Source organism: Pagrus pagrus (assembly GCF_965226575.1).
Source record: "Pagrus pagrus genome assembly, chromosome: 22".
NCBI classification, from domain to species: Eukaryota; Metazoa; Chordata; class Actinopteri; order Spariformes; family Sparidae; genus Pagrus; species Pagrus pagrus.
In genome coordinates, this window is record NC_140204.1 from 4,935,025 (window position 1) to 5,006,213 (window position 71,189).

A 71,189-nucleotide genomic window follows, 5' to 3' on the forward strand; every position below is an offset into this window, starting at 1 on the left:
CACAAGGATGTGTCACACCAGCAAGAAGTGAGCTGTGACTAATCACGTTGGACTGAAGCCAAACGGAGGGCCATAAAGGTCAGCCGTTACAGAAAAAACTCATGTTCTATTACTGGATCTGGTGTGGAGAAAGAAAGTGTATGTCCTTGTGCGTTACGAAATGAGTCAGCCAGACAGTTACTCAAACATAACTGTTTGCATTTCTTGTATGCTGTGTTTTTATTCTGTACACTATACCTGGAATTAGTAAAGCTGTCTGGCCCCTATGGCGAGGAACCTGCAGTATCTAGCTGAGTACTTGATTACATATATTAAATATAAAATGGAGCCCGTCATGGTCAAAATGTCATGCAAAATGCAAAGATTGTGGTATGTCATATTTAGCATGTTAGCCTCTTAGAATGCTAACATGCAAAAAATCATGTCAACATGCTAACATGCCTGTAGTGGCTCCAAAGTGTATCCAAAAGATGACCTCATTCAAAGGTTGCGATAATCTTGGGCGTGAGGACCAACACCCAGCAGTAAAAGCTGCTTTCTTAAGTGGTGACCATGGTTGATACAAACAAAGGAAGCAAGCGCTGTTAATTAGCTGTGTTGCACCATCCATGTTAATTAAACTCTGCTCAGCCAGAGCCAGCACCACAATAAATAAATACATAATACATATTATTGTACCGCTAAGACTTCTGTGACAGGAGTCGGCGGTACGAATGCATCTCTTGCTTAATTGTTCCGTTAGCAGCCGAGCTACAGTAGCTAGATCGTTCACTGACCGTTACTGACTAGCACTAGCATCAGGCTCGCCATGTCATTAGCTCTCCAGCTGCAGAAGATTACAAACCAGCCAGTAGATGATTCGCACAAAGTCACTCATCTACAGGTGGTGCTAACGTGCCATTAATATGCTGCAAGCGGTTCAACAATGATGGATCAAAAATACTTTAAAAATCGGTGTTCAAATATTTCATGAGGAAGGGAATGTACTCAACATGTTTGTTAGAACTCACATGAAAAGTGTTTGGTTAACAACACTGCTTGCAGGAGAGTACATTTTGATCCTACACAACTATATGCTTTATTTCCTGATAATAACTGTCAAACTGTACGTGCCTGCTAAATTCTAATGACTTCAGATGACTGTTTAAGCGAGAGATAAGAGATAAGCGCTGCCAGAGATGAACTATCACCACATTCACTATCAGAGAGTTATTGGCTTTGATTCAAGGCCTGTACACATTTATAGGGCCTTCTGGGTAACCCATTTCTGTTTAATCGACCCCGCTGAGTCCACATGAGGGACTGACGAACTGTTCAGATGAGGTCATGTCTGCAACCTTTCTTCGATCCGTTTGTCCAAGGGAATTATTCCCTCTTACTTCAGTACAATCAAAGTTTAAAGTACACTGGGTGGTCAGACAGCTGACTGTGGCACCGTCAGTCCACAAAGGCAGCTTTAACTCTGAAGAGTCCACTCAGTAAAGACCTTTAGAGCCTGTAGCAACCATGTTCGTAGATCGTTCATACAAAAAAAATCACAAAAGGGGTTTACAACATGAATTATGAGACAATTAAATAAAGAGTTTATACATTAAAATTATTTTATTATCTTTTCTCTCTCAGGATTAAAGTTGAAATAAGAAACTTTCCTGCATCTTGTCACGTTTTCAGGAGCAACAGCTTAACAATTTAGAGCTAATTTAAAAACGTGTCGAAACTAGGGCTGCAACTTCTGATTAATTCAACACATTCTCATACATAAACTACTGAAAAGGTCTTGCAAGTTACTCCCAAAACGACGTATACCACTGTTCCAAAAACAACGTGACCAGTTGAAATCTGGTTTTACACAAGAAAACTACTTGATTAGGTTGACTTCTGTTACGTTACATACATAACGTAACTAAACTATATTAGTTAGTGAAAATAACTCATGGTTGACTTTTTCTTTCACACTGGACATGAACAACGGTCTCCTGGGTGAAAGTCCTGAAAGTCAAAGCAAACGCACATATTTCTTGTCCGTTTGTTGGTTTATTGGCAGGATTATACAAAAAATACTGAACAGATTTCCACGAAACTTGGATGGAGGATGCGTCTCGGCCCAGAATAGACCCTGTTAAGTTTTTGTGTGTATGCAAATAAATTCAGGATTTTTTTTTTCATTGAAAAAAGTGAGTTTTTCCACATTCAAGTTAATTTCCCAAAGAACGGCTTTCACTCTTTAGAGCCCGCATAGTAAAGACCTTTAGAGCCTGTGTCAGCCATGTTAGCTACTAACTGCTTTGTAGATGATACACAAAAGTGGTTTACAGAATGAATTATGAGACGATTAAATAAGCAACACAAATTCTTATCTTTTTGCTCTCAGGATAAAAGCTGAAATGACATACAGCATCGTTCCACAAACACCATGACTGTTGCAGCGTACCAGCGACAGGCGTACCGGACCCTTTGGTTAGCATACGTGACGCAACTTAACCACGTTAGCAAGTTAAAAATCTCCCGAGTGAAATTCCAGGATTCTAATCTGAAGCTATTATTTGTATTTCCCAAATAATTTCTTCCGTGTCCGTTTGCTGGTTGGTTTGTTGGTTTGTCGCCAGGATTACATAAAAGCTACTGAACAGATTTGCACGAAACTTGTATGGAGGATGGATCTCGGTCCAGAATAGACCCCAGTAAGATTTGATCATCAAACTTACAGTTTTGTCTGTAAATAATGAGACATGTGCTCTTTAAACTGTCACTTTTTATTATCATTAATGTGTGTACTTTTGCAGTTTCCAGGCTTGGGATGACTGATGTGGATTCAGCTATCATTTGTCCCTTTAAATATTTCAACCAGTTGCAGAAATCCAACACTTTGCATCTGTCCTGCATTAGTAAATGACACAAAAAGCATGGGAAAGTTCATTTAATTAATTTCTCGTCTTAGCTTTTCTTTCTCCGAGGCCTTCACAAGCTCGCTTGGTCTCAGCTGGTCAGACACAATCGGATGAGTCATGCTCGGTGAAGATATATGAGACAGATGTTCTGAGTTTATGTAATGCAGGGGTTCCTGTCAGCCTCGTGTTCCTCTGGAGGCCTTTCACTGATGAACAGTCTTACAGGAATCAGAACATGAACTTTCCATTACATCCATCTGTGATCCGCTGGGCTGCTCACTTTCATCATGTCCAGCCACTCTTGTCTTGGCCAGGACTCCCCATTGGATTCAAACATTCCCGTCTCTTCCAGACCTGAATTGCCCTCGAAAACATGAACGCAGTAATCTGTTTGTTGTGGTGAATCATAGCATAGGAAAGATCTTAAAGGATAATTGAAATGCCTTTCAAGATAACACCACTGTGCAGCTGGAAAATGTTCTGTTTGTGAATTTTTGCACACACATGTCCTGTAGAAATATTGACGCTCTCACCTTTGTCTTACTAACCCAGTTAATGAGCTCCAGCCATCTGCACGCAGGCTCCCGTGTTTATTACCCACTCCAGGTTCACTCAACACAATAAACCTGACATCACATGAAACTTAAATACGTACATCTGGAGCTTTAAAATGACTTTTCTTTGTGGACTATAAACTATTTCAACATACAGATAATCCAAGATTATGCCAGCTATGAAAATCCAAACTTTGCAAACACGAGTGCAGCTTGGTAGATCACATATATAATCATAATGAGCCACAGCCTACATTTTTTGATAAGGGACGCTCCTGCCTCTGACCAAAACCGAGGCCTGGCCTCAGGACTGGACTTGGTCCCCACGTACTGCTCTTTGAAATAACTAGACTAGACCAGAGCAGTTGAGTTATCCGTCTCCATGTGAGCTAATAAACGCAACAAGTGCAACTCTGCGCGTGATTAAAAAAACTGTGCAATTACATCGTCACGTGATGCAAAAAAGACTTTTTCCAATAAGCTAACAATGTGAAAGAAGCATCTGTAAAATGGTAGATACACTTTTTGGAGTGAAATGATTCATTGCACTGTCATAATTTGAGCCATTCAGTCCAATAAAAGTCTAGAAGAGCAGCACGATTAAATTACTTGATCCTCATTCAAGGCTCGGTCGGCGGGAGTGTCTAGTGTGCACGATCTATGGGCCGTCCTTGCTTGCAACCTGGAAACCAGCGGTACAATATTTCATCTTCCCACCCTGGGTGTGATGTGAATATGGTCTGTAAAAAGACCAGAACCAGCACAGAGAACAATATCAAGGACAGAAAACAAATGAATAAAACTTAAATGACTATTATAACCACACAGTTTAAAACCGAAGTCACGTGCCGGGGTCATGTGTACATTACATCTGCTTACATAAACCACTTACAGCCTTCCTTTGGTCCGTCTACGTTGTATAAGTGGGACTGTAAGATTGCGTCAGGTCAGGGTCAACGGTAGACGAAGACATATCACATACCGCAGACTCTGCAGATTGATAAAGCCTTATCTCACGGCCGAGTTCATTCACACACACCGTGGCATTGACACACACACACACAAACACAACCAGTGACCTCTTCACCTCTTTAAAGTCAGCTGTCTCTCTTTGTTGCAATGTCCCCAATCACGTGTGCCTCTTCTGGTCCTCCCGCGCTCACGTTATCTGCACATATTTATGGAAAAGAAGAAGAGAAAGAGAAAGTGTTCGAGAGATAAAAGACTAAAATAAGACTGGAGCTGGATGGCCTCGATTTAGGGAATGACTAACACATAATGTCACATTTGGGCCAGAAGGGGAGATAAAGAAAGGGCTGGACGACACAGCGTGGACTGTGACTCTCCCTCCCTCCTGCCTCCTCTCTCCTGGGATCATGGCCCGTCTATATAAAGGAGAGCCGGTGCCACAACTGAGTTCGCTGAGTCAGACTGACTTGAAGAGACTTCCAGCAACCCCGGCGACTAATTACATCCTGCCTGAACCTGACTCGCTGAAAGCTGACTGGTTGAGTCCTCCAGAAAGTGTCAAGTGATCAGGGGACCTCGCCGGTGTGGACATTTACTCAAACTCTCACAGGTCACAAAGAAAAAACAACACTTGTAAAGATGCAGGAGAAAGTCTTCTTCACCCAAAGGAAAGCAGCAGCAGCTTTGTGCATTGTGCTGCTAGTGCTGGCTCAGCAGGTGAGTGGATTGACTTATGGTAGTTACTAATGAGTGTGCCTAGTGTGCAAGTGTGTGCTTTTTTTAAGTGTTTGAAATATTAAAAACATGAGCTTTACACTGTGAAAATATTGCTTAATCAATCAAATTGGGGAAGTACATTCACAGAAAAGATTTTCTAGTGTAAAACTTTTAGAAATCTTTAGTTCAAGGTCAAGGAAAAAGCTAATACGTGCATGTTTTGTTTTGCTTTTCTGCATATTTGCTTTAAAATTTTGCCATAACTTTTTCAAATGTGCTTTAAAATCATCTGTAACTTGAGTTGGACTACTAGAGCTGACTGAGAATAACCGTAATGAATCGTTTTCTTATTTGGTTCCTTACGAATAACAATGCTGTACCATTCTGTGTTCTGTCTATACCAGGTGTGCGCTGGTCCGTTGGTCCGGTCGAGCCCTGACCAGAGTCCAGATTCGAGCAGGGTTCACACACCGAGGAGGATAGCTCGGATGACCCCGCTGTGGAGGATCATGAACAGTAAACCATTTGGAGCCTACTGCCAGAACAACTATGAATGCTCCACGGGACTGTGCAGGTAACTGGACAGGAAAAAAGCCCACTCAATTAGCATAAGCTAGAAGTATAGGTAAAGTCAGTTGTGCAAGAAGCTAACGCATGTGTAAAATAATAAAATTGTGTTGGGTTTTTCTTGTATAATGAATTCTGACTGGCCAGGGATTGCTTTCCGAGGCTAGGTTGGTCAACTTAAGGCTACGTAACGTTAGCTACACATCGTAACGATTATGTATGTTAAACACTAAAAAGTTATGTCCTCTTTCAGTTTTTGGTTAAAAATTGAAATAACCTGCTGTTAAATGAATGTACTGTACCAATGAACCAGTCGAACACATACGACATTACGGACTCGTACAGATCAACTATAGCCATCTGATCCTTTACCGTGGCGTTAGATCAGCCTCAGTTATGAACTTGTGAGCACACCTGAACCTTGTCTCATCGATTTTTCTTGGTCTTTCTTCTTCTCTCGTTGTGTCTTCAGGGCGGGATACTGCTCCACCAGCCACCGTGCCCCCTCAGAGACCGTCAACTACTAGACGTCAACCAGCGTGTTTACATGAGAGTGAAGCCATAATCCCTCTGAGGGGTTCTCATACCTGGAGATACGCACTTATCCAGGCTTTTTTTTTTTGTTTGTTTTTTTTAGAAAATTGGTTTTATATTTATACGTGCCAATATGTTTCTGATGATATCTAAATGTTTATATGGATTACACAGCAGGAAGTTAAATCCAACATGAGGCATGTAACGTGGGTGAATCAGATGGTAGGAGGTTGAAGTAAGAGGGGAGTCATTTAACATTTCTTGGTCTTCAACGTGGCCAAAACAAAACTTAAAATACTTGTTTTTTACTGCCCAGATCTCATAGCAGAGACTTTGTGATTCATGATGACGACAAAAGGAACTTTGCCCGGCCAGTTACTGTGAACTTAACACCGCAAATGATATAAGTCTGATAACAACATTGGTATCAGCCCTTCGTTACACTGATATAACACATTTTTAAAATACAGCTGTGCAACTTTGGATCCCAGACCCGTCTCCAGATAATGCTGGACAGAGCATGGAGCAGTGTGAACCTTTTTCAAAAAGCTCCTGACGTTTAAATCTTCCCAGATTTCGTCATCGTTGTCTCGTGTTTGATAAGTTATCACCTGAATGTGTCCTTCCATTCATTCCACTGATACTGCGCCATGTGGAAACACATAAGCGAGGAATCATTTGGTTCAGTTTGCATATTTGTTTTTAAGTGTGGCATTCATCAAAGTGACTGAATTTGTTGTTTTAAACCCAAGAATTAGAAGAAAATGAGGGAAATGACCTTTGAACACCACTTGCAGTTTGGGAATTTGACTTTATTTTGATATTGTGGAATCATTAACAACAAAAACATGAATTACACTGTAAGATCAGGGAACCCGACTCGCCAGGATCACAGTCGACTATTAGCGGAAAAGGAAAGCAAAGTAGGAAAAAGGGCAAAAAGGAAGATAAGACAAAGCAAAGAAACGGAGCAGAGGTTACAAAGTATTGATGCAATGCTCGAGGACGCTCAACCTTTCAACGGGCAGAGCTCCTTGTCAAAACTTCCAGTTAGTTATGGTGCAAACCTCTCTGCCGAGTTCAGAATCATTCAACTGTATTATTCATAATATACGTAATGCATGCATATGGATTTGGTGTGATGTGGTGATTCTCTGATATTTATTTTATCCATTGTCAAAAATGTACCCATCCCCGAATCATTATATTATGTTTTGTTAAATATATTTGTTCATGATATTTTAACGGTTTGTTTTAGAATAATCAACCGCCCTGGCTGGAGCTTTTTTTATTGTCTACCTGCTCAGTCGAACTTAAATCTGTAACCAGTAACATTTTGAGAAATATCTCGGCTCAGAGTACAAATATAAGGAACAGATCGTCTTGTTTCTTTTTTGCACATCCATCTCCTCGAATCGATAAGCGATCAGGGATTCTGCTTGGACTCGCCTTCATAGTTTACTTCACGCACTGAGCAGGTGGTTGCTGATGTTTCGTACACTCAGCATGTTTGAGAAATGTTTGAGGAGGATTGCACTTTTAAACCCAAATTATCTTTGTACTGTGTGCTGTCGGCTGTATGTACTGTATTACCTACATGTAGAGGGAAAGAGGAATAAATCCTTGGAAACAATTGAATGCATCTGTGTCTTTTAATTTAGGCGTTAAAATAATGTACATTAAAGCACGTCACTTTCACCTGAGAGAAATAGTTTGGACATTTATGTATGTGACATATTATTTAAAAGAAATACCTGTGTGGCAGCGGGGTATAGCTAAATCCCATGAAAAGACTATAAAACCTTTATACTTTATAATAACTGTCATTAATAAATGGTAAATTCATAGTTAATTAAACTTTAGTTAATGATTATATCAATATTAACAAACAGTGAAATGCATTATAAACCATTTATTAAGCGATTATAAAGGTTCACAAAAAAAATGTGTACGTAATGGTCCACACATGAAGTCATTATTTTGTTATCTCAAGAAAACAACATTTGTTATTCTGTGACATTGACATAAATAACTCCTGGTCTTGAGAACACAAATAAAATTTAAGTCGTTGTCAAGAAAAACAGAGGAAATTATATGATGCATGACTGTTTAGGTCTTACGTAGGCCTGACCCCTAGATTAACCCCTAGATTTGGATCCACTAGACAAAACTAGCTGTATATAAAGATGTAGCTACAACGGTAACTATGATACTTAAAGTGCATGTTGATGCATTAGTAATAATAATATAATAATATTTTATATAATATATAATAACGATTTAAATTCTTCGTCCAGCACTGTTTCACAATCTGAAACCCTGCAACTCATTTAACACATCTGCAGCTCTTACTGCCACGCTCTGACTCATGCACTCTGACTCATCTGAGTTTTTGCATTCGAGACCGGTCGACTCGAGACCGAAATCTGCCATCAGCGCTCAAAAGTCAAACAGCCTTTCCCAACGACAGAGATGGAGCCAAGAGTGCGAGGGAAACAAACTGAGGGCTGGAAATCTTGTGGATGCAAGAAGAATAATGTCTCCTGAAGGATTTCTCAGCTTCATATAAAAATGTGCAGAGTCAGTGAAGTGTGTGTTTGCATGAGTGTTTCCTGTGTGTGTTCGTGTGTATACATGTGGCCTTAGTTAAACACGTTACGTCCGTTAACTCAAAGACATACGTTAAAACAAGTTTCTTTTTTAATAAAATGGTCGCAGTTTGATTAGGTTTAGGCAACAAAACTACCTGGTTAGGTTAGGGAAAAGATTTTGATTTGGGTCAAAATAAGTACGTTACGTATGTGAAATGAGTTAAATACGTACGTCTGTTAACTCACAGATGTACATTAAAACAAATGACTTTTTAGAGCGTGAAATTGTGACAGTTTGGTCAGATTTAGATAACAAAACTACTTGGTAGGTTTAGGAAAAGAAAATGGTTTGGGTAAAACAAACAATGTTATTTTAATTACTTAAACACGTTACGTCTGTATGTTAAAATATATAAGTTAAAACAAGTTGCCCTTTTTATTACAGTACGTGAAATGATTGCAGTTTGGTTAGGTTCAGGCAACAGAACCTATGGGTTAGGTTAAGGAAAAGATCATTATTTAGGTCAAAATAAATATTTTATTTTACGTTACGTGTGAGACATGAATTAACTAACAGGTGTAAGTTAAAACAATTGTGTGAACCTAGTGAAATAGTCGCAGTTAAGTTTGCTTTAGGCAAAAAAAAAAAGGTTTAGATGGTAAAAAGTCAAAACAAGTGACTTTTGATGTGTAATATTTAGATGCACGTGTTTTCTACACTTTGGCGTATGTATTACACACATTTTGAAAGTTCAAAGTCATGTTAAGCCTTTAATCAGAGAGGCGAACATTAAAATCAGGCAACACGATGGTGTCAACTCAGTTTTGTTTTTAAAAAATGTGTTTACTGTTCCTTCATGTGAAAAGTTTGTGCTCCTGTGGCCTGATGTCGATCTTGGCCACATCCATCCATCCCATCACCATCAATCAAAGTTATCTGGGCAAGAGTCATCTGGTCAACTTTTGACTCGCACACAGTGTTCTTCATACGAGCTGTGAGCCAACTCAGACAGAAACAGGCTCGCTTGGAATTTTTCTACTGTTTACATCAGCTAAACACCATTATAAAAATAATTCAACCTTTCCTCTGCTTTCACATCTGTTTTGCAAACCGTGCTTTTAGTTTTACTCTGTCGTAGTCTAACCTCAGTTTGGGTTGATAACAGGTCTCTGCTGGAGCTGCGTCTGATTGGACTTTTATTTCAACAATATAGTTACTACAATTTACGTTTATTTACGTGAAATAAACCCTTCACAGCACGCCTTGAAAGACATTACAGCGGACATTTTGGAAAGTCACAGCATGCAGAGTTTCAAGTGCCAAATATGTGTGAGCTAGCATGACTTTTTGTAAATGTCATATAAATAAAGAAACATTAACATTATAATTACCTTTATCTGACTTAAAAATATCATAACTTTAACAGGAAAGTGAAGCCAGCAATGTTACATACCTGTCTGAAACGGGCTTAATGTCAGCAAGCGCTCAGTGTAAGCTAATCAGCTTCTGCATTTTTGCTAGCAGTTAGCAATTAGTTTTCACATGAAGTTATGTTCCAGAGGAAACTTACACACTAAAGGTAACTATCAGAGAAAGAGTAAAAATAGAGGGAAAACAAGCTAGTAAGAAGATTTCAGTGCAGGCTAAAAAGGTCAAAAACCTTGTTTCTGCCAAACATATTGGAAATGTTTGTATAAACGTCTGCACCAAAGTCTTGAGGCTGATTCAAAACAGAAATTACTGGGATAGAAAACAAAATAAGAGAGAAAAGAAGCTGTTTCACACGAATCTTGAGAAATCTTTTGGTAGATTTATGAGACTGCTGACTGATGAAAACTGGGTCATGTGTTTTACATTTGAGTCATTTGATCCAACATCTTAACACTTTTTTAAAAATGTTAGTTAAACTGTCTTTGACCAGGCAGATGCAGGCGAGATTCAGAGCAGCTTGGTGATGACATGTTGCACCGTCATGTATGTTCAGAGCCAGAAATCAATACTTTCAGTCCTGAACAGAAACCCGTCTGTGTTTATTCCTGTCTCTTTGCTTTCTCTGGATGTATATAACCCAGGTCATGTATTTCCGTCTGTGTTTAATATCAGTAAACTTTGAACTCTAAACACCACGTTTCGTTAGCAGAGCACGATATACTGTCACTTTTCCTGACTGCTGGAGACGTGTGCTCAGAGAAACACTCAACAGCTTTAACCGAAGCATTCACCTTATACTGAGGTAGGAAATAGCAGCAAATCACAGCAGTAGCCAAGGAAAGATAAAATGATATACTTTGACAGACTAATAGATTAAACGGTATTAGATATTAGAGATTAAGTTCCAGTTTTGTATGAAAATCTGGCGATAGTGTTTCTGAAAAGCAACACATTGTAAGAAAGAGAACAAAGCATCCCTCACTGACTGTGATATTTAGAAAACAAAAACAAGAAACAGCTGATATAGATGCAAACAGTTTCCCCAAGGTCACCAAAATCAAATCATCTTGTTTGACAGATAAATTGTGGAGAGTGTTGCACCACCTGCTGGAGGCCTAAGGACATGTTTCATCTTCCAACAGCCCAGTGAGAGTTATGAAGACGAAGAAGACATCTGAGACAACTATTTTCAAGTGTTATCAGAATTTGGATTGGACACATAAATAGGTGATTACCAAAGTTTTTATTTATTTGAAATGTAAAACCTTTATTGCTACCCTTTAAACAGCAGGAGGACTTTTTATAGATATCATACATGACCGATATGATTGAAAGGTCTGGAAACCCTTTTGTCAAACAACTGAATAGACCCAGATTAGTTTAAAGGAGACATAGCATACTCTTTAATAATTTTTTGGTTACTACTCGGAACAGGTTTACATGCTTTAATGCCCAAAAAACACATTTTCTCATGTTGTCCAGCTGTTTGAAATGCTCTGTTTTAGCTCCCGTCTCTTTAAGGCCCCTCCCCTAGTCTCCTCTGATTGGTCAGCTGGCACATGCCTGAGCCAGCACCGCATATGACGACAGAGCAAGCTGTGCTAATTAAATTTTTATGTGACAAACTAGACATAAATTATGCAAATATGTGACTCAGAGATGTAGTGTGATGTCACCATGTCAGAGAAACTCAGGCGGGACTACTGACGAGGCGTTCAGGAGCAGCGTTTTCTGTGCGGACTTTGACCTTTCTAACTTTCAAGGTCTTTTACGTGCACAAGAACATAAAACACTGACAGAAATGCAAAAAAAAGGTGCTCAGAGACGAGGTGTTTTCTCCGTTTTAATACAGAATTAGTTTCAAAAACAACAAAAACATCAAAGTTGTTCAGCTGGACGTTGTTTTCAGACTTTAACATTACGTAGAGAAGCGACTCCCTCATTCTGCCGTGATTGTTTGGAGTGTGGCGCTCACGTCTTCAGATATCACGTTATTGAATTACCTTCGTTTATTCCATGTAACATCTTTTTATTTCCCTTAAAAGTTTCATGCAGCAAACCGTGAAAGGTGAAACGTGTCCATACAAATGTAAAACAGCAGATGTGAGTAAATGGCTTTAAGTTTTTAATGCAATTACACTTAAATAACTCAAAACAAAATGACAGTAAATTAAGGCAATTCCTTTATTACGAGGACAAAAATCCAAATTGCACTTCATTAGTCACTGCATCCAAAAATAACTACGTAAACGGCATGCTTTCATTTCAAACAAATCAACTTCTCACAACTGCATCTTCAAGTCTGCTTCGTTGCATAGTTAAAAATAAAACAGCGCACTTGTAGTTTCGTAAGTGCGACAGTGTTAAGGCATCGAAGAAATCTCCCAAACTGACCCGTGTCCTCCTGAAAGACACGTCTATATTAGCTTTCTTTAATTATCATCTGAGAACTATAAAATAAATAGTAGATTATCTAATATCTGGCGTTATTTTACACATCGTACAGCACGTAGGATCGGAGGTAAAGTGGGTTTTAGCAGGTGCGACGCAAAAGCACGTGTGATGTGACATGTGGCAATAAATTAGGATAAAGTTATAGATGAAAAATAAATGGGGTGAATAAAGTCTGACTACTGTGTTTAGGCTGAAAGGTTTCGTGTTAGTCAGCGGTGACTCACTCGTTTTGTGGAGGGTTAAATCACATTTATTCCCACCTATTAAAAAGTTGAAACATCAGAAATATGTGCCACAGAGCCACACTGGGTCACATGTTCCTGCACTACGATCAACACGAGCACTGTAGTTTATTTCCAGGCCGCTCTGGTGATCACTAGAGCACCAAGTTGTGTATAAACGCAAGAGAAAATAGTCCCTAACGTACTAACACACGCCGTCTACATTTACATGCACACTAATATTACGAATACGGACGCTGATTAGTGCCACGGTGAAAAAAAGTTCTGACTTTAAAGATATAGTCTGGGTCTTCTGATGTGGGGTTGTATGAGGTACTTATCGGTAGTCAGGCACCAACAGCAGGAAGTATTTTAGCCGCCTAAAAAATAAAAATCTGTAATCGTAAGTGTAGACAAGCGTCAGACAGCCCTTTTCCTTGGGACTATTTTCCCTAAACCGTACAACGTCCGTATTCCTACGCACAAGCACAGCTCAGCAGTATATTCTGTGTACGTAACACGTAAATAAGAAGTTGAGGCGGAGCTACGAGAGCTGCTGCTGCTCCAGTTTGACAGTAACACGTGTCAGCGCCCCGTCGACACAACGTTTTGACCTAAAACAAAAAAAAGCTTAAATTAATTAGAAGTATTTGATATATTAATGTGGGTTTGTTGTTAAAGTTTGATCAGATTCTCACATAAATGAAACATAATGTAACATGTGCCTCTCAACTCCAGCTTCCCGTAGATCTAAGCTCGTCATGATAGTTACGTTTTCTATCATTTTTCATTTTTGCTGGTTTGCTGTGTGTTTTTTTGTATTTATTTTGAAAATATTTATATTTGTTCCTACAGAAGAGGATCAGGGTCACTGAAAACTTTCTGACTTTTTCTTCTTATTTTCTCCCTAAAGGGTGTTTGCATCATTTGATTAAATTATCTTTCTATTAGAGGAATAAAATGGTCTTAATTATATCATTTATCTCAATTATTTCAGTCATTATATTGTCCATGAACGTATTTATCGTGCACACACACAGTGATAATATATCAGATCCTCCTCCTGTTCTATTAATTTATTGTTATTTTAATGTGAGAAATTTTAGCTTCATCCTCTCCTGAGTGGTTTCCACCAGCTCCCTCACTGCACCGCACACGACCCGCTGGGCAGGAAGTCCTGCACGTACTCCGCCACGGCCTTGGTGAGGTAGGTCATGCTCCCGAAGCGGCCACTGGGGGCGCTGTCGTACAGCAGCCTGCACACTCCGGTGGACGGGTCCTTCTCCAGGATGTGCTCCTCTGCGCCCAGGTCCTTCTGCAGGAGGACGAAAACAAGGGAATCCTGCCTGAGCTGATCACAAATATTAACAGTGGATCTGAGAGTGCTCTGGTGTCCTGCTGACCTGATCCTTGTGGAACATGTCGTTGGCCTGGTGGACGATCTTCTCCACGTGGATGATGGAGCCGATGCTCGGGATGTCCACGTCGGCCAGCATGGTGAGCACCAGGATACACTCCACCAGGAGCTGTCGGTACTCCGGCTGAGGGACGCGGTTCAGAACCGTCTCCACGTGGACGGAGAACTTGATCTCTCCTGGTGTCATCTGGAGGCAGAGGATGACGAGAAGATGAGGAGGGAAACAGCTACAGATTTGTCTGTTATAATATATTGTCCGAGTTGTTACCTCTTTGGTGGTTGAAGAAGGAAGGACGAACCCTTCTATGGACAAACCGTGGCACTGGAAGACAAAGTTTGGGTACGTTAATGGCTTTGACACTAAAATATATGTGCAGAAAATCCACTTCCTGCCACTAGGATTGATTTTTGAGCATCCAGGTTAAAAATTAATGCATATAAGCAACATATCCTGGTGTTAGAAACCCGAAAAAAAGAAAGTGGGCCATTTAATCCTGGTGTGCAGACTCACCTTCTGCAGGATCTTCCAGACTTTCTGGTAGAAGCCCACAGGGACTCGGTTCAGAGCTCCGTCCAGACGCCTCCTGCGCAGCCACTGGCCTTGTCTGGCGTCCTTGGCGGCCGGGATGCTCTCAGGAATATCCAGAGACTCTATGGACGGCAACCTGTACCTCTGAACAGCCAGAACGACAGGAAATCATGCTTTAAAGCTGTGTTTGCGGTGGAAGAACAGCGCCCTCTGCCTGTGTTGAAGCGTAAAGCAATCTAGCACATAAAACTTGCAGAATGTTCAGAAATATCTCAAATTTTTTACCCCGGATTCAATGTTTTCTATGTCCAGAGACTGAGATCTCATGCTCTGAGAGGAAAGAAATAGAAAAAAGGCAGAGAAAAAAAGAGAAAGAAAACAAAAATAGATGCACAAAATGAAAAACAAAATGGATTCCAAACAGTGAAGGCGACAAAAACAAACCCAAAAGCCAGGGGATTTTTTTTGCTTCTTGCATCGAGAAGTTAGGAGAAAAAGCTGCGTGAATCAGAATCAAGGATGAGAAAATGATAGAAATGAGGTTAGAAAACAACAGAAACAAACAGATTAAATCGCTGCTGAGCAGGTTCATAGTGTGGCTCCAGCAAAGTTCAGCATCACGAGACAGCAAGTGAAAAAGCGCGTTGTTTAAAGGGTCGTATCGACAGGAAAGTCGTTTAAATTAGAGCCCGACTGATTTATCAGCTGGATATTATCCAATCGCAGATATATCGGTATCGGCGTACATGTTGTCGGCGGATATGAAGACAAAAAATTTGTTTTTACTGGCTGATACCTAGTATGCATTAAACTGCACCAAATATCTCTGTTTCCAGCATCTAAGTGTTAAATAAACTGGACATATTTCAGTTTTAGACTGTTGGTTTGACAAAAAAAAATAGCATTTGTGTGTTTAATTGCATTATATTGATGAAGTTGTCAGCCGATATTAAACTTCTTGTTTTTAAAGAACAGAGTGCAGCAAACGATGCTGGGGGTGATTTATAATTATAACATTTTTGAGTGAAGTTTACTGTTTTAGCTCGTGGATGTAAAATTTCCTGCCTCCATTACATATTTTTGATAACCATCTTTGTGATATCGATATCGAAAGGTTTTACTCCTGAATATCAGCATCAGCATCTGTCAGGCTCTAGTTTAAATAATTTATCAAGCAGAAAAGCCAAATATTCTCTGGTTCCAGCTTCTAAAATGTAAAATAATCACAAAAATAAACTGGATACATTTAGATTTGGGGCCGTTGGTTTGACAAAAATAGCATTTGTGACTATTTTCTGGCTTTATATTGACCAAAAGATTATTAATCCAGAGAATAACCTTCACAATGATACTGAAAACAACCCTGAGTTGTAGCTTTACTCACAACACAGAATCATTAATGACAGATATTTGCCCTGACGGACTGAGAATTAGCTGGTTAGTCGCTGATGTTAGCTGCTCCGTGACTTTTAGTTGATGTTCGTGTTAATTGTTTTCGGATGAATTAACACCCAGAAGAGCTCGTTAAACGTGGTTTTTTTTGTCACCTTGCGACGGAAGGACAGTGACTGGTCGAGCTGAAACAGAGACAGAGAAATCCACTTTGCATCACAGACTCAGAGATGAAGGACGCTGCCTCTGTTTCTCCTCAGAGGACGATTTAACACTGAATAAATGAAATTAATAAATGAAGCCTACGAACACTGGAAGCGATCGCTGCATATCGAACTGTTATTTCAGGGTTATCATCAAATTCACCGTTTTGAATCAGCTAAAGTAAACAAAGTCGAATCACTGACATCATCATCATCTTCGTTGGGTTCCCTCTGCACCTACATAAATTAAACCTCAATTATTACTTCATTTTAACTCACCAACAGCTGATTAATCACAATCAAAACCCAGAAATTTCCATCTTCAAATGCTAAAAGCTAAAAAGAAACCAAAGCCAATAATAACATCCTCAACTCCTGGTGAATCAACAACACCATCATCATCATCACCTCTGCAGCCGGGTCTGTCAAAGACAACCTGGGTTCCTGGATCGAAACAAAAAAAAGGAAGATTAAGGATCTTTTTCTTTCTTTCATCTGTTCTTCAGTAATAAACAAGAAGAGGAACAGTTCAGGTCAGACAGAACGGACCCAGGGCTTCTGTACTTCACAGTAAACAGAGAGGAAGAAGAAGCAGATTTCAGGCTGCGATAGTTAAAAAGCCTTCGAGTGAGCTTCACCTTAGACGGATCCGTCAACGACAACCTGTGCTCCGCCTGCAACACAACAAACAAGTTGTAAATAAATCACAGTCAACAAAGCTGCTCTGGTGATTTATTTAAAACTGAGGATCGTTCACGTCGGCCTCAACAATCCATTCATTTGGAAAAATCTCCGCAATTATCCGTCAACGTGACTCTTCCTTTTAATTTCCCCACAATTATGGAGGTGAATTAACACCTGATCTGATTCGTCGGCGCTCGTTTATCAATCGTCACCTTACTGGGATCCGTCAGAGACAACCTGTGCTCCAGCTGCAAGGAGACAGAAGTCGGTTTTGCCATGAAAAGCACAATATTTTCAAAATAAGAGCCTCTCTTCTCCATCAGAATGACACACTGGCTTCTTTCGCTTCTTTCTTTTAATCGGGATCTTCTTTTGTTTTTTGCTGAAATGCCAAGAAAGTCTTAAAAAGACACGATAACATTTAGTAAAACGTGTGTCTGAATCCTACCATCTTCATGTCGCTCTTCAGTTTGCTGATGCCGGCCCTCTCGCTCTTGGTGGCGCCCACGTTGCCCAGGTGATGGATGGAGATGGCGGGACTGACGCCGGCGTCCAGCTCTCTGACTGTGGAGGGAGAAGAGAAGAATCTGATTGGCTGTGTGTGTGCGACCCAGGATCTGATCGGTGGCTATGATGGAGGGGTTCGGATCGGCCGACTGACCGCTGCGCTGCACTCCGAACTCTTTGCCGCTGAGGATGTGGTGGAGGAGGTTCTTCAGTTCTGATGGGCTCAGGCTCATCAGACTCTCTGTGGCCTCCTCTCCTACACACACACACACACACACACACACAGTCATTACATCACTTTTTAGTCAACACAACACTAAACCCACCACTTTGTCACCTTCCTCCTGTCTTACCTGAGCAGTTGAGCGACTGAGCCAGTTCGGTGGCCATCACCTGGATGATGAGACCGATGCGGAGCCTGAACATCTCACTGAACAGGCTGGGCTGAGTCCGGATGCTCATAGCCAGGTAGACCATGAGCTCCTGGTAGGAGGGGGACGGATTAAAGTAAGACGCCATGAGGACAAACTCTCAGGTGACTGCAGCGGGTCACCTGACTCACCTGAGTGAGGATGGCCACGCTGATGTTGTTGTCGCTGGCCTCGTCGATGAGGAAGGCCAGCTGGTCTGGAGGGATGGGAGCCTTGATGGTTTTCTCTCTCGGCTCAGGAGGAAGACCCACGGTCAGGTGCTTCTGGTGCGCCAGCAAATCAGAGCAAGCCTGCAGACGGATCGCAACCAATCAGAGAATGAGTGCTGGAAAACATGAGGTGTGTACGGAAAATCTGTTCTCTAAGTCCGATGTTAATGTTTTCTCTCCTGTGTTTATGACTGGAGAACAGGAGAGAGTCACATTATAACGTCGTAAAAAATCTCATATATTCTGAGATTATCAAACGTTTACGAGAAAAAAATTAAAAATGTACGAGAAAATGATCCAAAGATACGAGCCAAATGTGTAGATGACTAACGAAGAAGATTGGCAGAAGGAAAATCCATTCAGTGAATGTCACCCTGTTTTATTTATAACTGCGCCGTGGTCACATGTGTGTGTGTGTGTGTGTGTGTGTCGTACCGAGTCGAGCTCCTCCACCTTCTTCTTCAGCATGCCGGAGATCATCCTGATGAGGCCCCAGTGTTTGAGTTCGCCTGCCTTCTCGTAAAGGTCGGTCAGCAGAGACCTGACCGTCGAGCCTTTACCGTGCAGGTTGGTGTCCCACTCCATTCCCCTGAATGAAAACAAGGGCAGAGACATTGTGTTTTCTTGGCCGATACTGCGCATATTTAAAACATGTTTGCCTGTGTGATGTCACAGTCGCAGTACAGCGTGTGTCTCACTTGTCTTTGAAGAGGATGTGGAGTATATCAGCCTGGTCCTGGAGACTCGGCGTGTCTTTTAGCAGCTGGGCCAGAGCGCTGTAGTCGATGTCTCCGCTGGCGTCTCTCGGGATGCCGCTCTCTGATGTGACCAACACATGTGGAGCCTGGAGGAAGGAGGTGGAAAATTAAAGTCTGACGCCGGACGAGATGAGAAACTACATGAAGACGTGAAAACGGACCTGAGAGCTTTGCTGAGCAGACGCTTCTGGGAGGTTCAGGTTGAGGGGAGCCTGAGGGGAGCGGAACAGCTTGTTCGACAGGTACATGTTGACATCTGGACAAAAACAAACCGGTGTCAGCATCTTCAGAAGGCAGCTAAAACGTTGGAGCTACAGATCCACTCACTGTGAACGTCCAGGCCCTGGGCCTTGTTCTTCAGGGCCACCATCTCCTTGGTTTTTGTGGCCAGGGCCTTGAACCTCCCCAGGCCTCCTTTGACCGGCTTCTTGGCCTTCTTGGGGGCAGAGAGAGCCAACAGGTGGTCCAGGTACTGAGCGAGGTCGTCAGCCTCTGGAGAGGACGGAGGTGGAGAAAAAGAGAGAAATGATGAGTCACGAAGAGCTGAGAAGAAAAAGGGTTATCAAGTGTGAAATAACAATAGATTCAACTCACCTTTATTTAGTGTTCAGAGAATCCTAACATTTAAAATGCACCATCTACATCTATCAAACAAATCTACAAATAACTCTAGACTAGGCAGTTTTAGCAGGTTTGTTCACCCAAAACACATTTTTACATCTATCCAGGTTCAAATTTTAAGAGTTTAACTCCGCAGATTTTAAAATGTAATGTTTTTAAACATGGGCTTTACTTTACTAAAGACATGCTGCTGTTAAGTTTCTTTAAATGTTGATTTGCAGTGCCCGGAGCAGCACAGTTCTGTTCACCATCAGTGTTTTAGAGCGGATATTAAAACAAAACAAACATTAGAAAGAATAACCTGCATGGAATAAGTACACACAAGAGTGCCTGTGTATGAGATTGTAGGTGAACTGGCCCTTTAAACTCTAAAGACTACGACATGCTTCATGCATCCACGAGCAAAATGCCTCTACAACGTGACATAAAGCTCATCTGCAGGCAGCAACATTCACCAACAGACCAGCCGTTTAAAACACGTATATCATATTAATCCAGACGTGCACTGAATGCAACAGAAACCGTTAAAACATGCAGAACTGTGAATGCTTTAATTCCTAAGGAGAGCGGACTGACATCATCATCCGACAGCAATCATTTACAACAGTAGGCTATAACAAAGGCCAGATGTTGCAGCTGTGCTTCGCCTCCTATTTAACTTCAAAATGAAGGCACCATCTCATTTTGTTGTCGCCTCATGTCTTCTCCTTGCCTCCTCCACCCTCACCGCAGGTGGGAGGAACTAAGGCGCAAGAAGAAGAGGAGGCAAGGAAACAAATCGAGGATGTCCCAACAGAGAAATGAGGAGAGGGCTTCCAGCTGCGTAGACAAATGAGTTTGACGCCATTTTGTTTTTGTTGTTGTTGCAGACAAACTTGGAGGTGTAAGATTCAAAAGAATCAGCTCATATGAAACCAGTTCTCAGCGGTTCTGGCTCTTGATCCCCGTCCCGTACTCAGCACAAACCCTGACATTTGTAAATGTGAGCTCATTTGCTTTTAAACGAATTACGTTTTTAATGCAACACAAGCGAAGCGCTGTTACCTGAACAGCTGCTGACATTCAACTACCGGCCGCTAACAGATCAGCAGAGAAGATGGGGGACGGGAGACAGATGAGTGATCGTGTGACGGCAGGAGAAAGCAGGAGTGTGATGATTAATGAGAATCCGACACAGGCTCATTAGTCACATTTCATGTTTCTTATCACAGGTTGTAAATATTAAAAGAATTATTAATATGTTGAATTTCAGAATAGAGTCACTCAATGACAGAAGTAGAATCAGGCATGCGTGTCACATTCATGTGTTTTGAGTGTCACAGATGGTTAATCGTGATACTGACAGCACATACAGGCAGAGTACAACTACTGTGACTGTATGTGCGTCTGTGTACTTCTACTAGGAATGATCAAACCGACGATGGAAAACAAACGAGCAGCAGTACTTTAATCTGTTTGTCCATCCCAGGTGTCACCATTCCTCCCCATCCATCCATCGGTCTGTCGTTTTCTTACCATCATCACAGCGTAACTCATGCACGTATCCATCGCCGCTACGCTCATCATCACCATCATCATCATACTCTTCCTCGTGACGGCTCATGCTGACAGAACCCTTACCGTCCAGGAAGCTCAGGTGAGCGAAACAGGAAGTGGTCATGAACTCCGACAGCTTCCCCGTCTGGATCCTGGAGAGAAGGAGGAGGAAATTAAACACTGGAGTTTATCAGTTTTGTACTTGTGGTTTTCTTGCACAGGAGATTTTTTTCTCAGAATTCTGACTTTTTCAGTGTTTTATGTGAAAAAAAAACATTTTTGAGTCGATCAGGTACATTTCATGTCTATAAAAACTCCTTATCATCATGCATCCCTGTACAATTCACCTTGATCCTCCAAAATATCCATCCTGCAGCTTCTTCAGTGTAGCCAAGACTGCAGGGTCCAGGTTTGTGCGGTCTTCAGCTGAAATAACACACACAAGGTTTTCATACATCTTCAGCTTTCCAATATATTTTAAGGTGTTATGTTGCGATAACTTAGAGATGCAACAATTACAGATTTTGATGCTGTGTGTGTGTGTGTGTGGACTTACTCAACATAGATTGTGAAATGGGAAAAGTGACGGTGGGTCGTCCGGTCATCCTCCACCTGGACGCGAGGTAGGCGATTTCTGTCCTCAACATCTCCACGATCATCTTGTTGTCCAACGCCAAGTAGAACTGCTGGTGGTCGATGAACTGGAGAAACAGAGGGATGATGGGAAAGTTTAAATCACATGTAACTATGTTTAGAAATCTGCCTCGTTTTCATGAATCATATCTCAGAACGTTTTCCTTATTAACCTGAGGTGTGAATGAGAACATGGTGTTTCTGATGATGTAGAACTTGGAGGTTCCCAGAACTCCTATCCTCCTGCAGGGCCGTCCCGTCAGACCCAGCCTCGGGTTACGACCTGCAACAGAGCGTGAGATTAAGTCTTTAACATCAGGAAGTCTTCAAATTCAAAATGACAATACGCTGTCCCTTCAACAGATAGGTTAAGTGTAAATGTCATCAGTGTAAGACAGAGATATAAGAAAATGTCCTCCGACGTCGTACCGAGTCTGGCGTAGATGTGGCTCAGGACTCTGGACGGCTGCACGTGGATGGGATGGATGTCGGCAACAGTCTCCACATCGATCCCGTTCTGCACCAGCAGCTCTTTGATCTCCTCAGTCTCTGCCAGAATCGACACTACAAGAGGAAAAAAAAAGGCATAAGACTCATCCAGGACTGAATCAACGTGTGGATACTTCCTCAAACGTCCCATGAACTCACCCTGTACGACCACGTCGGGCTTGGGGATGGTGGAGAAACGTCGGTTCAGAGGGTCGATCTCCCCGGGAGCGAGAAATCCCTTAAAAATGAGAGCTTAAAAGGTCAGAGCCCCTAAATCTGCAAATGTTTTAGTGTTAGCAAGTGAAATGACAGCTCACATCGGTCAGGAGGTTTCCCAGGATGTACAGAGACTGTCCCCATTTCAGAGGACATTTACCCATCGGGATCCTCTCCACAGAGTGAGGGTTCACATACTCCTCCTCCACCTGTTCGGAGACACAAACAAACAAACAAAAGACACAATCAGACAAAGTTAAAGACAAAATGTAAAAATGCTGCATAAATCATTGCAAAATAAACAACATGAGCACATTTAAAAGATAAAGATCTAAAAACATTCACAAAGTCCTTACCTTGTCTGCAGGGACGCTGTAGAGCTCCGGCACCAGTCGTAACCCGTCTTTCTGTTTGATCAGGATGCCCTCCAGAGCCTCCTGGTACTCCGTCACCTGGACGAATCAGCAGAGGTCGTATCTTAACATTCACCTCGAGGATATAAGCAAGAGATAACAATGCTTGGAAACACACACACTGATGTTAATGACCTGTTCGGGGCTGTTGATAAAAATGCCGTCCAGGATGAGGTAGGTCCAGAAGAGCGGCCACTCACACTCGATGTTTTCAAACAGCTTCAGCTCTGCAGACTCGTAGTACAGACGGTTTGGATCCTGGAGGAACAAAGAAGAGGAGGCATATTTTTATCCGCTTCTTATCCGAACAAAGTGAGATAAATGTTTTATCTGACAGAAGCTGGCTGTTTACCTCTTTTGGTGTTTTGTGTCCGTCTCTGAGGAACCTGCAGCAGCCGTATCGACCCTGAATGAACACAGAGAGGAAGTCAGCAAGGACAATTTCATCCTGACGCTTTATAGACTTTTCCTTTTGTCACCGCACTTCTCTGCACCTGCAGTTTAGAGATGATCTCCTCCTTGGTCATGTTGACGATGCTGATGTCCTCAACAGCGAAGGCGGGATACGAGATGATAGCCAGGACGCCGGCGTCCACCTCTTTAGACATGGACGCTCGGGGTAACATGGACGTCAGGATGGACTGATCGGGGAGGAAGAAGAAGACGGAGGAGGAAAAGTGGGGGATAAATTTGACATTAAACAATACTGTGAATGTTTAGATCACATATAATTGTGTTTGTGTACCTGGCAGTGCTGTATGTCATCAGCCAGGGCGTGGACCACAGATCCTGGTCCGCCTTTCGCCCCGAACAGGTTGAGTTCGTCCAAAGCCTCCAGAGCTGCCTGGAGGACAAACAGCAGCCATGTGACCCTTTGAAATCCCCTCAGAAGACCATATATTTTGACACAAATTGTGGGGACGACTATTGATACTTTCACAAAATAATCCGGAGTAAACACTGATGGCTGTAGAAAAATGACAACATCATCGGCGTATAGATTGAACAGGAAGAGGCATCATTTTCCCCGGTCTCCATATCAGGTAACAACAGGTGGAAAAACTGGAATAACTGAAGAACTCTACACTGCAAAAGAGAAATAACCCGGCTGATGGAGGAGGCAAAGACGATCGAAACCGAGGTAAAACGAGAGTGAACGGACAGGTGTCGTGTCAAAGTCTGCTCCCGATATCCAAAATCTAAGACGATACATCGTCTGACATCGTGATAAATTCCTCAGCCTTAATTTTAATTACAAAGATGTTGTGGAGGTTTAATTTGCTGTGGTCGGATTGACCCAGACGATGACGATAACAGGAGGATTGAATGGTAAAATGTATCAGCATGGCATAAAGTCTGATGTGATATTGTACAATGCCATATCAAATGAAATGTATTGTGGTATTAGACCGTAGCAGTACAATAAAATGCACGTTACAATCAATTCTCTCTGCTGTTTTGCTTCTATTAATACTAAAAACTGCACGTAGTTTACAGAGGGAACGTCCTGCAGTGGTGCCTGTTTCCAGAGTCTTAAATTAAACTGTGTGTGTGTGTGTGTCTGTGTGTGGGTGTGTGTGTGTGCACACTGGGTACTGCGAGTACTGTGTTATTTCTGAGTGAGTCGCCATTCTTGGAAGACCAAAGAGAACCCGATACCTCCTGTCCAACACCAGCCAAGGACAGCAGTGGGTTGGGCATGGAGGGCGAGGAGCCAGTTATTTCGAAACTATCAGTGTTTTCTTTTACTTGAAGCGTTAAATGGATTAATACGAGACTTCTTCACATTATAAAATGATCTTAAATATCAATAACATGACGAACATGCTCTCAATTAGCTAAATAAAAGAGTCTGCTGCTATTAAACCGAGAAGTTTCCTGACAGCAGCGTTAATTTTATCTACACGGACACCAAGAAGAGCTAGAACTACTTTGTGCACTTTCAGCACCAAAACAAACTCCTTCCACCCGATCCCCAGTTAGTCTGGAGTGTCCGGGTCGTCTAAAGGTCGGCGTAAAGGCCGTCGCAGCGACTAGACACCTTCCACCCTGCCAGAGATTTTTTTACTGGAGCACCTGTTCTGTCTCTGCTCTCGCTCAGCACTCAGAAGCTGTTTTCTCCTCCGTCTACCTGCTCGCTCCAATATCACACTCAGGATCAGGAAATACAAAAGAACAGTGTGTTTTGTGGGTGTGTGCGTTTGCGTGTATGAACCTTGGCCATGCCTATCGAGCTGGCGTTAATCTCAGTGATGCCCTGGTTGGTTTTGTCTCCTCTTTCCCACATCCCGTAATCCTGAAAGGAACCAGAGCAGAATTAGAAGACGACGACAGCGTCGACGTGCCAGAAAATCCAAAAAATGGACCACCGATTTTTAAAATGCAGCCAGGGATTTAAAGTTAAATCACCAGCAGCTCAGTTTACATGTCAATGAATGAGCACTTACAGCCACTTTGTAAGCCGCCTCGATGTAGAACAGGAGATTCTGAACGACGTCCACTTCATCTTGGGTGTAGACGATGTGGAGACCTGCCGCAAACACACAAACACAGGGACGGACCCTTCAAGTAGCTAAAATGTGGTCAAACAACCGATGTAAGTGGAATAAATGACATAAAACAAACTCAATAACTTGTTCTCTGCTTATCAAAATAGGAAACTGATGACATTAGATCAAATTCAGATCTATAAACTCTGTTATATAATATAAGTTTTTCTTTAAATGACTCTTTGTTTACCAGACGCCGTCATCTGGGCGAGGAAGAGCAGGAAGAGTGAGGTGGCGTCGACCTGTAGGTGACCCCACTGGTCGTCCCCGACAACAGGAGCACAGGTCCTGGTGTTGTACTTGGCGTGGAGCGAGTCGGAGGTACTTCTGCTGTATTTAAACTTCTCCACCTTATCCAGCTGGAGGGGGACAACAGGACAATATATATGGTGAGATTGTGTCTGTATCGTTTATTGTCAGTGTCAGTGTTGTTTATAGGATTTTTGATACCTTGATTTTTCACTAAATTAGCCAAAAACAGACTTTTGCATGCAGCTATTTTACCTACAGATCTATGCATCTATTCCCGTCAGTTCTGCAGAGCATTTTAGTGTCTTTTAGCTTGTTGTTTTTGATTTTCAGCTAAATTTCTTGTGTTTTTTTGCTGGTAAACCCAAATTAATCTGCCCAAAATAAATAGAGTATGAAGAGAAACGGTGCAAATGTGTCCGTTGGAGACCCAAACATATTTGGAGACGACATACCTGCCTCATTATACCCTGGAGGATGCCTCTCATTAGCTTCACCACACTCTAATGACAGAGAGACAGAGATGGTTTAAAGGTTAAACATTTTCAACGCGCCGCTCCAGAGAAACATGAGATCCTTCAGCACCAGCAGACAGTGAAAGCAGCCCCACACCGACCTGCTCCAGCTCGTAGGCCTTGGCCTTGTCTTCGTCCCTGTCGGCGTTCTTCCTGTAGGCCAGGCTGAGGGCCCACACAGACACCACGCTGTAAACATTGTCTCTGACCCAGGAGTGAGGCTGATCCGGGACGCCTGGCAGAAGACCCGTTACTGGATCCTGTCAGACACAGAGAGGGGTCAAAGGTCAGAGGTCAGCGGTTAAACACAAACTAATGAGAGGCTTTGCACAGTGTATGGCCTCAACATTATAGCAGCCGGGGAGTTTATGTTTATTATGTTTATTTATTTTTAAAAACAGGTTTTAATCAATAAACTCAAGGCAGTCAAAGCGGGTGACAAGAGCACCAAGTGGCATTTAAGTAAGAGCTGCAAAGATCAGCAAAAGAAATTAGTTGCCAATTATTTAAGCGTTTCAGTTCATTTTCAGGCAAAAGTGTGAAAAATGTGCTGGATCCAGCTTCTCAGTTGTGAGGATTTGCTGCTTCTCTTTGTCATTTATGACGGTAAATAAAGAGTCTTTGGGTTTTAGACTGTTAGTCGGACAAAAGAAGCAGTTTCATGACTTCACTTTTGGCTGTTGGACTCAAAATCAATGCCAACATGTCTTCTTGCACCAGCTGAATAAGACAAACCTCTCTTTATTGGACTTTAGTCCTTTTTTAACAACATTTGTTTGTATTTTTGTGAATATTTTTAATGAAAACTTGTCTTTTTTTTCAATAGCTTCCGGGTCAACCTGCTCCTTTAACTGAGACAACTCTTTCAACACTGATCTCGGTTTCATCACTAACAGACAGAAGTGTCACACTAAGTGGTTTCTGGGTAAGTTGCACAAATACACCAGCGTGAAAGCTGACATGTCATATCATGTACAAGCTGCAGCATTTACTTCTTCTCAGAAAAGTGAGTATAAGAGCCGCATGTGTTGAGTTATCGTACAGACAGTTAAAGGCTGCAGATCTCTGACTAAGTCACGTGACCTCCCCGAGTGACAGATTTACTATCAATACTTCATCAGCTGAACGATCGTGGACTCCTGGCTCTGCGGCTGCAGCGAGGCTGTGCTCTCACTGTCACACTCATTAGTGCAGTGATCCATCTGAGCAGCGAGCTGTGTACAACTGCGGGCCGGCTGCCATTTGGGACCGATTCAACGGTGACTTCACACCGAGTGTGTTCACTCCATGGTCCATCTTCAGCCTCCTTACAGCTCACTACAAAAGGCCAGATGACTCAAACCTCAGGAATCCTCCTCTTGTGTGTCTCTATCAAGTTTACAACAATGATTAAGATCAGGGTTATGTTTAGATGAAGTTTAGCCTCAGTTTTGGGGTCAGACATGTAGGTATTCTGGTTTATGTAGCCTGCTGGAAACTAACTAAGTGTATTTACAAAAAGAGATGTTCCAATACCAGTTTTTCCTTCCCAATACCAACGCCTGAACTTTGAGTTTCTGATGGTGTATATGGGATACATGTGATGTAATACAAATTGTTTCCTCAGCTTGTCTCTGGAGCTGTGTAGCTTGATGACCCCAGCTCGCAGGGCCGGTCGGGTTTAAGTGAACTGAAGGACCTGTAAGCACGGTCGACTGCAATGACGCCCACTTGGTCTCCAGGTACAGCAGAGAAAAAGCGTGACTGGCTGCTGGACCTCTGCAGCTTCTTTGAGGTCTGTGACTCCAAGTCCATCAGCAGTCACGTTACCCTCGGACTCGTCACATTTCTTTTCCATCACAGTAGATATTTTCTCAGCGAGGGCCTCAGCATCAACAGGTGTCCGGTGCTAGCTAGCGTGGCCTTTTTTCGCTTCTTGCTCTTCTTGCTTGTCGAGGATTTAGCTGCTTCGATATTGGGCATATTGTCACAGTGTTGTTAAGCACACTCTTGTACAAAATTACGTAAATGATCAGATATTGCTCAGTAGCAGCGGGAGCTCAACGGCGTCACGTGACCCCGTTAGCATGTAAATATATCTCTGTAATAAAATACGAAGACTTCATCACATAAAAACTGTTATTTGTTCAGATTATGTTGATACTTTTAGTTATTTTTTTGAATGCTGTCAACTAAGACTCTCACATATTGCACCTTTAATCATAATCACATGATATAATGTACCTCGCTTCATTACGAGTACTTCAACTTTTGGTCTACTTTACGCTCATACTTTTCTACGTTAACTGAAGTATTAAGTTTAAATTACAAGTTAAAGTGTCCAAAAGTATGTGGACGTTTAGTGGGACTGTCCCTGTTAGCTTGAGGAAGGTCTGTTATTATAAAGTATATAAAGAAATGATGCTTTCTGATCTCAACCACCTCCAACACCTGTGGGATCAGCAGGTCCAGAAAGGTGGAGGCTGCAGATTAACCTTGTTTTAACATGACAGCAACACTCCTGTACAGTGTGTTTGTAATATTCAGGTGCAAATGAGATCTTCAGAGGCACAAACACGACTTTAAAACATCACCATCAATAAAAACAAGCACACACTGGAGTAATGAGTGTGTAATGTGTGTAATGTGTGTGTGGTGTGTGCTGGTGCCTTGCGTAATATTAATTTCCTAGTGGAGGCTAACAGTACAGTACCTGCCTGCAGGTATAAAGCAGCGACTGTTACACTGAAAATACTGACTTTAATTCAACTTTAAGTGTAAGTAAGTACATGATTAAACACTCACTTGGTGTTTCAGGATAGTTTGCTGCACCATCCGGGCATAGTTGTCCAGTTTCACCCCGGAGTTGCTCCTGCTTCTCATGGTGACAGTCAACGGTTCACTTTCAAGTCAAAGAGGCTTCAAGTATTCAAACGACTCAAACGAGCTAAATCCTCGACGGTTCAGTCATTTCCTCGGCGCTTCTCGGAGGTCTAGCGAGCCGAAACGGGGCGAGAAGAAGCGAGCTGGAGCCCGGCTGTCATAAAAAGTGCTCTGCGGCGGCGGAACCACGGCTCCGGTCCGGCAGGAGGTGAAACCTGAAGCCGCGGTAAGCTGGGGACAGGAAGCAGAGGCGGCGCCGGATGTTATGAGGGGGCGCCTTCAAAATAAAGGCGTGCCGAGACAGGAACTTCAACTCGGTGTCCTAAAAATGTAGCAGTTTATGTGCCAGCAAAAATTAAGAAATGCACACATTTATAATGCAGATTGTTAAACTACTTGTTCATGAAAGAGTTTAGAAGTTTTTATAGAATTACAAATTATATAATCAGGGGTAGGTTGAGCCTGTATGTACATTTACTTCAGTACAATTGTGAGGAACTTGTATTTTACATGAGTATTTCCATTTTCTGCTAATTTATACTTCCACTCTACTATAGTATATAGTATACTATAGTCAAATATAGTACTTTTTACTCCACTACATATTAGATAACCTTAAATACTAGTTAATTTGTGCCAGAGCCAAAACAGCACATTTTTAAATCAATTTATTTTATTGGCAATACTATTGTAAAGTAACACTGATTCTGATAATAGGAAAAATGACGACCCAGACTATACATGCATTATGTGTAATTTACTTTCATTTGTACTTTTAATTCTGAAGTACATTCATTGCCAGAACATTTCAAAACACTGGCTCTCCAAATTGTGTCGTCAGTTAAGCTACTTTCTATTACTTTACTTTTTTTTTTAAGGCATACATGCAATTTTCAGGTAGACAAACTACTTTTAAAATGTTTCATAAATCAAAGTGCTGTGGACTGTTCTTCCCTACATAAAACCATGCAACTCACTAAAAATGAAAAATAAAAACTAGGTTACAAGGTTAATAATTGACAGCCACAGGACCACCAGCATTGAAAATGATATATTTAGAAGAATGACAACAGTTGCAATTTCATTTACAACACGTTTAATAATATTTAAACTACACTTTCTCTATAATATTTGGCATAATTGTCAGTTTGTATATGTTTTATTGTGAAATCTTTAACCGGATGTGCTGTTTTTCTTAGTCAATAACTTGACTGCAGTGTGACCCACCGTGGAGTTTGCACACCATGGCAGAGCAGTGCAAGTTTACTTAGTTGAGGATGAAATAAATAAACCTAAACTGTGCATTAGTGACAAATATCTCGAATAAAACCTACATTTAAATGTTAACACAGGTAACTGACTGTGAGTCACACACTGTCTAATTCAACCAGGAAGCAAACTGAGGAGAAAACACTCAACGACACCAGTGCAGCGACAAGTAAAGCATATTTAGTGTTTGATCAGTGCATTATTCGTTGACGTGGTTTTGCATTTGATATGGTCAACAATAAATAAAATAATGGTGTTTTATTTTTTAGATGAAGTTGGTATTTTTGCCAGCTGTTTTTGTCGCCCTCTAGTGAAAAGCATGACTTCTTCCTCAAAGGTCTCATGATTTTGGCTGCTTCAGGGGCCTTTAAAGATGCATGCATTTCCTGTTTATTCTTCCTCAAGAAGTGTGTTCACAGATATCTTGTTGTGCCAAAACACATCCTGTTTTTCTGCTTTTTGTGACAAATATGGCGAAAAGATGGCGATATTCAGTGAAATCCAAACACAAAATACAGAATTAAAGCATACTGAGTGAAATATGCTGACTGGAAATGTGTTAATTTGAGAAATCGTGTTTAATTCATCTAAAATGTCGGTTTTAACTTTAAAACGTTAGGGAAAGGAAGAAAGGCGAAAAGACTACAAAAACTCCCAGAATGCTTTTCGCTCCGAGTACGTTCCACACACATCCGGGCGCGGAACGTTAGATTCGAAGTGACCGTTAGGAAGCAGCTTTTTGTTGTATCTTTGACCAAAATCATGAAAGTGTCATTAACTAAAATTAGATAAAATCTCTCTTTAGTTTTAAAATATATTTAATATTTTATCATCGTCGTTTTTGCGCTAAGCTAGCCCTGAAGCCTAGCGGGGAACAGACGTTAGCTTTGGGGAATGTTGACGGTGTGACACCCGACTTGAAAAGAAGACTCCGCTCGCATCCTCTCATCTCCTCACTGTAAAATTTGTTTTAACTCCATTTTCCGTCGGATTATTCTCGTTGTATTCTTCGTAAATGAGTTGCAGAGGAGACAGTGACGATGACAGCAGCGGCAAGCGGAGCGTGGCGTACATCTACAGCCCGGAGTACATCGAGACCTGCGACTCTTTATCCAAAGTGCCAAACCGGGTGAGCTGGATTGAATGAGGAGCCACTAGCTCCACTTTAATGTTGTTATCCTCCTGTTTGTGCTTTTATTAAGTTGTTTCTGCTGTGTTCAATCCAGGCGAGTATGGTCCACTCACTGATAGAAGCCTATGGACTCCTTGAAGACATGAGGTGAGTGGCGTTAATGTCACTTTTACTAATCTAAACAGAGATAATATGGAGATTAAAGGGTCTCTATGTGGAAATGTACATGTATTATCACTTATTTATCAGCCATATGTGAGCAGGAATGACTCTTAGTTGACTGTACATGCCTTTATGTGTGTGAAGGACTGAGAAGCACCACAGAGCCCCTTTAAAGTACATTTTTATGAAAGAAAATTAGCTTTACGTGCTTTACAGAAGTTTAGCTAGCAGATATACAGTTTAAGATGTAACTTAAAGCTGACAGTATTTTGTATAAGAGTCATTAAATACCAGCTGACCCCTTCCCTCCAAGTTCAAGTCTTGAAAAGCTCATGTAAACTTATATTAAAGGGGCGATATGTGTTGGAACTGGTCACTTATCAAACTCTAGATGAATAGCTAACATATTACTGGGGTAACCGAGCTAACCCAAGGATGTTTCAGTAAAATCTGCACTAGAGACTGAGCAACCGACCTGGCTAGCTTCCAGTTTAGCATCTGGCTAACTTGAATGGGGATGAAATAATTGAATCGGGCAGCTTTTCTAGACTTTTCCGAGTTGTATCGGACCTAATTGCTTAAATTATGACAGTGACAGTGATTGTGACGCTCAAAAAAATGTATCCACCATTTTACAGACTCTTCTTTCACAATGTTAGCTTATGGGAAAAAGTTGTTTTGGGCGTCACGTGACGTTGTAATTACACGGTCTGGCCACTATGATAACCCGCTTCAAAGCCTGATGCTCTTCCTGGGGGCTTGAGCTAATCGCTTATTGCTGCTAACTTTAGCTGGTGTTAGCTAGTTAGTTCAGTTAGCCATGGAGCTACATTCCTATTAGCCCGGATTTGGTGCTTGGAGCAGTGGGAGTGTGTTCGATGTTTACACCCCTACAACGGGGCAACAGGGGCTTTGGACTGCCAGGTGAAGTCGTGTGGTGGGGAACACCTTGAGAGTTTATTTATTTTATTTAAAAAGTGAACAGAGAGAGAGAATTCATTGGATTTCTCTGCAACACAATAAATAGTAGTCTTTTAAATAATGTTGTTTTAAATTAAAATTCCTACATATTGCCCCTTTAAATTAATTGGAGCTTACAAAATGTACTCCAAATACTTTTGTAGTTATTCATTTTTGAAGCATTGCCCACAGAGATAAGCATTTAATCATTTGTTTGATTGTTTGTATGTGTATTAAATGCCTTCAATGAAATAATGTTGTCAAAAGTATCAAAATATCAATAAGTATCGACTCTGTGTCTCACCAGGTCACAGTCTCCCATGACTCATCTGTCGTCGTCTGCATGTTACTGTTGTTTTATTCACACGCAATACTTTTTTTTGCATTTATTTGATAGCTCAGTGAATAAATCTATCAACAGCGTGAGTTGCCACTGCCTACACGACAAGTTATTGTGTGAGCGGCCTGTACTAATATTTTCCTTCCTGTCCCTCCAGCACTGTTAAACCTAAGCTGGCCTCCATGGAGGAAATGGCCAAGTTCCACACAGACTCTTACCTGGAACATCTCCACAAGATCAGCCAGGACGGAGACAACGACGACCCGCAGTCGGTCGACTTCGGCCTGGGTGAGACGAGCCAAGAATAACGATTACGTATTCGTGCTTGTCTTGGTGTTTGTCCATTAAAACGACCTCGCCAGCCGGGGTGTGTCAGGTTTTTGAGAATGTGCAAGAACAATGACTCATTTATCGTCTCAAAATGGTGGCCGGTGAGCTTTCTTATCAACTACAGACAGATTTCATTTCTTCATTGAAGCATTATATAAAAAATGAAGGGATTTAAAGTGGAAAATAAGGTGAAGGCTCCTTGAGAGGTTGTGCGCAGTGTTTGTTTGTCGGCAGCAGAGGGCGCTGTTACATAAGATCAGTGAAGACAGTGCACTGTCGAGGATTTAAATCTACTTAGACGTGATATTAGTTCATTTTAACCAGGGTTATTTTGTTTCTCAACCCTTTGTTAAATAAAATAGTTTGAATGGATGTGGATAATAACTTTACTGTCCTTTTCACTTTGTTTGTACACTTTGGTGGAGATAGTAACATTAATCTCAACTGAACCTCCTGTCAGAACGATCCCACCGTGGTTTGTTGTTGTTGGATGCGTCGCATGTTTCTAACTTTAGCCTTCATTCGTTCACCCTCACCCAACCTTTCTCTTCTCCGTGTTACTTCCTCCGTTTGTGTCCAGCACACCTCTCTCCGGATCATCCTTCTGTTCTGTTACGAAAGCAAACCACTCCACCTTTTCCTGGATCCAGACATTTTGTCCCTTCCTTTTGTCCGAAATCATTTCTCATTCTTCCCGCTTGCTCCATCTTCCTGTACTTTTATTCACAGCCCGTCAGTTTTCTTTAACCTTTTACTGTAAGGGCTTGAATTATCCTCGAGGGGCCTTCATCGACACTAGTTCTTTGACGTCTGTTCGGTGTGTCATGTGTTTCTCCACCCTCCAGGTTACGACTGTCCCGTGGTGGAGGGGATATTTGACTACGCGGCAGCAGTAGGGGGCGCTACGCTGACGGCAGCTCAGTGTCTGCTGGACAAAAAGAGCGACGTGGCCATCAACTGGGCAGGAGGGTGGCACCATGCGAAGAAGTGAGTTGATCAGAAGTACACCCTTTAACAAACTGTAGACATTACCACATGTTATAATGATGTCATGACTTTATTTAATGATGTCAGAAAGGATGATACCAAAACCTCAATCAAGTCCTTCTGCTGCTCTCATCTGTGCCACTGATTGGCCTGATGGGGGCGCTCCAGGTTAACCTCACAGCTCTTGTTCGCCCTGTTCTCCGTCTCTCAGGGACGAGGCGTCAGGTTTCTGTTACGTGAACGATGCTGTGTTAGGAATTCTCAGGCTGAGGGAGAAATACGACCGGGTCCTTTATGTGGACGTTGACCTGCATCATGGCGACGGTAACACACGCACAGATGATGACGGACTCAAGCACTAAATTAAACTGTTTTTAGAGGGATTCGATTAGAAATAACCCTCTTTCGTCTGTGATTGTCTCCTCCTGCTCTCTCTGCAGGAGTGGAGGACGCCTTCAGCTTCACATCCAAAGTCATGACGGTGTCTCTGCACAAGTTCTCTCCTGGATTCTTCCCAGGTCGCTCTTTGCATTTGCTTCAAACACACCACGTTTGATAATAACCTATATAGTGAGACAGTTTAAGACAAGTGTGTATATATTTGTATTTAGGTACGGGCGACCTGTGTGACACGGGGCTGGGTAAAGGCCGATGGCACGCTGTGAACGTCCCGCTGGAGGACGGCATCAAGGACGACAGATACTACCAGATATTCACCAGGTACACACACTCAGAAAGTATTCCCAGTGCAGCTCAGAGGGAACTAATGAGGCATGTTTTCCTCATGGATCCCTGAGGAGGAATTCTGTTTTCCCTTCCCTCTCCTGACCGCTTCCCACTCGGAGGTCAAAGGTCAGGGGCATCCACAGAGCAGCGCCTCGGAGCTAATGCAGCTTCAGCGTTTTTATCGAGGACGCCTTCGAGAGGGAATTCCTCCCTGCGTGAGAGCTCAGGCCTCGGGATTTTCCGGTTGAAGGATTTTTCTCCCAGACTCGACTCTCGAGATGCTTAAATTGAAAGTGTTAAGACCCAGTGTCCTCCCAGAAAAACCCCCAGATATCCAGGCTTTCAGTCAGTCAGTATATTCTGTCACATTACACAATTTTGAAACACAAAGATTGTTTCTGGGGGAAGTTAAGAAGTTTCTGAGGCCATGAAATCTATATTTGGGCAAGACTGAGGTGGAGCAAAGAACAAGTAGCAAGTTTTGTCACTTGTGATGGTGGAGCTGACTATAGACTGGTGTTTCGTCAATTGTGATTGGTGGAGCTGACTATAGACTGGTGTTTCATCACTTGTGATTGGTGGAGCTGACTATAGACTGGTGTTTCGTCACTTGTGATTGGTGGAGCTGACTATAGACTGGTGTTTCATCACTTGTGATTGGTGGAGCTGACTATAGACTGGTGTTTCGTCACTTGTGATTGGTGGAGCTGACTATAGACTGGTGTTTCCTCACTTGTGATTGGTGGAGCTGACTATAGACTGGTGTTTCCTCACTTGTGATTGGTGGAGCTGACTATAGACTGGTGTTTCATCACTTGTGATTGGTGGAGCTGACAGGGTTATAAAGTTGAATGCTGTGTAGATCAATGACAGTTGTTCAGATGTTGATAAAACCTAAATGAGACATGAGTGTTGTATCACTCTCAGACACTTTTTGAACCCTGTTGCGGCTCCTGATTGGCCCAGCCTGTAGCATCAGTGGCTAACAACATGCTTACAGCTGTCCTGTTTCGCAGCGTGATGCAGGAAGTGCGGGCACAGTTCAACCCGGAGGCGATGGTGATGCAACTGGGTGCCGACACGATGGCGGGCGACCCCATGTGCTCCTTCAACATGACCCCGGTGGGGGTGGGCAAGTGTCTGCAGTACGTCTTACAGTGGCAGCTACCTACACTGCTGCTGGGCGGAGGTACGTCTGATGAGTGTTTATTTTTCTGTCTGATGAGTGTGTTTGTTTTATGTGTGTATGCATGTGTGAACTGTGTGTGTGTGTTTTGTATAAGAGCGTTTACGTGTATTTAAGATATAATGAATTGAAGTTGATGTGCTATGTGTTTGTGTGTGTTTGCGTTTGCTTTGAATCTCACTGATACACTCATTTGTGCACAATTACACACACACACACACACACACACACACACACACACACACACACACACACACACACACGCACTGTGCTATGTTCCAGACTCCTCAGCCCTCGGCCAGATGATAGCTACTACTTATACAACACAATGAAGCCATTTTACTCAACTACAATCCCACCTCTCTTCCTTTCTCTCCCTCCCTCTCTGTCCTACATACTTTCTCTCAGTTCTCTTAATTTTACTCGAGTCCATCCTCTTCATCCTTCCCTCTTTCTCTTTCCATTTCTGCGAAAGAGTTTTCCGACCCAAGATTTTGTGTTGTTAGCCTCCAATTTGTGTGTTGAGTCAGAGATTTTGACTAACTGGCTTTTTCTCTTCTTGTATATCAGCTGTCCCGTCATGTTTATGTATCTTTGCGGCTCAGATTATTTGAAATTAAAAGCATCGACAGATTGATTTCAGATAAAGGTTTTGCCTGACTCGAACACTATCTCAGTTGAGGATGACATTTAGGATTTATGGTATTACATGTTTGATTACAGGATTTTTAAAATCTTAATTCAATCTTATGATAGAAATTGAAACTGTAACTGTTGGAGAAGCTAACACTAATCTTAGCCTGTTGGAGTAGCTATCCTTGATGTTAGCCTGTTGGGGAAACTAACACTGGTGTTAGCCGGTGGGAAAGGCTAACTCCGATGTTAGCCTGTTAGCTTACAGTTTCCCTGACCATGCATTTATGGGTATTACAGCCTCTGAGTCATTGAAGCTAAAATTGATTGCCCGTCATTTCGGTCCATTACAACAAGCTAGCTAGCCAGTGAAAAGTGAAGTGAGGCAGCCGTTGTCATGGATACAGCATCGGACCAACAGTATATGCAGCATGTGACCACAAAATAATCGACTTCTCCCGAGTTTCCTCTTGACATCTGTCTGTTTGCGCCTCTTTTCTCACCAGGAGGTTATAACCTGGCTAACACGGCTCGATGTTGGACCTACCTGACGGCGGCCGTGCTGGGAAAGACTCTTTCCTCCGAGATACCGGACCACGAGGTATCGCAACACACACGTACGCGAACACATTCCCACACGAGCACAAACGCACTCATTCATTGCACTGTCACACAAAATCACAGGCTTCCACACACACATAAAAAAACACAAACACACCCCCTTGTGTTCACTGTCTGCTGAGTCACTCCAGCTAATCAAAGATGGCCGCCTGCTTCTCAATAAAGGGGTTTGTCTTCAGGTGACTCAGACTGTGTGAGAGAGAGAGAAGGCTGCTAGTGTTGACAATTCCTCTCAGTCTGTCTCATCTAACACAGGCTCCTCTCTTTACCTCGTATGTGGTGGATTTTTATTATAGCCCCCATGAGAGTAATGGGATTACCAAAACAGCAAGATATCTAATTATGGATGAGTGAATTTTTTGTCTTTGGTGAAAATTAGGAAATTGGAGGGAAATGGTCCAAATTCTCTGATTCCAGCCTCTTAAATGTGAATATTTTCTGGTTTCTTTCCTCTTTCTATGACACCACACTTAATATATTTGCGTTGTGGACAACACAAGACATTTGAGGACGTCATCTCATCATTTTTTAGAACAACAACTAATCATTCAATCGAAAGAATGATCGACAAATTAATTGCAGCCCCAGTAAGGAAATTTTCCCAACCGTGTGTGTGTGTGTGTGTGTGTGTGTGTGGTTAAATTCAGGTCAGCCTTTCGCAGAAAGCTACAGTGACTCAAGTAATCACCAATGTTCTGAATTACCGTAACAAGTGTTGCTGTGAACGAACCATAAAATCTAACCACAAATAGCTTTCACGACAAATCTGATAAATCAAACGGCTGCGTTCACGTTCCCTCCGTTGTTTAACGACATTAATATCTAATATATTAACACGTGCGTGTATGTATAATGTGAAACGCATCATGTCGACCTCTGGTTATTGTAAAAATCAGGTCACTTTGAATCGTGGCAACGTTTTTTAAGTGGAGCTCAATTTTCTCATTATTCTAAGTGGTAAATCCAATAGACTCATCTTCTCTCTAAATAGAAACCAGTAGACCCATCTGTCTTTGTTGCTCCTGTACAGACACACACACACACACACACACACACACACACAGACACACACACACACACACACACACACACACACACACACACACACACAGACACACACATATAGCACAGACACACACGTACAAAGAGTCTCTTTCTCCCGCGACTGATTTTTGGACCTTGTCTTGGTCAAATGTAATGAATAGCTGTGAGTGCCTGCTTGTGTGTTCGTGTGCGTTGATGTGTGTGTGCGCGCGCGTGTGCGTCTGTGTGTGTGTTCGGGCCGTGATAAAGGTACCTCTTGTTTCTCCTCGTCAGCGTCCAATGGCCCTAAATAGCCTTTGACCTCATTAAGAAGCACTCACTGAAAACAAAGCAACTATCAGTGCGGGCAGCTGCTACAGATGATGAAGACGAGAGACACACACACACACACACACGCACACACACACACACACATTTTCTCCCTGAAATCAAAAATATAAGAATCAAACACCCTGATGGCTTTTCTTAACGTGAAAATTAAAGTGTTTGTTGGCTTCTTTTTCCAATTTAGAAGTTGACATAGATCTGTTTTGAAGGTCATATCACTATGTTACAAACCTGTGTGTGCGTGTGTGTGTTCCTGTGTGTTCCCGTGTGTGTGTGTGTGTGTGTGTTCGTGGCTCTGTCTGTGCCCGTTGTGCTCGATAAGAGGGGCATTTATCCATGATGACCAAGCAAAGCTGAAGTTCCAGCGACACGGCGAACAAAACCTACCTTTGTACCCTTTTCTGTGTGTGTGTCTGTGTGTTCCCGTGTGTGTGTGTGTGTGTGTGTGTGTGTGTGTGTGTGTGTGTGTGTGTGTCTGTGTGTTCCCGTGTGTGTGTGTGTGTGTGTGTCCACCCCTGTGCCTCTACTGTAGACAAAAACCACATGAATGCACACATTCATTACAGTCAGATAATACACTGGCCTGTTTTATAACATTTTTGCGTTTCATTGTATTACCATACATGTGGAGGAAACAGCTGTCGCTGTAATGGGAAAGGAAGCCGAGTTGAATGGAGTGTTTTTATTTGTGAAAAAAAAATCTTCAAATGTGCCCGTAACCGACAAATATCCGTGACACTGGAATAACAAATGATGTCTCATCTGGTTTCCGACAGCCACAAAAACCAGCCTTTTCAAAATGTTGGGTTTGTTTTGTCTGCTCAAATCTCACAGAAATCGGTCCAAACAAATGTTTTTGTGGTTTGATTTTCTTTTAAATATTTTGTCGAACGTGTTTATTTGTAATGAAATCGACTTAATCTTTTTTTCTCTTTTTCTCTCAGTACCCATGAGGGTGAGTGTACAACCCTCCCGGACTAAATGATGTAAAAATAGTAGTCTAAAAAACACAAACATTAGTCAGAGTTGGCTGGTCACATCAACAATAGCGCTGAAATATTCCCTGATTACCAGACAAAATATTACACTGCAGATAACCCACACAATGGCCCTGCTTCTGTCACACTTATTATACTGCAATATCTTATAAAAACACCAGTAAAAGTGCCTTTTGTGTCAGATCGAAAGTCATTAACCCTCCCCGCTGACTCGCATTGTCTGTTAGCGTTTGGCTGATCCTGATTGACCCCCCATTGTGTGATCGCGGCCGAGTCAATCTGCGTGTGAATCGGAGGGCAGCAACACGGGGCTCGCTAAGAATAAGCACAGAGGTCAGAGGTTAGTTAGTGTTACTGATTGGACCTGCGGGGGATTGTCTTTTTTTAATCTACTTTATTTTCTTTGAAGAAAGTTTCCGTCGTTGCACTTGTTGCTGTTAGTTCTCCGAGAACATTCAGTCGTGACATTTGATGCTGCACCTTTGACCTTTAGATACAAAGTCACAGAGAGTCTTGGAAAATGAGCTTTTTGTGTTGTTTCATCGCCTCAAATGTCAAACATTTTCGAGGGGATTGAGGAAAAGAGAGAAGCGTCAGTCCGTAGATTGTAGACGCCTTCATCATGATCTGAACTTGTCAGATCATCCACCCCGATCCTATGAGAATCTGATCAGTATTATTTGCGATGATAAAGTGTTCGTACACTAAACAGAGCTCCATCTGACTGATTTCAATAATCCAAACCCCCGAACACAGAGTCTCTTTGAATTCTGTGCAATATCCCGCGCTGCTCCAATAAAAAAAACACACTCGCATGTTGCCGGTGTGAATCCACATCATGTCTTTTGTCACATACTGTTCCTACCTTCTGTCGATCTTCTCTTTCCTGTCTCCACTCCCTGCCCATGAAGCATCACACTGTTTGTGCTAAACATGTTCTCAAACAGAAACTGGCTCCTGGAGTTGCTTGTTTTGCAGACTCTGGACTGGAAACTCGTTACTGTTAACCCCTCACACTGTTCCAGGTCCACTTACAGTTATTTTTTGAACAGTAACTGTAAACAATAGTAGATCTAAGCGCCTGTTCATACCCGGCATTAACATCTGCCCAGGGTGATCCTTGATCAGATATCACTTACCGGTTTATATGCAAATAAAAACACAAACTGCTGGGACAAACAGATTTGCCGAATCTACAAGAGGGCCCAAATGATTAAAAATGTGGTCATGGAAAGTGTTTCAAAAGTGTTTAAAGTTTCTTTTAACTTCACAACTCACAAAAAAAATTGAACAATTTTTCAAGGGAGTCTGGGGACTTTTTCCATAGGCGACAAACAAGTAGCCTACATCGGTTACTGTTTACAGTATCTGTAAAATGTCACATTAAAATGTTGTCTAGTTTTATTAATGAAGTGTAAATGGTTAAATCAGAAACGGTGTGTTCAACCAGCTGCTGAATGTTGGCAGGTGAGATGGAGAAGCAGACAGGCCTGTAAAGCAATGCCACGACGAAATGACACTTTTTACAAGGAACGAAACAACTTAATGAATCATATTTGATGCCGAATACACAAGAGGGCACAAATGATTAAGAATTCGTCATAGGAAGCCTTCACAACATTTATACAGTCTCTCCTAACTCAACAACTCACAAAATTGAACAATTTTTAAAGGGAGTCTGGAGACTTTTTATTACAGGTGATTAAAAAAGCAGCCTAAATTGGTTAAGGTTTCCTGTATTTGTAAAAATGTACATGTTTACTGCCATTGATGTGGTTTTCCTACATACATTTAGTGTAAATTGTGAAATCAGAAACAATGTATTCAAACAGCTGCTGAATGTTGGCAGGTTAGACACACTTTAGACAAGGAAGCCTCGACCAAAGAAACAACCTAACGTATTGCGTTTAGTGACGAATTTACAAGAAGGCGTGAATGATTTTAGATTTTTCTTCAGCCGTTGTGCAAAGTTTTTAAAGCCTCTTCTCGCTCTACAACACTCAAAATGGTGCAGTTTGTTCAGGGAGTCTGGGGATAATTCATTTCAGGTTAGATCAGTTGAAACAGACGATGTGCTCACAAACATCTGCTGCTAACATTGGCAGGTACGAGAGCCCAAACACAGTTTGCATTACAGTGAACCACATGGAAATCAGACGGCATGTAATCAGTTCTGCCTGTTGTTGTGGCTTCTTCTTGTTGCTTGCTGGAGGTCGTCCGATGTCTAGGCGAACCCTACAGATAATATTATTTTTGTCATTTTTATATGCATAACTACCACCCAAATTGCCTCTCGCTGGTTTTGGGAGCTGGTTTTGTATCTTTTTCGTTTTCTTTTCCAAATTTTAAGTCAATGACATGATGTCTTTTGGCTAGCCAGATAATCAGACTTGCTATTTCATGCCAACATGCTTTGTGGGGCAGATGTTGCTGTTCAAATCATCATGATGATAGATATTAAATAAGTGCTTGGAACTGGAAGGATACACAAACAGCCAAATATTATCCAAATTTGTCCGATGGCTGATTTTAAGGCCTCCACCTCAAAGTGAGATCAACACATGTAAATACAAATGAGTGTCTGTCTCAGAGCCACACAGGAAGGGAGGACGTCTCTGGTCCCAGATTGGCAGCGGGGAAGCGTCCCGCCTCTTTACTTCCTACTTCCTCTTTTCCTGTCTGCAGCCACTTCCTGTCCGGCCCCTCGCTGCCGTCAGGGATGTGTCGGCTCCCAGAGTCACGGGCTCAATCACCGGAAACATCACCGGAGCAGAATGTGTGTGCGTTTTCCCGAGGGGGAATTTGTCTGTTTATAAAATGACATAAAAAATGTGCTGTGAAGAAGCTGATTTCTCCACTTCCACGCAGCTCGTTATCGATCGTTATTAATCACGTTTTCTGCCGCTGTGGATTATTTGACAGGATCGTGGCAGGGAAAGTGGTCGGTGAATGTTGTGGATGGACCAACAATGAGCTGAAAGAGTTGGTTTCCTGTCCTGTTTCCTTTAGGGAGTCGTGTCTTGTCTCGGAGTTGTCTTTTCAGTGTTTTTGTTACAAGTTCATGGGCAGGTGTGATCCTTCGAAGAAGTGATCATCACTCATTTTGTTATCTGCATTTTTATTTTCCTATCAGGCGAGATGTTTTTATAAACCCAACACGCCGGTATTTATGATACTTGAACTGTTGAGGTTTTTCAAATTAATTTCCTTTCTTTTCTATCATTTATTATTCATGAACAGTCATAACTGACGTCAGAGACGCACAGATAAAATAGGAGTAGCTGGGTATCAGTCCACCTGGTTGACTGAAAACTTGAGTGGAGACACAGAAAATTAGATGAAATATCGCAAACAAGTTTTTACGCCTCGCTGAAGTGGAAAAGTTTTTGATTTGTACAAAGAAAAATGCGGCAAAGATTCAGCAAATACATCATGACGTGCATGAAGCTTGTTACTAAGACATCCATTGAACATCCAGTTACCTTAAAACAGAAGGTAGGACGAGGATGAGGTCTCGTCTTGGTTACTTCAAATCAACTCAAACAAAAAATTGGCAGAGGACTTGTGCTGCCAAATGTTCTAATCAAAATGTTAAGCGAGACTTGGGAACTGAGCAGTAGACTGTTTTAAATTAAGCAGATTTACATTCTTCCCAGACAGCATCTTCTTTTGCATGAGCAGGATCATAAACTTTTCTGTCCTGAAAGAAAAACGAGGCTTCAGAGCGCCGAAAGTGACACAAAGAAAACTTAGACTCATCATCGTGGTGCCGAACACCTGCTCATCTGGACCTGAATCTTATATCCCAGTTTCTCTTTTGGCTTTCCAAAATGTTTCAAAAACAAATACTGTTTGTAGGGTACGATGCCTTAAAAGGAGATCTGACAGATGAATCTAACAAAGATGGATTGATGAGAAGGTATGTAGGGTGGGAGAGAGTCCAGCTGCAGGGAGAGAGGGAGGTGTACGTGCAGTATGTGACTGCGATTTGGGCATCGGGACGTTTTTCTTTCCTTGTTGAAAACATTTATTAGATAGCAGCTTGATAGCAGACAGAGCTCATTTGTTTTCCCGAGACGTTTTCCCCTCTGCTGCGCAGCTCGGCATCCTTCATAGCTTGAGATCCTGCTGATCGCTGTGAAAACAAACACGCACACATACACACACACTGCTGTCGACAGATGGGCTCATGCATACGAACACGCACTCAGACTTTCTCACATAGGAGTACATGTTCTGTCTTTTTGCTCACATTACATAGAAAACAATTACTCAAGAAGTAAGGACAGAAATATAAATACCACCACCACCACCACTACTGCTGTTTCTACCAGGGCTAGTGAAGCAGCCACTACTACCAGTAGTAGTTCGTTACTGCGCTGTAACCTAACAAAGTGGCCTACACCGTTGTGAGCATTAATAAATGTGCACTGGCACGTCTGCGTTGAGGGATTTCCAGCTGTACTTTCCCTGGTAAACACACCAGCCCCTTCAGCCTGCCACTGTGTCTCTGGGCTAGGCAGAGTGGATAGGCCAAGCTTAAACATTACTCGGTTTGGGCAAGGCAGATATCCGAGACCTGTGGTTTCGCCAGTAAACACACCGCTCTATTTGGCTGTTGCAGTCCCTCCTGACTGACTGGCTGCTGCCTTTCTTGTGTTAAATGCCTCCTCTGAAGTGGCTCTTTGCTCTGGGCTCGAGAGAGCAGGTCAGGAGGAACCGCAACGGCCGACGAGGTTGGTATGTTTACTGGGGAAACTACACGTCACATACCGGTATTGGCACCGCCACAAAAGTACCAAAGTAGAAGCCGGAAAATGTGATGCACAGCGGACCAATCACTGTTTTTGTGGTCTGCGTCGCTGTTACATGCACATCAGGCTACGCCATATATTACAGCGTAGGGCATGCATCTACGCAGAGTCGAGTAATAGAGTAATCATGAGGACCCTGAACCCTTTCAAGAGTTTAATACAGATAAATTATATCACTAGTAGTACAAAGCTAATGTTAGGCCATAACCAGACGACACTGCGGTCGCATTAGTTAAACGCCGCCACCACTAAGCGTCTCACTACACAATTACTATACACGTTTTCAGAAAATAGATGAATCTCATTTCTGTGGGCTGCTCCGAAGCTCTTCACTCTGTTGCTGACTGTCAATGAAGTCGACAAAACTATTTTTGAGTTGTATGTTTGTTTTCAGTCTCACACAGTAAAACATGGAAAGATATATGATCATCCTCTATAACGAAATTATTTATAGAATGTTATTTTTCCTGCTTTCTCACTCGGCGCTCTCTGCGTCAAGGCCTGAGTTTCTCATACAAACATGCTCATGCTAACAGTGAGTGATGGGCAGAGGGTCCATGTTAAGGGCCGTGGTAAATAACCAGAGACCTTCCACCATTTATCTCCCGGTGCCAGAAACACTGGAGCCAGTCAGCGGGTATTTTCTGTCTCGTGACCTTGTCCAGGTGACGTAGAACCGCTGCGTCACTAAATCTCTTTTATCATTTTTCTCCGTCGGCTAATTTTTTTTCTCTCATTCGACCAAATATTAGGAATATTATAGAAACATTATCGGAGAGAGAGTTTTTCTTTTAGGAGTGTCTGCACCTCTGTCGTCCTCGCTTCCTCTCCGCATGCTCATCCAAGCCAAACAAGCAGGCAGCAGGAGACTGTATGTACGAATCGTGTGTGTGTGTGTGTGTGTGTGTGTGTGTGTGTGTGTGTGTGTGTGTGTGTGTGTGTGTGTGTGTGTGTGTCTGTGTCTGTGTGTGTGTGTGTGTGTGTGTGTGTGTGTGTGTTGCTGGACAGCAGGAGACAGAGCACTGGGTTCATGGGAATACATTGCGGGTGTGCATGTGTGTGTGTTTAGTAACTATTCTCATATTGAGCTCTGTTGAGACCGGAGGTAAGACACAGAAACTCATCGGAGCTAATTGGAAACAGACACACACACACAGACACACACACATAGACAAGGCCTTACCTTTCTGTTGATCTACTCACACAAGCAAATATCACACACACTCTTACCTTCATCCACTGTCACTGAACTCGCATGGACTCCCTCTCTTACTCTCACCGACGGGGCTATTAAACAAAGACAGAGTAGTCTTTGTCTTTCGAGTACACAAACGTGTACTCCTACTGCAATGCTGGCCCAGCTGTGTGTGTGTACATCTGCTCAGGCCCATGAGTGTGTTGCCAACAAGACCGTCTGAAGTCCTCTCTAATGACATCCATCTAATCCAAAGAGTCTCAATCCAAAAAAAGATATCCCCGTCTTTCAAATGGCCCTGGTATTACTGTAGAAATCATTACGGGATGTTTGCAGAATCGCTTTTCCAGTTTAAAGGAGCAGTCCGACAGTTTGGGGAATGCTCGCGGAGTGTTTGCTGTCTTAACGTTGAGTCGGAGAAGATCCAGACAAATTTAAGTGGTGAAACAATTGGCTGCAAAATAGCAAACATTCACTAATTCCAGCCTTATGGCATGAACAGATTTGCTCTTGTTATATGATTGAAAACGTAGTCTTTTGTGAGTCACGACAAGAAACCTGAAGACATCACTCTTGGCTCGTGTGATGGGAGCTGATGTCTGATACTGATACTAAAGCAGGGAAACATTTGCCTGTAAGCTGCGTAGCAATTTGCTGAAGAACTGAAAGAAAAAGCTTTTCAGTGTGGGGACAAGAAGTTAATTCTTCTGTGGATGTCTGTGGATGAGATGATTATCATTGTCGTTTCTGGGATCCCTCTCTTCTATGTCCTGTGGCCTCTGAATTGCAAATGCAACCACAAACTAAGTGCTTTTTAGCACAAAGTCACAAAATTTGTTGGAGGAGCTATTTGTTAGCTTGATCATTAACTGTTAAAAAACATGGATGAAGATTCTCAAAGTGAAGCCGATGCAGATGTTTCTTAGAAATGCATTTTATTTAGTGGCCAGCAGGAGGTGACTCCACTGGTTGCAAAAGAAGTCAGATTGTATGTGAGCTTATGAGAAAATTACCCTACTTCTCACTTAATTTATTACCTCAGTGAACAGTTTCCTGATGAGTTTATGGTCCTAATATGTAGTTACAAGTCTTCTTCAACACAGCATGATGTTCATTTTGTACATTATGGTCCCATTTAGAGTAAAATAGGCGATAAAGCAGGGTATGATTTGGGGCATTGAAAAGTCACTACCACAGCTCCAGCCTCTCGTCCAAATATGGTCACTTCTGGCTCCAAAAAACCAAGATGGCAACTGCTGTAATGCCTAATTCGAGGCTCCAGAACGGTACACCACAAACCAAATGGGTGACGTCATGATGAATTTACACTTGGCTTCCTGACCTTTACAGAGCTGGATGTGTTTAGCCTAGCTTAGCACATAGAAAGCCACAAGGAAACAATACACCTTCCACCAACTGTTTTTTCCCAAAAATGTCTTACATAATAGGAATGTAAAAAGCTAGTGGACCTTGAGCTGGTGATATTTCGTCCAGCTACTGTTAAGCTAAGGTCCAGACTGTAATGCTCAACGTCTTTAATGTTATTTCAGGTCAGATTATTAAAAAACAAATGCCAAGCATCTCATTTTATAGACATTTTCTATGCAGGGAGGCGTATCGGTCTATTGTTTTAGGCTCGTTCGGTGTGTTCTGCTGAGTCCTCAGAGTCCAAGGCTTTCACAACAGACACTGCGAGTGGACTGACGCACTTGTGGTCAGGCCTGGCCTCCGAGTTTGTTTTGCTCTCATGGCACTGACTCACGGGCCGACAGATTCCCTGAAAATATGTTTTTTCAACTGACGCGCTCTGGTTTTAACTCCTGGTTGAACCCACTCTCTGGATTTCCACCTGTTTTTCCTTTTTTCTGCATTGGCTGGTTCTGTTTCATGGAATCGGTCCGACTCTGCATGAAATGCCAGGAGTCTTTGGTATTCGCTGAAATCATCTCTGGCCCTTTTTTTTGTATTCATGTTGGTGAGGCCCAGGCTGTCCAGTAGAAGTTTGACTGATTTGTGGTTCCTCTTCTGTGTTCTGTATTACATTTTCTTTCTGTACATGAACCAGACCAGACTGTCTCATACATTTGTTTGTGTTAATGCAAGTCCTAGACGGCACACTGAGATCAGAAATAAGGACCATGTGTCCATCTGAACGCTCTGATGTTTTTTTTGTTTTTTTTTCTTTACCACACTGGAGGCTCGGCTCTGGGGATGACGGCGTTGATCTGTCAGTTGGTCCAGACTAAAATATCTCAACAAATACAGGACAGATTGCCATGAAATTTTTTTCATAGATGTTCACGGTGCTCAGAGCATAATTCCCACTGACTTTTCCTCAAGTGCCACCATGAGGTTCACATTTGTGGTTTCGAGTGAAGTATTTTAACATCTATTGGATGGATTGCAATAACATTTGGTATAGACATTCATGTTTCCGTCAGGGCTGCAACTAACGATTATTGTCATCCTCAATTTATCTGCCGATTATTTTCCCAGTGAATCACGAAGTCCAGTGTTTCTCAAACGTTTTGTACCAACTCAGAAAATATCAGGCTCTCCTAATACCACCAACCTGATAGTTCCTGTTTGGAGCCACGTTTTTATTGTTGTTGAGCCTTTCATTTTACTTTAATTTTACTATTTGCCATCACAGTTTGAGTTTAGCATGCATGGCATGCATGAACGAGACTGGAAAAACTACTATCAAATTACGGTTCATTTTGAGCATTTTCTTTAGAAATTCTGCGGTATTTTGCTGGTGTTACGCGTTTTAAAATTAACTTTTTATCATTTAAAAGAAAAAAACTTCTGGAATTCCTCTGTGTACCACTAGAGGGAGCTCGAGTACCACATACCATAGTTTGAAAATAGCGGGTTTAGTCTTTAAAATGTCAAGAAATTGTGAAATTGTCCATCACAATCTCCCAGAGCCCCAAGTGACATCATCTGATTGCTTCTTTTGTCCAACCAACAGTCCAAAACCCAAAGACTTTTCATTTAGAAACATAAATGACTGTTAAAAAAAAAGCTGCTAGTTTGCAAAACAATTTCAGTATATAGTCATGCCATACATCGTAAGAAAGCTTAGATTCTCGTGATTCTATCTGTGCCAACCGTTTCAAGATAAAACCACATCAGTGTGGTGCAATCATTAAACAAGCAAGCTAACAAACTAACATGTACTGAATTTTGGGTCACAACTCATAAAATAGAGTGTCTGCGATCACGGATGCTTTTTCATGCTTTTATTTTAGGAGCTTCGATGACCGCCCTAGAGCATACAACAGCCAAAGAGTGATCCTGTAGCTGAACATTCTTGAACATAAAAATGAATGAAAACATGTTAGCTATTAGCAACAAGCATGTTAGCTATAAGCTCAAAGCACTGCACAAACCAAAGTATGGCCTCACAGAGCTCCTAGCATAGCTGTAGTCTTGTTTTTACATCAACTTTCAGAACTATTTTAGTCAGGAAGGAGAGAAAAACTTCACTGATTACAGTTTTCGTTACCAACATTAATAACACTTTGAATACATTATATAATCTGCAATATGTGGAGGGAAAAACACAGTGAAATCAACCAGACAGAAGGAGAAGACAGTCTGTTCAGTAACAGTTTGTTGCTCAATATTTAGAGCCTTTGATGTTGTCCACTGTTTTAAATTTATTTCAATTTTTTTTTAAGTAATCCCTGAAAGCCTGTGTAAATATTCATCACCAGTCAGTTTCACAATCCAACTCTTCAAAGTCCAAATTTTTTCCAGGAAAGCAGCTGCATTCTTTAAAAAAACGAGACAAAGAGGGGAAAGTGTACTTTGGCGCTCTGCTGCAGCGACTGTGTGCAGATGTGAGGGGATGAAAGTATGACTGCGAATAAGGGATTTTAAAAACGCATAAATCCAAACGTTTGTCATCATGACTGTTGTGATGTGTGTCAGTTTTTTACAGAGTACGGACCCGACTACTCGCTGGAGATCAGCCCGAGCTGTCGGCCAGACCGCAACGACACCAAACACCTGGACCAGGTCATCACCACCATCAAAGGTGTGTGTGTGTGTGTGTGATGTGTGGCTGCACAGGTGGGTCTGTTTGTGTGGAGGGTAAACAGGTGGGTGTGTGTGTGTTTGTGTGTCTCCCTGAACCCTCGCTCACCTAAAGCCCTTTTGTGTCTGCGTGTCTCCTTTTATTTGTGGTTTCATGTGTCTGTTCTCGTTTCTATACGTCTCTGTGTGGGATGAAAGTATGACTTGTTCTTCTTCTCTTGTTTTTTTCCTCCCTGTGGCTCCGAACATCCTTTTATGTGTGTGTGAATATACTGCTGACCCTGCTCTTTTACCCACAGCCCCTTCAATCACAGTCTGAGTCTGCATACATGTGGTGTTTTCCTATTTTTGCATCTTTCTATACGTTCCCTTATGTGTGTGTTTGTATGTTAATCAGCCTTGCGGTCGAGCGCCGCAGCCGAGCCTTTGGTTCTCGGCGCTGACAGCCCACAGCACCCAGGAGAAATCCTCCGGCAGGGTGAAACGTAGGCGAAAAGTTGAGCGGCGGGAGAATTATTGTAAGGAGGCGAGGTCAGGAACATGCGACGAGAGCGGGTTCGAGGTCATTCTCCGAACATTATTCAATACGTTGCCAGTGTTTCGAGAGTCTGAACTTGATCACTTGGTGTCTCGTAAACGTAGAGAAGATCCGGTGAGATGAAGTGTTAACCACAGACCAACAGGAAATCCTCCTTCCTTTCCCTCCGTCAGTGAAATGTTATATTTGACACAGCAGTTATCCGTTCACTGTGTGTGGACACTGTGGCTGGGAGGAAGGAAATATGGCCACAATCTGGTCACATCACCACGCTCTATGTTGAAAACTTATGTTATGTTAGTCTGAATTACATTTTATTCAGTTCTTCTTGAAAGAAGTGAAAGTTTGCGTTGGTTCTTTTTCCTGCAAACCACGAAAATCAAAACTAGTTTTGTCTGTTAAAATACATGAACCAAAGCGGCTCCTTTTATCCTTAATTTAAGATTTATTTTTACGTCTCCAGTGAGCTAGATTTTAACTTTCCTCATCCAGGACTCGGCACGGCTTTATTTGCAACAGCCTGTTTCCATTGGACAGAAAACCCAAGCTAACACCCACCGATATCTGGCTTTTGTCTTCAGTGGGAAAGGCTACAATCAATCCTCATCGAAACACTGAAAAAGATTAAAACACAGTCAGAGCAGTTTCCCTCAGTGGAACAATCACACAGCTGTTTGATAGTCGATATTGTGAAAGAATCACTTATGACAGCAAATATCGCAAAATTCAATAATATCTAATATCGTCCCAAACCTTTTTAAAAGATGGCGATCGATGTTGCAGTGAGCAACACTGAAGCAAATAATAAGTGATCACAGAGAGAGTCAGAGGTGATGGACAACTAGCTTTCTGGCGCTGGTGCTCTCTGGAAGTACTCAGCCATGTCTTTTAATCATACGACAGCATTTTTATTTACGGCTCAGTTGAAAACTAATTTTGTTTCTGTGGAAAACTTCGGCTCAGTCAGAATGGAAAGCCAAAAACGAAAGGAAAAATATGTGTTCTCAAGTTTTATCCCCATTAGAGTGGGCATGGTATCAATTAGCAACTAATACTTCATTCATTTAGAAAGAACAGGTCATCTTACTGTAGAAAAAAAAAATCCCCGTTGGATGCAGCAGCGGTTTATCCAAACAGCATCAAGCTCTCCGACTTCAGGTCACATCAAATCAGGGGAACAGGAGTGTAGTCACCGAAATCCAGTCGGTATGTTGGCTCGCATTAAGTCATCACAACCGGAGGGGTTGAAAGTATCGCTAGTTTCCAGTCATACGGCTTTTATTAGGGGTGACAGAGGGAACGAGTGGACGGACGGGGAGAATAAAAGGGTGGAGAAATGAAATGCAGACAAGCTAAAGATGCAGAGAAACTGGGAAAATGTGTGTTTGTCTGCTGCGTCCCAGCTGTCTCTGCTATCAGATCCCTTGTTCGTATTACTGCCTTTGCTCTGTCAGAGTTAATTCGGCTTTTAAGTTTAAGCGTGTACGTGGACTGAATGTTTAGTCGTTTCTGGGATGTATTTGATTTATAGCCCCTTTTCCACAAGATATATTACAATTGTTGTCTTGATTCACTTTCCTGGAGGGCTTGTTCTTGCTGTTGTACAGACGAGGATAAGGGCCGCTGTAAAAAGCTTAAGTTTAAAGTTTACAAAAGTCAGAACTGAGTTTAAAACCAGGATTGTGGATCTGACTTCTTTTTTACAGTGGCCCTAATCCTTTTCCATACTGTTGGACAAGAACAACTGTTTTTTTTTGTCATTTCTCTTCTTCCCTGCATCGACTTCTTTCTGTATTTCATTGAGGTTTTGGTTTGTCAAATCTGTTTTATGTCCCTTTTATCTCCTTCTTTCTCTTCTACTAACTTCTGCTCTCCAACAAGCCAGAAACTACTTTTTTTAAACTTTTTAATGACTTCTGTCACAAAGCGTCTTAACCACACAACAAGCAGAGACCAAAACCTCAAGGAGAAGCGAGCGTATTATAATTTTGAATACTTGAGTAAATGTGCGTGTCTTTTTGTCTCTGTCTCTGATTAAAGAAAAGCCTTCATGTCTTCCAACGTAACTGATGCACACACACGAACACAGTATAAGTGTATTGGCTGTAACAGACACACACACCTCCAGGCAAACATATCCACATGACATCATCGGGGTGGATAAACATTTTTCTGGTTTGGAAGTGCTGTACTGCTTATAAACATTGGTTTCCCTGAGAAACTGGGGAGTGTGAGTTTGTATGTATGTTTATGTTGTTAGACTGTGTGTGTGTGTGTGTGTGTGAACCACATTTGCTGTCTGCTGGCAAGAACAAACCGTAAAGATTTAAATCTTAAAGTGGTAATCCCAAAAAATCCTTTCTTTTTTCATTTTTGTTAAGCGTGTGTCGTACGAACCCATATGTTTAACTAACACTTCACACATACATCATAAAAAGCGTGTGCTCACCACATTACTGTGGCAGTCGATGTGTGAGAAAACACAGTTTTGTACCAACAGAAAATGATGTAATGCAAACATACGACTTTTCAATGGATGAAAGACGGAGCAGTGTCCACACCTCCGCTAAAACAACCACAACGGTGGCGGACAATAACATTGGGAAAACTTTCAGAGCCATTTATTGAACAACAGCCAATCAAAATCCATCTGAATTAACGTTACGGTGTCACAGGGTTGCCGCAGAGACAGAATTTTCCCACCTACTAATAAGCTTGCGACAACATCGGTAGTCCACCAGCTTTCTACTAATGTAAACCAAACATTTCCTCCCACTACTGTTTCGTATTAAAAGCATTTAACTGGCGAAACACAAGCTTACTTTTATTTTGAAGTAGGCTAGTCTCATGACATGGTGTCCTGAGACAAAAATGCATCTACAAAGACAAAACAGCTGTAATTTTCTGCAAGTATTTCAGTTTGTGGGAGAATTAAACAAGAACAAGCTGCGGATGACAGGATGCACACCTCCAACTTCTCAGTAAAGTAACCAACTCCTTTTCTCTCATGAAGTCGAGGCTTCAGAACAGTAGTCCACAAATCAAAGGGTGAAGTCACAGAGGGTTTACGACCAAGTCAGCTCATGTTGATGAAATAATAAAAGCCAACATTTTTAGTTTTACTATTGTCCCAATATGTCACTTGAGTTATACACACTGACAAACATTAACAGTCTTTAGACGATGCAGAGCTCCGAGGCTGGAAGTGTCGACACTGTTTCCGATTTGAGGAACTTACTCAGTCTTTCCTATTGTCGCTCTCTCAGACAAACACGCTGAAGCTTGTTAAGCTTGTGCATTAATTAAAATGTGATTTTTATTAGGTGACTGTCAGAAGCTGCAGCAGCTGTCTGACTGTGTATTCACAACTATGTTTACGAGACTCTGGTAGCCTGATTTCCCCAGGGTCTGCTTGTGTGTGTTCAGCTTCATCAGCGTGACGTCGGTGTGTAAACCGACTGTATCTTATCTGTGTGTGTGTCTGTGTGTGTGTGTGTGTGTGTGTGTGTGTATGTGTGTGTGTGTGTGACTCTACATCCTGCTACTCTTGCTCGTTAATACTCCGCTGTGCTGACAAGACGCTCGTCATGTCACACACAAAATTGGAAAATACAGATCCTCACAAAGATGTACACCCAAGACCTGAGGGAGACGTATGAACGAGAGATTGTGGGGAAAAAAAGCCACCTTAGAGACGCACACACACACACACACACACACACACACACACACACGTGCAGTTTAATACCCACCCACAGATGCTGTGATAGATTAACGTTTGCAGGTAGTAAATATCAGAGGCCTCCGCGGTCGCTCGTCACCTTACCAGAATTTACTGTCTACATCTGGAAAGCGAAGAGAAGAAGAGAAGGAAAGTACAGATGAGGGGAAAAAGGTCGAAAGACAAGCAATGTTTAAGTCTATAAAACAATCGAAAATAATTGAAAAATGTGCACGGTGAATCAACTGACCAACACTTCTTCAGGAAAAGGGTGAAAAAGAAAGAATACATACAAAATAACAAATATAAGATGAGTTTTTAAAGCAAATATCCTGCTGGCTCTCTCCGTCAGTGCTGCTGGGGGGTCCACTCGTGACCGCTCTTCCTCTTTTCTAATACAGTTTTCCTGTTTTTAGCACACGTCGTGATTTTGTCACCATGGAGGGACATTTTGCATTGTTTGCAGCTCGTTGCTCCAGAGACTCAGTCAGCAGCGATCTGTCCTCAGTTGCCTCGTGTGGGCTTTAAGGGTTCATGTATAAACTGCTGCTGCTGTAATTGCAATTTACAGTACGACGGGGAAAGTCTCAGGCTAAAAGAGAAACTGTCGTGCTTTTGTATCGTGGTGGAAAGTCCAGTATCGGGGCTTGTTTGGACTGAGGTAAGAGTCTGTATCAGTGTGGGGCAGATGATGAAATATGAGTATGGCAGTGATTCCCAACTCAGATTACACAAGAGGGTATTTCTGCAGATACCAATGTGTTTTCCGGAAGATATTTCAGAGCAGCTCATCTATTTTGAAAAGACGGAACTTTTTTTACATCCACATATTTGTATTTCAGAGGAAAGTGAACGTATAAATAGCATTACAAATTGCCGTGAGGCTTTTTTTCAGTATATTTAAGACTCTGTAGAAGTCACACCTCAGTTTTCCAATAAATGGGTGAAGTTGTGTTACCATTGAGAGTGTAGGAATATTAGGTAGCAGAAATACTACAAAAGCTAATAAGTACATGAATTAGGGGTTGTATTCAAAGAGTAACTCACAAAAAGATGTGATTCATGATATGCTGGCAACACTAAAGATAGTATGACGATACAGAGATTTTGCGATAATCGATCCATTGCAAGACAATCGTCTAATGTTACATCAGCATCTGTCAAACTGACAAATTAAAACACACATCGCAAAAAAGATTCGCTGCATCGTGGTGTCAGTTTCACACCAAGTCCATTATTTTCGTGTGCGTTTCTTTAATCCATTATGTAATGGGAAAAAACCACAGAAAGTCAGCTGCATTAAATATTGTATATGTTGCAGATATTCACAATATGACACAAATGTGTTTCTGAAAACATGTCGGTGGCACTTTGACTGTCAGTCATCGTACTCAACATGGATCCCTAGCTTCATCTAAAAGGGCTGTGGTGGTATGTTGGATGAAAAAATGTTTGGGAATCCATGAATATGAAGGTTTGACAAACGCCTAAACCCTGCAGGAAGCTTCATAATACCATAAAGAAGGGTTGGAAAGTCATCAGAGCATCCGTCATTTTCTCTTTTTGACCTGAAAATTGTTGGGTTGACCGTAAAATGACAGTCTTCTCGTTACAACTGCCGTGTTGCCATCAAATCCCTCAGGAAGCTGCGCACTTCTGTGCTCAACACAACCTGGAGCCTCACAGACAGGCCTGTAAACACGAGGACGCCGTGTCACCCACACTACGAGACACACAGTGATCATCATCCAGAGGACAAAACACGTGGACGTATTAAATAACGGCGTAGTTTTTCCAGTGTGCTCGGCGATAAAGCTGCTGTTGTTGTTGTCGTCGCTGCGGGCAGAACATGACAGGAGTCCACTGACAGCTCCACAATGGCCGACAAACAGGACATCCTCCCTCACTGCGTCAGCGCCGGAGCGTTTGTCAGAGCAATTACTCATCCACGCCGTGTGTGTGTGTGTGTGTGTGTGTGTGTGTGTGTGTGTTTGTGTTTGTGTTTGTTTGTGTGTGTGTGCGACATGTTTGGTTTTCTCAATCAGGCAATTTAACATGACAATAGACAAACAAAGCAGCTTTGTTTGCAGTGTAACATGTAAAGTAAACTGGCGACTAGACTTTATAATGCGTCTATTGTGTCGAAATGTGTGTGTGTGTGTGTGTGTGTGTGTGTGTGCCAATCTGTGCCCTCATGCAAATGAACCCTGTGTTGCTGAACGTCATTATTTCCATATCGATTCCCTTTTTGCATGCTTGTATTTCCTCGGGAGCGACGCGGCGACCTCGGCCAGACCTTATTTTGCATTTTCCGATGGCGCTAACGTGTGTGTGTGTGTGTGTGTTTGTGTGTGTGTGTTGACTTCCTCCTGTAGTGTTGTATCTCCTGGTTTTCTTACATGTGTGTTAAGATGTGACAACTTTGACCCCTTTTTCTGTCTTCTCCCCTCTCATTTCTCTTGTTTACAGGGAATTTAAAGAATGTGGTTTAGGAGTCAGCGGCCTCCTCCTCCTCCTCCTCGTCCTCCTCCTCCTCCTCCTCCACACACACACACACACACACACACACACACACACACACACACACACACACACACACACCATGTTTCCAAACCAGGTCGACGCTCGGCTTTAATGAAGACAATATGGAGCAGACCCCTTCGGGCCCGAGGCACGGAGCGAACGAGGGAGGGATGAAGGCAGGAAAAAGAGAGCGAGCGAGGGTTTTGGAAAACATTAGCTGAGTGTTTCCAGGGGAAAACAGTTTAATAAGAGGAGGAGGAGGGGGTGATGTGGTTTCTGTACAATGTTCATGTTTTTAATCCTTTTGTTTTGTTGGAAAAGGTATGCGGGTTTGTGTGAACGAGAGAGTTCGTGGTCAATCTTGATTCGAGAGGTTTTTTTGGTATCGAGGGATGCGTTTGTGTACATCCAGTCAACTAAACGGAAAAACAGATTCTGTCAGGTGTCCGGTTTCACGTTCACCCCGGTGCTGCTGTGATTTTCACCCCCCTGAGGACAGATAAGCACTAAAGCAGACAAAAAAACTTCCCCCTGAACGCCTTGTTATACTTGTAAAAACCCCCAGGTTTCTGAAAAAAGTACACGAAATGAGTTTTCCAAGTTCTTGAGAAACCTGGAAAGTTTACCAACAAACAGTTTGGAAAAAACAGCCGTGGAAGTCGAGCCACATTGTTCTGACCTCTGGGCAAAATCTGCAAATTAAACATCTGGACGGAGTTTGGAATTTTAACTGGAAAAAATGCAGAGAAAGTTAAAAAGGTTTTGTTTCTTTTTAATCCCACAGACAGACAGTAACGATTAGCTCGGAGAAGGTTTTAGATAAAAGCAGCTGTCTTTAACTGGCCCCTACACAAATCGGTCGATTTAAACAAACATGGCTCCTCCTCAGTGATTGACAGACGCTGATTTTTCTTCATTCTCAGCTGTAGCGTCAACCGTCTCGTTATGTTTAACAGCTACTTCCACTGAAAACACTGATCTCAGCTGTCGTTAACTTTTAAATGTATAGTTCGTCTTTTTGTAAAAAGCATCACATGATTTTTTTTGCTCTTTAAATGCCTGAACAGTTCAAAACCTCAATGCAAAGTGTATCTGATTATCTCCACGTCTGTAGAGAGTTTAGAAAACAGAAAAACTGCAGTTTAATCCCCCCAGCTGGAGCGTTTGTGATGTGGCACATTAGTCACATCGCACAGCTTTAACCGCCGCACATGTAACTGAACGGCGACCAGATTCTCGAAATCCTCTAACGAAGCCGAGACACATGTGGGAAACAAGTGAAGGCTCGGTGTTTGTGGAGGCATCGCAGAAAAGTTTGAGAAAAATGTATTGAATAAATGGCTCCCAGTGTTCAGGGTGAGGTTACTTTTAAAAAGTTCATTTTTCACCATAGAAATAAAAAAAAAAGCTTTTAACAGCTGGTTGTGGTTTTTTTCTATCTTGTGTTCTTCTTCAAACTCCATCTGCTGTAAGATGTGAGCGAAAGAAATGTTTTGTATTGATATTGATTTTGTTTTTTTTGTCTAACCGCGACAACTGTGGTCTCTAAAATCATTAAAATTCATCACTGTTCACTTTTAAAAAGTGTCCATGCTTCTTTTCTCTTTGTTGTTTTGTTTTTGAAGCCTGTTGCTGCCACGCCACAAAAACAAAAATGGATCGGTGTCACGTTATTATGTGAAAAGTTTGTTTTACCAGTTTTAAAGTTACAACGAGATATTTTCACATTATTACAAGAAACTTTTCTCATATATAACGATAAGTTGTCACGTTATAACGGGATATGTTCGCGTTATTCTTTATATATAAATAAGTTATCGCATCATGACGACATATTTTTATGTTATATATTATATTATATATTTTCATGTTACATTTTCACATTTTTAACAAGAAACTTTTCCTATATATGTAAAACAATAAGTGATCGCGTCATAACTTCATATTTTCATGTGATAATGACATATTTTCACGTTATTTTTTTTCAAATCGAGATATTTTCACGTTTAAACAAGACACTTTTATGATATATTAACAATAACTCTTCATGTTATAACACCTTATAGATAGATAGATACTTGACTGTCAAACAAAAAATGTTGTTATATATGTGATACCGTTTTTTTTCCTAATAACGTGTAAGTATCTTGTAAGAACAAGTTCCTCATGTTATAACAAGATACTTTTAAATTTTTCTTAACAACATTGTTTAATCCCCAAATATACTTAATATATGCAACAGCTTCTTTAACAAAATGTTCAAATCCACAGCCAGTAAACATCTTGTTGTCTTCTTATGTGATTGTTCGAGACATGAAAAGATAGTTTAACTTTTTTGTGTTTATGCTTTCCACAGAATTACTCTTTGTTTTATGTGTTGGTGTACATACCGCGGACGTTTGTCGAAATAAAAGGCAGGAGAGCATGTTGTTGTCATGTGTCTCTGCGGCGCTTTAAGCTGTGATTTATGCAGTGTGGCCTCGTTAATGGAGGCTTTTAATGGAGAGGCGTTTGAAAGAGGAACCACAAATGTCGGGCAGTTTCCTTTAGAAGTGATGTTCCTTAAATTAATGGCCTGGAAATTCACACCAAATGTAGGAGTCACCAGTCAGAGCTGGCATGTGCTGAACAGAAGTGAGCTGTTGAGCGTGTGTGTGTGTGTGTGTGTGTGTGTGTGTGTGTGTGAGGATACCCTGTGATCTTTATGAACACTGCTGCGGTCACCTCGGCGGTTTGAGCCCAACGTAGCCGGAGCAAATGAAACTCATTACGCCGTTTACGAGTTCGGAAAAGGAGAGACGATTGAAATTCTATCTCATAAACTGGGAGGTGGACGAGGGTGGAGGGGGAGGGTGGGGGTGCGTTACACAATGCCGGGCATGGGGCTGTAAACATGAGAGACGTGAGAGTCTTGTGTGTGTTTATGTAGTTTTTCTTTGCTCCGCGGAGTCAAATTAGAAAAACTCGGGGGGGCCCGGAGAGGATTCAGGGCACCGCTGGAATTCATGGATTGCATATTTCAAAAAAAAAAAAAAAAAGGCAAAAGAGATCGTGTTCCTCCGTGACCCGTACCATCTTATTTTAGGAGGAAACACTTGGTCCTTTGGCTGTTTGGTGGTTTGATATGTAACCAATACCAAAAAATCTTTTAAAGCAATGAGTCTCTTGGGCTCGTTTTTTAATGTTTGTTGTCGCTTGTTTAGTTATTCCGATACCCAAACATTCCCACGTCAGCAGTGTCGCCAAACTTTTCGGAGTCAGATTCAAAATTTGTGAACATACACTGTCTTACGTAGCTGCCAGAGGCCGTTGTTCATATATAACATGTCCCGGGACGTAATCCGAGGGTTTGCAGAATCGTCTAATATCAACATTTTTGTGTGTTTTGACTCATAAACCTCCCCCGAGGCAGGTTTACCGAGCTATTTCCATACCTTTGCTGAGTTAAACAGAAAACACAGAATCCTTTAAGTTTGTAGTAACGATACCGGGTTTAAAGAATATCAGACAATATAAGACTGAATATCTTTCGTGTGCTCACGTGGACCCTTAAGACCTCAGTATGCTTCAGACGGACACGTCCAAAGGCAAAAAGGCCTTCATAGTGTTTCTGGATGGCCACGCTCGGAGGCGAGACAAAAACATGTTGTCATAGCCTCCTGCTGCTGGCTGAATTATTCTGCCTCCGTAATGTCTCCAAGAATTGTGTCTGTTTTATGTGTTTGTAGTCTCGATATGTCTTCCAAGGCTCAACTCCTGTTGCACGTCCAAGGAGTGACAGAAGTAGTTGTGTGAAGAATAACAAAAGAGAGCTTGAGAGACAAGTAGAGTAGTCTGGGTTGTTGGATTATCGGTTTCAGAAACCAACAAAACAAAAACGCTCCACAATAACAACGCATGAAGACGCTGTTACACAATTTGAGGAGCACTTCAATTGAAGCATACTGACGGCTTTAGCATGTTTCCAACCCATATTGCGTTTATTGGTAGACGGCGACCTCTACTGGCTGTAGTAATTGTTACGGCAGCAAAGGAGGAAGTCAGGAGAGGTAGTATAAAGAGTGAGAAGTTGCGGATGGGCGGTTGGGTCAAATAAGTGCAGGACTTTCTTTCAGAAGAACGCTGATCGTGTCGGTGACGGTAAGTTCCTTTAGCTTACTAACATTGTAAAGTTACTTGACGTAACGTTAACATAAGTCGCTTATGTAACGTAGTTGTCCTCCTAAACCTTACCAAGTAGTTTTCTTGTCTAGACCTATCCGAAATGCAAGCGTACAATGAAGGTCCGGCTCACTATTCAGTCGTTTAGGTAAAAGGATTTGTCTGTTTTTACTGAACCAAGTAAGCAAAAACACTTTTCAGGATTTTACAGCAAACATTTGGAGGAAAACAGCTGATGTTAAACAAGACAGTGAAATGTAGTACCAATAAAAAGACCTCATGTCTTTAGTTATTCGCTCCCATCCCATCTTTTTGGTGAGAAAGGACTGAAATGTTTGTCTCAAAGAAATGTTTATTATTGTCATATGAACAACTGGTCTCAGTCAGGACCTCTCAGCATGTGTTACGTAACATTCACTGTCACTAGAAGAGTCGAACTTACCACTTTTCTTGAGTTTACAGCGAGTACTTGGGAAAAAGACTGAAGACATACAAAACAAGACAGTGACATTTACTGGCTGTTTAACAGTCTTGTAATGTCTTTATTGCTTGGCTCTTGTTATTTGTTCCTGTCCAATCTTATTGGTCAGAAATGACAAATAACAAATGTTGGCGCGGCAATAACAACTTTATTTGGGATGAACAACTGATCCCAGTCAGGACACAGCACGTCTTACGTAACGTTTGTCCACTCGCAGCCCTCTGCATGGAATTTAAATCACATAGGGACGAGATTATGGAGATTTTCTCTCACTTTAAAATCCCACATAAACCAGGCGAGTGATGCAACGTATCCTGTAAAGGAAAAATGATCTTGCCAGCACTGAGCTGTAATTTGTTTCTGGCTCGGACTGTCTTCCTCTAGACGGATGCATATTTATTTTTTCCGATATGAAAATGGAAGGCAGCGCTGGGATCTATGGAGGGAAGGTTTGGCTCAATCAGGAGGTGATGAGTTGTTAAGTCTTATACGGCTCCGGTGACTTCAGCCACCTCTTTAGAATAAAAACTCCTTTATTCTTTTCCAGGTCATAGCTGCAGCCTGGCTTCATTGTGATGTACAGGTTGGGGTTTGTATTGGACACACCTTTACTCTCTCATGACAAAAACTTTTCCAACGACTTTTATGCAAATCAGCGCCGGGGCCCCTTCACCACTCAGCCAGTGCTTTGAATAGAGTATCACCTGACCCTCGCTGTTGATTAGTTTAGATAAACCCAGGGCTCGCTCTTCCTCTTCTCCCTGTTCCTGTTGGGTAAAGAGTTTTGCCAGTTGTACTAAGAATTTGCATAAGTTTTGTAAAGCCTGTTTAAATTTGGGAAACTTTCCAAAAGCACTTAAAACAGTTGTTGTTCCAGAGTTTTGGCCTCTCTGAAATATAAAAACAGGTTTATCACTTATTCATCTAAATCCACCGACCTCGAAAACAAAAGTCCCAGTTCCCTTCGCCGCCAGTTTGACCAACATGCTATAATTATTTGTCAGCTAAGATGGAAATCACGGACGGTTTGTTTGATTTGCATAACGTCCACCCCCCCACCCCCCAATCCCCACCCAGGGGAACAAAGCGGCGGGGGGCCCTCCGTCTATACGTCCTCCTCCTCATCAACATGTGAAGTGTCCGCGGTCAATGGCGGAGGGGATTTACTCTCACAATAAAGACAGATGCCACCTTTTATCTGCTTAACGGAAGAGAGGCCGAGCGCGTGGCACTTGACCACCGCCGACGCATGCTGTTGGCGCGTAACGACGTCCTCGTTCCACAGACTATTGAGATGAATGGTGACGAGCCGTGAATGGACTTGTTCTTTTTTGAGCGGGACGTGGGGGGAGGGACGGAGGAGGTCTTTTTTTTTTAGGATGAATTGGTGGAGGTTCCCCCAACGACGCTTCGAGTGCTAAAAAAAAAAAGGGAAAAAATCTCCCAAACAGCTTTTGTTGGTCCCTTATGAATAAAATAGGTTAAATCGAAGCCAGAGGAGAATGTTGTTCTCAGTTTGACAAAGTTTTAAACATTTAAACAGTCCAACAGACCGATCCAGTGACCTCAGCCAGTCTGTGATCACATCTGATACCTGATACTGGTGGATTTAAACACTGGAGCAGTGGTCTGGTGTCAGAGATGAATAATATAAGATTGATTACAGAAAGAAAAATTGATTTGTCGCCAAAGAGAATGAAAACAAGTGGAAAAAAGTTATACATTTGTGTTCCTTTTCTTACATTTATTGTATTTTTTTCATTGTTTTGTCCTTTAAATTTGTCTTCACAATCTAAATAAGCAGGAGAAAATGTTAACGTTGCTGCTAACGTCAGCTAGTTAGCTAACCTTAAGTGACATCTTATTCTTGTGCGACCAGCTATACCAAATAAACCTATAATAAAATAAAAAACGACAAAAAAGCAACATTAATCTCGCCGCAGCGTTTGAAGGGATGATTATAGAGAGACTGAACTGTAAGTGAAGCAAAAGTCAGTGATGCTAACGATCAAGGTTTTTCTGTCTGTTTTACTAATCAGCTTTCTGCTCAGGAGTCATTTTGTATTTCAGAGACGATAAATCAAATGTTTATGAGGTAAAGGTCGCACGCAAATTATGATCAAACATTATTTCTGACGTTCCAACTGACATCATGAATCCCTCGGCACATATTCATCAGTGTCTAATCACAAGCAGAACAAAACGAGAACATGTAGTTATGCAAATCATTCACAGACCACCTCTCTCTCTCTCTCTCTCTCTCTCTCTCTGGGTGAGTGACACAGACAAAGACAAAGTGGTCTGAAATGGTCCATTTGATTCCTGATGGTGTTTGAGCAACATCTGCCCGGCAGCGCGGCGGCCGCCAAACTCCGGAGGCTGGATCCGACCCGGACTCGGAGCTGGAAACATCTTTTTTTTCTCTGGAAAGAGAATCACAGGTGCAACTGATAAAACACATGATGGCTGAGTTTTATAAGCTGCTTCGGTTTCAGGGTCCTGGTGTTGCGCAAAGTCGTGACTTACGGGGACACTTGAGGAGAACGAAGCCATTGTTAGTGTTGCGAGTCAAAGCTGTTCTTTTCCAGCTATGACGAGGTTATGTAAAAGCTCTTTTTCCACACGAATTCATCATCGCAGTGAAGTGTTATTGATGCCGCAGCCCCACTGGCCAGACAGACTGTTGATCCTGGACGGTTCTGCAGAGCCCTCGATTATCTTCAGGCATTTATGGAAGCTCGGGCCATTTTCAAAAGTAATTTGTTCCTCCAGTATTCAAGGCTCGATCCAAGTTATGTCACACCACCCATAACGTGTCACTTGTCAATTGATTTGGTGTTGTGCACCAGTTTAAAACCGACTGACTCACGTGTCCTTTGTGGTTTAAAGGTGCAGTACTGACCACCTGTCAATTCATACTCAAAACAAGTAGGGGGCAGTAGGGGGAAGCCTCCGGGAGGAGCTCCAGGCTTTGGAGCCAGTTTTCGTAGTGGCCAGATCGTGTAACTACATCGTCACGTGATGCACTGCGGCCCAAAAAGACTTTTTCCCATAAGCTAACATTGTGAAAGAAGCAGAAACGACTTCCACTGTCATAATTTGAGCCATTTGGTCCAAAACGTCTAGAAGAGCTGCGTTATTAAATCATTTTAGCTCTGTTTCAGTTAGCCGGGTGCTAAACCAGAAGTTAGATCCTAGTGCGCAAGATCCGGATAATTTTATATCTGTGTTTTTGGCTTCATGCCCCTCTGAGCAGCTTTCATAGGAATGAACGAGGCTCAGCCTCCAAAGTTGTATCCAGGTTTTGATGTAACGTCCTCGGAGTAACCGCTAACTGCGACTAACTGTAGCTGCCATTAGCTTGTTAGCTCACTTAGCCGTGAGGCTAGCGGTCCGGACTGGGAGAAGTGTTGTGTTGGAGTTTACACCACTTGCACAGGAGCTTTGGTTCAGGGCTAGCGGGTTAGCATGCTTATACATATATATCTTTATATATATATATATATGTGTGTGTTTGTGTGTGTGTGTTCTCCCCTACTTAGGATACACAACAATCTTTTTTCCTCCTTTAATTTTTATGTTGTTTACATTCTCATTTCAATAGTTGTGTGTGTATGTTGTTGTGTTGTTTTATTGTTTAACATAAAGGGAACTTAAAATGATCTGTGTCAATAATTTGTTCTGCATCCATCCAAGTTTGCCTTCATCTCTTTGTCTCCGCCCACCTATGTTCACCTCAACCAATAGGATTCATCCATTTGATCCAGATCCTTTTGAAAGTCCAGCTCCTGGTTTTTGGATGGCAGCCTGCCCTAACACACTCACACACACACACACACACACACACACACACTCAGAGAGAGAGAGAGCGAGCGAGCGAGGAACAAAATGCTTTTCCTCCAGTCAGGAGCTCATTGAGGAGCTGACAGAGTCTCAACACACTTCATCTCTGGACTTCAGCCTCTGCTCAGCGGCTGTAGCAGCACAACAAACATCCGGACTTCATCTTAAATCTACTTTAACTTCCTTGTTTCTGCTGCAGCACAGGGCTTCTCTCACAGGTCGGTGTGTTTCTGTCGTCTCCCCTCTGGTCTGTGCACTGACAGGACTTGTTGTCAGTGTGTTAATGTGCTCTGGTGAAAGTTTTTCCTCTCACTCACTGTTTACATAACATGTGAAATGAGGTCAAGCTTCTGCGCCTGGAGCTGCAGAGTTTCACTGGTGAAGCTTGTGTGTAATGTAGGATTTTCTCTTCGGTTTGAGCCTTTTAACACACACCTGATGTTTATCTTTACAGCAGGAAGGGCCGGTGTTATCACGGGAGGCGTGAAACTGATTGAAATGATGCTTAATTGAGAAAAAAAAATCAGTTTATTTATGATTTTAGTTGATTTTTTGGTTGATTCTTGCTTCATTTCACCCCTTAAATCCAAAAATGTGTAACAAGATTACAATTTTCGTCTTTTTTCATGTATTTTTTCATCTAAATCAGCAAAATGTTGGTGATCAGAAGTCAAACCTGTCAGTTTTCCCCTTAAATTGGCTTCTCATTAGCAGACTTCAATATGGAGTTGGAGGCAATTAAAACAAGTGGCGTGTGCGTCATACTGGGACGGCATATGTTGTGTGTGTGTGTGTGTGTGTGTGTGTGAAAGCGACACAGACTGACTGACATTTCAATTTGCTCGTCACGCTTTAATTGTGTAATTGAAACCTCTTGGCGGTGGTGTGTGTGTGTGTGTGTGTGTGTGTGTGTGTGTGTGTGTTTGCTGAAACTCTATAATATTCATCTTTAATGTGTTATTATTGTATTTTTGTTCGACATTGTTTCATTTTATGGACTATTTTCTTTATTATTTCTAAATATATTGATATTTACCCACAGTACAGTGTTCATAAAGTGGTTTATTGTCAGTTTAAGGTGAATTTGTTGTATTTTTCTGATATTATTTCACCTTTTTTCACCAAATAGTCTCCCAGTAAGGTCCATCTAAGAGCTGCTCTTGATATTTTTAATCATATTTCAAGTCAGGCGTCATGTTCTCACCCTCATGCTGATGGAAAGTCAGGTGAAGTTTCCACTAAACGTTTCTGGAGCTTCACAGCAAAACAGCGTTGAAACATTCTCCTGAGCAGCTGAAGTAGATGGAAACTTGTCTTAAAACATCATTATCTTGGGTGAACTGTCCCTTTTAGGCACTACTAGTCCTTTGTCAGCTGCTGTTTTCAATATCATGAATCTTCCTGACTTCACGGATTCGTTACATTTGTACATTTCCTACAAATCACATCAACATTTCCGAGGTGACGTCCTTCAGTTTACATGTCTGAGCTGAGTGTCTCATGTCAGAGGAGGAGGACGAGGATGAGGAGGAGGGGGTGGTGATGGCGTGACAGCTGCCAAACTGGATATTTATCAGAGACAAAAACATGATGTTTTCCCGACGCTAACCAAGTGTTTTTGAGCCTGAACCCAACCAGATCTTAATCACAGCGATGCAACACCAGGAAACTACAGTTTTAATCAAGCTGTGGTTTGCAGAAACGTACAAAGCAGCGTTTATTCTGGTGATTGGGTTGTTTTCATCATGTTTCTACAGTGTTCCTGTGGGGGGACATAGTGAAGCAATATGTAACTTTCTGGATGAAGACAGTCGATTGTTGAGTCTCAGGTGGTCAAATACTGATGTTTTGGTTTGGCGCCGAACCCAAAGCATCAGTATTTGACCACCTGAGACTCAACAATCGACTGTCTTTTCTCCGAAATCGCTTTCATTTTTGTTTTTTTCTTTTAAATGTCAGAAGAAATGGACAAAAAGCCGAACTAAGGTCTACAAATTGCTTGTTTTGTGTCTGACCAACAGTTCAACACCTCTAAGAATTAATTTTACAACGTGATAAAAGTGAAATAGCAGCGAATCCTCACATTTAAGAAGCTGGAACCAGAGATTTCTTTAGTATTTTTGCCAGATAAATATCTTCATCAGTCCATTTATAGTTCACTCATCTTGATTCAGCTAGATTTGTACTCACAGTACAGAGTTTGAAGTGATCTTAGCCATAAACCTGCCCCTCCAGCCTCTTCTCAATTATGCGCTGTATCCCTAACATCTTCTAGATATCCACACGGAGACCAGTTATGTCTCCCTCGTTCGTCCCTGTCGGAGCTACCACTCTGGCAGCGAGAGCAGACTTTCATTGCTCATAATTAAAATAAATGCAGACCAGTCCGCAGCCAAGACAGCAGCCGAGACTGCTAATGAAATCATTTACGGGGGAAACTGAGCCGGGGCCGATTTCACAATCTCATAAAAAAAGTGTTGGAAGAACACAATGAGTCAGGTCAGCTGTGAACAGGAAAAAACATTGGCGCTCCTCCAGCGCTCTCTCACAGCATCCTTCCTCACTCCGCTGAACCGTCCCGCCGCTCGGCTGCGAACACTTTGGATGTTTTTTGACTCGGATCCATCCTCGCTTCAGACGCAGGCGGGAGGTTTCGGTTTATGTTGTTATGAGCGAGTCTGGAGCCACTTTTTGACTTCCTCCGGGGCGTTTTAAAACGTCTCCTGAGTGCTTTAACGTGTCAAATTTAATCAATTAAAAGCCTAAAAATTAACAGCTGGAACACTTAATTTTGTTGGTGAGGGAATAACCAGCGTAAACAACCATTCAGACGTCCTGAAGCGAGGGGAGGGTTGTGGTTTTGTCAGCCGTTGTACAATCACAGCCTTGGCTCTTAAAATCACTCCCACCACGAATATGAAACAGTGATACCCATAATTCCTGACGTGTGACATCAGTAAACCCTGTTTAAACCACATGAATCCAAACAGACAGTTCGGATTTCATTTATAAAGGAAAACTCACCAATCATTCATAGATTCTCATCAAAATAGCTGAAAAACGTACTCGGTGTTGTGTAATCACATCACAGAAGACGTGAATTTAGCAGTTTATCTGCCAAAATCAGACTTTTTTAAGTCCTTTGAGGAATTTGAACACGACTTTCTATCAGTTTGTAGTAATTTACATCTATTAAGCACGATTTTAATGGCTAAAGTTGTTTAGCGCTGCTGGACGGTGGACATGCAGGTAACGGAAACTAACGACCGACTTCCAGCACAACACAGAAAACTAAAGAAAATACACAACAATGGCCGTTTTAAGGCAGAATTATTACATATTATATCTTTAAAGGTGTATTTTGTGCCGTTTCTGGCTCATTTTCAACCCGAACTGTCGCTTAATGCACCTTTTAAAATGTAAAATTGTAAAATATACGTTTAGCAGTTTTTAAAAAAAGACCGTGCAGTTTTTTTGGATTTGTTTGTGCCTCCTCGACTCAATGTGCTGGAAAGCTGTTGTGCAGAGACACCATGTGCAGCCTGGCCCTGACAGTAATCAGTCAATGAATAATGAACACACACACACACACACACACACACACACACACACACACACACACACGGACCTGCCACTGACAGCTGTTTGGTATCTTTGTGTCTGTGTTAACTCTATCAGTCGAGTGCAGCTGCATGCCTGCCTGTAGCAATTATGTCCTCGCTAAATAAGAGCCAGCGCTGGGAGGAGGGGGAGTGTGTGTGTGTGTGTGTGTGTGTGTGTTGAGAGTATCGGCACATATTATTAAGCGATTAGCTTACTCAAAGGATGGCCGCATGATGTGTGTGTCTCCGTGTGTGTGTTTTCAGGCGCACATGCTGTTTGAACTGTGTGTAATATAAACCAGCTCTGGGACTTTAACATGAGCCTCTATAGGAGTCACACACACACACACACACACACACTCTCACCCTTTTTACCTCCACACACATCTTTTCTCAGTGTGTCACGCTTCACACACACACACACACACACACACACAGTCAGACATATGCTCTGTTCTCAGGGTCCATATGTATTTATCCCGCCATGTGACCCGATCACTCTTTAAGATCCTCAAAGGCTCTGTTGTGTTGTGAACTCCATTCACACACAGCAGACCTATAAACACTCACTAACCCCGGCGGTGCCCACGGGCCTTCCCCCCGCAGCCTTTTCATGGTTAATTTGCTGCTCAATAGGTCAGGAGGAAAAGCAGACATCAAGCGAACACACAGTCTAAAACACAGCGAGTCATGCGGCCGTCCAGGCACCAGGCACATCGGCCCGTTGTGTTTCCCAGACAGACCCGACTCCACTGATTTACCGGATCATAAGAACTGGAGTAAAGCTGCTGTTAAGTCAACAGCACCATTGTTGTTGTGGGGGTTTTTTTCACAGGCCGCCTGTAAGCTGTTTTTCTTTCTGGAGAGTTTTCTTTCTTAGAGATATGAACGCATATCTCGCAAAGTTCATCATTAGCGGTAGCCTAGCTTTACTTTACATCTTAAAAGTTTTTACAGTCAAGCTAAAAGTTAAAGAAACATATGACAATATGCTTATTTGCAGAGAGTTAGACGAGGAAACATACTACTTTCATGTGCAGGAGGTGATTAGCGTAGCCTAGCATAAACATGGATAGCTAGCGTTATCGACATTGTGATCACATTAATGCAGAAGCTAAGTTAGCATTAGCTGAGAGCTCAATTGAAAAAAAACTGTTAGCACAATTTTTAGTTGTTATTTCTTTAAGTTGACTTAAAACTGCAGCTGAGTAAATCTGAATCATGCTCGTTAAAGTGTGAACATTTTTATTTTTGCTACTTCTCAAACATGTAGCTTGATGGTTAGATGGTTGGCTACGTAAAATGTCTTTAACACGTCACTAGTATCTAACCTTGGACTACATGAACCTTGAAATGTGTGTGTGAAACATCCATTCAATGCTTGTTGAAGACTTTGATCAAGTCTGGACAAATTCAGTGACCAAACAACAGGAACAATAAGCAGATATTACACTCCAGTAACTCCAGACAGACGGACAGATTGCCTTTATGTAACATCTACTCAGAGCAGAAACGTCCACATGTGAACACAGGTGCAAACAAAATGAATCGATTCACGCCTGTGTGTGATGTTTCCATCTGGAGCTGCTCTCAAAACTGGCAGCACTTAAAACTGACACTCGTTCCAGTTTGAAATGTCACACGATGATGCTAATAACTTCATGCACGTAGGAGATATTCAGAGGTTTGTACACTTTACAGGGAGAGAAGGATCCCTAATGGTGTCTGACAATGTTTGCTTCACGAAAACATTTTCATTTCCTGTTGTCTGAAGTCTCTCTGCATGTCTGGATCGCACCGAACCATCTGAGATTCTTTATCTCGTCTGTAATGACATCTACCCTACATGATGTCACCAGCCGTCAGAGCGGGCCTCTGCTGAGCTAACGAGCTTATCTCATGTCCTGGTTTCATGACATTACATAACACCTCCCTTCTCTTCCTTCAGGGTTTTCCTGGTGATGACCTCACTGCTGTTCCCTGGCAACGCCCACGCTGCGATGAAGGACCTCTCCTCCTCCTCCTCTCCTCTCAGCTCCCTGCTCCACTACCCGTCCTCCAAAACCTCCGTCGTGCCGTTCTCCCCGTCCGCCGGTGCCGCCTCCTCGCCCGGGTCATCTCTGACGGCGGCTCCTCTCTCCAAACCTCAGCCCTTCTGCCTCCAGACGGGGCCTCACCTCATCGCCAGCATGCAGCTGCAGAAGCTCAACTCGCACTACCAGAACCTCGCCGGCGCTTCTGCCGGACACCCGGCACCCGGCGGTGCTCAAAGGGGCTTCGGCACCTCGCCTCTGGGAACGGGAAACCAGCTTCTGGGGCCCTCCGGAGGCCTCGGCGGAGGCGGGATGGGTGTCGGCATCAGCATGGGGAACCAAAGCTCCGGCACGGGCGGGATTATCGACTTTGACCCCG

General features: G+C 42.2%; 4 protein-coding genes across 7 annotated transcripts in view; 3 read left to right on the top strand and 1 right to left on the bottom strand.

The window, feature by feature from the left end:
• Positions 1–4,819: 4,819 nt before the first annotated feature.
• On the top strand, positions 4,820–7,862 carry leap2 (liver-expressed antimicrobial peptide 2). The gene is made up of 3 exons (XM_084343852.1): positions 4,820–5,128; positions 5,533–5,702; positions 6,168–7,862. Exons 1-3 carry the CDS (start codon positions 5,051–5,053, stop codon positions 6,220–6,222), a joined length of 303 nt encoding a protein of 100 aa, XP_084199978.1. The 5' UTR covers positions 4,820–5,050; the 3' UTR covers positions 6,223–7,862.
• A 4,498-nt stretch (positions 7,863–12,360) lies between these two features.
• Positions 12,361–29,384, bottom strand: phka1a (phosphorylase kinase, alpha 1a (muscle)). 4 transcript variants are annotated; one of them, XM_084344955.1, is made up of 34 exons: positions 29,063–29,384; positions 26,380–26,538; positions 26,219–26,266; positions 25,705–25,873; positions 25,413–25,495; positions 25,181–25,261; positions 23,711–23,809; positions 23,460–23,606; positions 23,318–23,371; positions 23,101–23,223; positions 22,909–23,004; positions 22,654–22,761; positions 22,496–22,574; positions 22,277–22,411; positions 22,021–22,130; positions 21,771–21,915; positions 21,562–21,640; positions 21,194–21,366; positions 19,385–19,549; positions 19,219–19,313; positions 18,998–19,143; positions 18,735–18,888; positions 18,222–18,380; positions 18,013–18,142; positions 17,814–17,915; positions 17,601–17,716; positions 17,107–17,142; positions 16,877–16,912; positions 16,421–16,450; positions 15,159–15,203; positions 14,856–15,017; positions 14,613–14,666; positions 14,331–14,531; positions 12,361–14,242 (listed from the first exon to the last, which is right to left on the bottom strand). In XM_084344955.1, the coding sequence occupies exons 1-34, from the start codon at positions 29,138–29,140 to the stop codon at positions 14,069–14,071; spliced, it is 3,771 nt and encodes a 1,256-aa protein (XP_084201081.1). In that variant the 5' UTR covers positions 29,141–29,384; the 3' UTR covers positions 12,361–14,068. The 4 variants fall into 4 exon arrangements, with proteins under 4 accessions (XP_084201081.1, XP_084201083.1, XP_084201082.1 ...); XM_084344957.1 differs by having other exon boundaries at positions 21,299–21,366; positions 29,063–29,383; XM_084344956.1 differs by lacking the exons at positions 16,421–16,450; positions 16,877–16,912; positions 17,107–17,142 and having other exon boundaries at positions 29,063–29,383.
• A 1,890-nt stretch (positions 29,385–31,274) lies between these two features.
• Positions 31,275–58,274, top strand: hdac8 (histone deacetylase 8). Its single transcript, XM_084344735.1, has 11 exons — positions 31,275–31,538; positions 31,636–31,688; positions 33,161–33,291; positions 34,179–34,320; positions 34,532–34,644; positions 34,761–34,838; positions 34,932–35,040; positions 36,063–36,235; positions 37,372–37,466; positions 49,804–49,909; positions 56,637–58,274. The coding sequence occupies exons 1-11, from the start codon at positions 31,425–31,427 to the stop codon at positions 56,657–56,659; spliced, it is 1,137 nt and encodes a 378-aa protein (XP_084200861.1). The 5' UTR covers positions 31,275–31,424; the 3' UTR covers positions 56,660–58,274.
• A 6,949-nt stretch (positions 58,275–65,223) lies between these two features.
• Positions 65,224–71,189, top strand: part of cited1 (Cbp/p300-interacting transactivator, with Glu/Asp-rich carboxy-terminal domain, 1) — a 10,623-nt gene continuing 4,657 nt past the window's right edge. The window contains exons 1-2 of the mRNA XM_084344684.1: positions 65,224–65,393; positions 70,726–71,189. The exon at positions 70,726–71,189 is cut by the window's right edge and continues 4,657 nt beyond it. Of these exons, the coding sequence (XP_084200810.1) occupies positions 70,739–71,189 (451 nt within the window). The 5' untranslated portion in view covers positions 65,224–65,393; positions 70,726–70,738. The remainder of the gene's footprint in view (positions 65,394–70,725) is intronic.

Bases quoted from the DNA above. Each gene is read 5' to 3' on its own strand.
- leap2 (XM_084343852.1), top strand. From the start codon at position 5,051: ATGCAGGAGAAAGTCTTCTTCACCCAAAGGAAAGCAGCAGCAGCTTTG. The intron at 5,129-5,532 runs GTGAGTGGATTG...TGTCTATACCAG, and splicing joins TGCTAGTGCTGGCTCAGCAG to GTGTGCGCTGGTCCGTTGGT. The intron at 5,703-6,167 runs GTAACTGGACAG...TTGTGTCTTCAG, and splicing joins TGCTCCACGGGACTGTGCAG to GGCGGGATACTGCTCCACCA.
- hdac8 (XM_084344735.1), top strand. From the start codon at position 31,425: ATGAGTTGCAGAGGAGACAGTGACGATGACAGCAGCGGCAAGCGGAGC. The intron at 34,839-34,931 runs GTCGCTCTTTGC...ATTTGTATTTAG, and splicing joins CTCTCCTGGATTCTTCCCAG to GTACGGGCGACCTGTGTGAC. The intron at 35,041-36,062 runs GTACACACACTC...CCTGTTTCGCAG, and splicing joins TACTACCAGATATTCACCAG to CGTGATGCAGGAAGTGCGGG.
- phka1a (XM_084344955.1), bottom strand. From the start codon at position 29,140: ATGAGAAGCAGGAGCAACTCCGGGGTGAAACTGGACAACTATGCCCGG. The intron at 25,262-25,412 runs GTAAGTGCTCAT...GGTTCCTTTCAG, and splicing joins AGGCGGCTTACAAAGTGGCT to GATTACGGGATGTGGGAAAG. The intron at 17,143-17,600 runs GTAGGATTCAGA...GTTGTGTTGCAG, and splicing joins TGAAGAGCGACATGAAGATG to GCGGAGCACAGGTTGTCGTT.